Source organism: Ranitomeya imitator, chromosome 1, assembly GCF_032444005.1.
Source record: "Ranitomeya imitator isolate aRanImi1 chromosome 1, aRanImi1.pri, whole genome shotgun sequence".
Lineage (NCBI taxonomy): Eukaryota > Metazoa > Chordata > Amphibia > Anura > Dendrobatidae > Ranitomeya > Ranitomeya imitator.
The window spans coordinates 625,141,713-625,213,801 of NC_091282.1; the positions used below are offsets into that span (position 1 = coordinate 625,141,713).

At 44.7% G+C, this 72,089-nt stretch overlaps 1 pseudogene; it reads right to left on the reverse strand.

Moving 5' to 3' along the window:
* Positions 1-22,220: 22,220 nt before the first annotated feature.
* LOC138637853 (C-reactive protein-like) lies at positions 22,221-49,615 on the reverse strand (annotated as a pseudogene).
* Between the last annotated feature and the right edge of the window lie 22,474 nt (positions 49,616-72,089).

A 72,089-nucleotide genomic window follows, 5' to 3' on the forward strand; every position in this document is an offset into this window, starting at 1 on the left:
GAGTAAAATGTAGTTTCGCCTGCCGCATCCTTCACTTGTGGTTTGGGTGAAGGACACAAGGAAGCGACTTGTTCCTGACTGGGAGCATCCACTGACGACGCGCTGCTTTTAGATTTTTAGATTTCGAACCTTCTGAAGAGGAGGCGAAAGAGCTAGAGGCTGAGTCAGCATGGAAAGCCAAAACTTTTTCCTGCTGCTCCGACTTTAAAAGCTGTTTTCCTACTCCCAGAAAAGGGAGCCTTCGAGGCCTTGTGTAGCCAGACGATGATGCTGGCTCAACACCTCGAGCATTTGGTGCTATTTTGCTTTTCTCACTACCACCAGATGCTCCACCACCACAAACACCACCATCAGTACCAGCTGGCAACTCCCGCCCACAGCCTCTTCCACCAGACTTCCTCATTTTTGGAAAAATCTAACAAAAATATCAACTGTTATATGGTATTGTGAAACAAGGTAGAAGGTGTATATAAACTTGTGGAGAATTTTAATCTCCCCTTTTTTTTGGGGGGAGACTGCAACAAAACTCAGGCCTCGTGTATTACACTACACAATGTAAGTGGCAGAACGTGGCTGGCAGATATACAACTAACAGAGCTGACGTATAGAAACTTGTTGGCAATTTAAAGGGACACTGTCTCCTGAATTTGTAGGGAACAATCTTCAGCCATGGAGGCGGGGTTTTAGGGTGTTTGATTCACCCTTTCCTTACCCGCTGGCTGCATGCTGGCTGCAATATTGGATTGAAGTTAATTCTCTGTCCTCCATAGTACATGCCTGCACAAGGCAAGATTGCCTTTTGCAGGCATGTACTGCGGAGGACAGAGAATGAACTTCAATCCAATATTGCAGCCATCATGCAGCCAGCGGGTAAGGAAAGGGTTAATCAAACACCAAAAACCCCGCCTCCATGGCTGAACATTGTTCCCTCCAAATTCAGGTGACAGTGTCCCTTTAAATCTACCTTTTTTGGAGGGGAGACTGCAGCAAAAAACAGGCCCTGTGTATTACACTACACAATGTAAGTGGCAGAACGTGGCTAGCAGATATATCAAAAAATACATGGGCTGTAGTACAATTTCAATCTCCCTACAATGATCAAAGGACAAGTATGGCAGCAATAAAAAGGACTGCTATACACAAAAATGTGGACAAATATACAAGAGAACTGTGCAGAATGGAGCAACAGGATTTTTGCTTTTAAAATAGCAGTTGGTTTGCACAGCGGCGTACAAACAGCAATGCAGCTATTAGGGAGCCTTATACGGCAGCCTAATAAGCTACAGAGCTGATGCACAAAAAAAAAACTCCACTGTCCCTGCAAAGAAAAGGTGGTGTTGAACAGTGGAAATCGCTACAGCACAAGCAGTTTTGGGGTTAATCTTCCCTCCCTAACTACAGTTAGGGCCAGAAATATTTGGACAGTGACACAAGTTTTGTTATTTTAGCTGTTTACAAAAACATGTTCAGAAATACAATTATATATATAATATGGGCTGAAAGTGCACACTCCCAGCTGCAATATGATAGTTTCCACATCCAAATCGGAGAAAGGGTTTAGGAATCATAGCTCTGTAATGCATAGCGTCCTCTTTTTCAAGGGACCAAAAGTAATTGGACAATGGACTCTAAGGGCTGCAATTAACTCTGAAGGCGTCTCCCTCGTTAACCTGTAATCAATGAAGTAGTTAAAAGGTCAGGGGTGGATTCCAGGTGTGTGGTTTTGCATTTGGAAGCTGTTGCTGTGAGCAGACAACATGCGGTCAAAGGAACTCTCAATTGAGGTGAAGCAGAACATCCTGAGGCTGAAAAAAAAGAAAAAATCCATCAGAGAGATAGCAGACATGCTTGGAGTAGCAAAATCAACAGTCGGGTACATTCTGAGAAAAAAGGAATTGACTGGTGAGCTTGGGAACTCAAAAAGGCCTGGGCGTCCACGGATGACAACAGTGGTAGATGATCGCCGCATACTTAATTTGGTGAAGAAGAACCCGTTCACAACATCAACTGAAGTCCAGAACACTCTCAGTGAAGTAGGTGTATCTGTCTCTAAGTCAACAGTAAAGAGAAGACTCCATGACAGTAAATACAAAGGGTTCACATCTAGATGCAAACCATTCATCAATACCAAAAATAGACAGGCCAGAGTTAAATTTGCAGAAAAACACCTCAAGAAGCCAGCTCAGTTCTGGAAAAGTATTCTATGGACAGATGAGACAAAGATCAACCTGTACCAGAATGATGGGAAGAAAAAAGTTTGGAGAAGAAAGGGAACGGCACATGATCCGAGGCACACCACATCCTCTGTAAAACATGGTGGAGGCAACGTGATGGCATGGGCATGCATGGCTTTCAATGGCACTGGGTCACTTGTGTTTATTGATGACATAAGAGCAGACAAGAGTAGCCGGATGAATTCTGAAGTGTACCGGGATATACTTTCAGCCCAGATTCAGCCAAATGCTGCAAAGTTGATTGGACGGCGCTTCATAGTACAGATGGACAATGACCCCAAGCATACATCCAAAGCTACCCAGGAGTTCATGAGTGCCAAAAAGTGGAACATTCTGCAATGGCCAAGTCAATCTCCAGATCTAAACCCAATTGAGCATGCATTTCACTTGCTCAAATCCAGACTTAAGACGGAAAGACCCACAAACAAGCAAGACCTGAAGGCTGCGGCTGTAAAGGCCTGGCAAAGCATTAAGAAGGAGGAAACCCAGCGTTTGGTGATGTCCATGGGTTCCAGACTTAAGGCAGTGATTGCCTCCAAAGGATTTGCAACAAAATATTGAAAATAAAAATATTTTGTTTGGGTTATGTTTATTTGTCCAATTACTTTTGACCTCCTAAAATGTGGAGTGTTTGTAAAGAAATGTGTACAATTCCTACATTTTCTATCAGATATTTTTGTTCAACCCTTCAAATTAAACGTTACAATCTGCACTTGAATTCTGTTGTAGAGGTTTCATTTCAAATCCAATGTGGTGGCATGCAGAGCCCAACTCGCGAAAATTGTGTCACTGTCCAAATATTTCTGGCCCTAACTGTATATCCCTTCTTCTGATGAAACTGCAGCAACCTCTCCCTATGCTAAGATCGGCAGAAGTAAGATGGCGGTTGGTGTGCACGCCCCTTTATAGCCCCTGTGATGCCGCAGAAAGCAAGCCAATCACTGTAACGCCCTTCTCTAAGATGGTGGGGACCGAGACCTATGTCATCACGCTGCCCACACTCTGCGTCCTCCTTCATTGGATGAGAAATGGCGCTGAAAGCATCATACGAAACGCGACTTTGGCGTGATGATCGCCGACCTCATGGCCGATCCCACACTAGGATCGGGTCTGGTTTCACAAAACCCGACTTTGCCGAAAGTAGCCGACTTTTGAAAATGTCCGATCCATTTCGCTCAAGCCTACTGCTCAAGGATCCGGTCCTAATCCCAGGACCTCCCACACCAGCATGTGCTTTTCAGGAAGCCTACTCCCAGGTTTTCCAACAAAGGAACCACACAGGAACATACACAGGCCATGTGACCCACACCCTGGTCACATTATATATCCTTAACCACTCCCCTGTGTGGGAGTGTGGGTGTGTGGCTAGTTTGTCCCGCCCATCTCACATAACTAGCCCTGCCAGCCTCCCATGATAAACATACAACACTATACTTATAGGACTACACGTCCCATAACACCACATCGCTTCAGGCTGGCAGCGCAGAGTCTTCTCCTCTGAAACACATATATCGGCAATTCACCACAATGCCAGACTTTGTCTTAATACGACAGCCATGCATGCAACTGCCATGCACTTTCATGGCCTCAACACACCTCTGTGCGCATACTGTGGACACCATGCTGCGCCCCCTACCTGTTACAGGGTTCACTGCATCACAGCATAAACAAAACTTATACCAGATCAAAGCCTCAAAATTACTGGTATAAAATAGAAGTGACCCAAGATTAGGGTTGAGCGACTTTTCTTTTTATAGGATCGGGTCGGGTACCACGAAACCCGACTTTTTCAAAAGTCGGGTCGAGTGAAATCGGCCGATCCTATAGAAAGGCCGGGGTCGGGGTCGGCCGAAACACGAAACCCAATGCAGTGCATTGGGTTTCTAATGGTTCCCAGGGTCTGAAGGAGAGGAAACTCTCCTTCAGGCCCTGGGATCCATATTTAAGTGTAAAATAAAGAATCAAAATAAAAAATATTGATATACTTACCCTCGGACGCGCCCTGGTTCTCACCGGCAGCCTTCCTCCCTATGAATGAGCGCCTGAAGGACCTTCGATGATGTCGCGGCTTGTGATTGGTTGCGTGAGCGGTCACATGGGCGTCACGCGACCAATCACAAGCCGCGACGTCATCTAAGGTCCTTCAGGCGCTGATTCTTAGGAAGGAAGGCTGCGGGTTAGAACCAGGGCGCGTCCGAGGGTGAGTATATACCTATTAGGAATATACTCACCCTCGGACGCGCCCTCGGACGCTTCCTTCCTAAGAATTAGCGCCTGAAGGACCTTAGATGACGTCGCGGCTTGTGATTGGTCGCGTGACCGCCCATGTGACCGCTCACGCGACCAATCACAGCCGCGACGTCATCGAAGGCCCTTCAGGCGCTCATTCTCAGGAAGGAAGGCTGCCGGTGAGAACCAGTGCGCGTCCGAGGGTGAGTATATCAATATTTTTTTTTTTTATTCTTTATTTTACACTTAAATATGAATTCCGATACCGATTCCCGATATCTTAAAAATATCGGAACTCGGTATCGGAATTCCGCTTCCAGATCAGAAGATCGCCGACCTCATGGCCGACCCCACACAGGGGTCGGGTCGGGTTTCATGAAACCCGACTTTGCCAAAAGTCGGCGACTTCTGAATCTGGCCGACCCGTTTCGCTCAACCCTACCCAAGATAATTTTGAATAAAAAGAAAATTAAATTTAAAAAATATTAATAAAAACCAAAAAACAGGATTAGGTGCTGAGATACATGTAGAGGCAAAAGGAGCTAAAACAATGGTAATTTAGCAGCGAGATACAATAAATATATTTATTTAGCTGATGGAAAATGTTTCTTGGTAACAATAATGTGCATACTGTCATAATCAGGCAAGTGCAACTAGATTAAAAAAATATTCACTAGTTGTATCAAAAACTGCACTATTAGGAAGCAGCTTAAGATATACACACATGGTCACTAGATGGCAACATTTTGCAAAAAACTGATCCGGCTCAAAATGGGAAAAACTGATGTGACGGATCCGTTTTTTTGCTGGATCCGTTTTTTAAAAAATTTGCCGGATTGTGCCCGACGGCAAAAACCTAATGTGTGAAAGTAGCCAAAAAGTGATGGCGCTTAAAAAAAAACCCACTTTACTCTATGCGAAATGTTGCCGTCTAGTGGCCATGTGTGTATTCATTGAGCAGCTTCCTAACAGTGTAGTTTTTAATGCAACTAGTGAATATTTTTTTTAATCTAGTTGCACTTGCCTGATTATGACAGCATGCACATTATTGTTGCCAAGAAACATTTTCCATCAGCTAAGTACAGTGGGTATACCATATGAAAAGACCTAAGCCATAATTTTATCGTTAGGTTCCCTTTTGCATATTTTACCTTGCGTGGTAGATCGGCTTGGGCCACTAGGAGATAAATTCTATAATTACCTGCAGGCTCACCTAGGAGTGTGGTTTACTAAGGACTACTTCATAGAAAGAATGCCTTGGACAAGGAGCGAGGCATCTGGATGAATGAGTGGTAATGCCTCCCCTACAACTCTGCCGTATAATGGAGAGACCATTGGGGATCTCCAAATATGAAGACTTACGTTACCAATTCTCACAGAACTTTTAATTAGAGGCATTGTAACAAGGCAAAAATATTCCTCTCACAGTTTACTAATTCTCCTACGCATGAGGACCGGAATACTCTGGACCTGGTTTTCTCCCGTCCCGGATCGCTGCATAACTTTACTAACTCCCCTCTCCCGCTCGCGGACCACAACCTTCTTTCCTTCTCTGTCAAGAATTGTCTCCTCACCCGGGACACCCCCACTTACCACACTTATCGGAATACACGTACCATTAATACCCAGGAGCTTGTGGACAATCCCCACACATCTCTAGCCCCATCTCCTCCCTTTCCTGTCCAGACTTAGCATTGTCACACTTCAATAATACACTGAAGAATGCCCTAGATGAAGCAGCACTTTCTACACTCAGAAAGACCCGACACAGGCAACGGCAGCCCTGGCACACTATGCAAACATGATTTCTTCAGCCTTGCTCAAGGTGTGCAGAGCGGCAGTGGAGAAAATATCCCTTAGCAGAAGACTTCATCCACTATAAGTTCATGCTGAAAACCTATAAGTCTGCCCTTTACCTGGCCAAACAATCCTACTTCACCACCCTCATCACCTCACTATCCAACAACCTAAAATGACTTTTTGAAACCTTAAACTCCCTCCTGAAACCTAAAGTACAGGCCCCCATCACCAACCTCAGCAGTGAGGAATTGGCCACTTATTTCTTAGAAAAAATCAACCACATCCATCAGAATATCTCAGCGCAATCCCCTCAGTGCCTGGATCCCCTACTGTGCCGCACCTTAAGCTCACTAGACATCTTTGAGCCTGTTTCAGAAGAAGAAGTTTCCAAGCTCCTCGCTTCTATAATCTGCAAAAGTGACCCCATTCCTTCACATATCCTGAAGTCTCTCTCACCAGTGGTCACCATTCACCTGACTAAAATATTTAACCTCTCTCTTTCTTCAGGTATATTTCCCTCCTCATTTAAACATGCCATCATAACCCCTTTACTTAAAAAGCCATCCCTGGACCAGAACTGCATTGCTAACTATAGACCTGTCTCTAACCTTTCCTTCATCTCTAAACTCCTGGAACGCTTGGTCCACTCCTTTCTAATCCGCTATCTCTCAGATAACTGTCTTCTTGACCCCTTACAATCTGGTTTCCGCTCTTTACACTCCAATGAAACTGCCCTCACTTAAAGGCTCTAATGATCTAATAACAGTTAAATCCAAAGGTCATTGCTCTCTGCTGATTCTCCTGGATCTCTCTGCCGCATTTGACACTGTGGATCACCAGCTCCTCCTCACTTTGCTCTGCTCTATAGGCCTCAAGGAGACAGCCCTCTCCTGGTTCTCCTCCTACCTCTCTGACCGCTCCTTCACTGTATCCTTTGCCGGCTCCTCTTCATCTCCTCGTCCCCTTACTATCGGGATTCCGCAGGGCTCAGTCCTGGGCCCCCTCCTCTTCTCTCTTTACACTGCCCCTATTAGACAAACAATCAGCAGATTTGGGTTCCAGTATCATCTCTATGCTGATGACACCCAATTATACACTTCTTCTCCTGATATCACCCCTACCCTAATTCAAAATACCAAGGATTGTCTGTCTGCTGTCTCTAACATCATGTCCTCCCTCTACCTGAAACTAAATCTCTCCAAAACGGAACTTCTTGTGTTTCTCCCTTCTACTAACCTCACTCTACCCAACATCGAAAATACCCTGGAGGGATCAACCATAACTCCCAAACAGCATGCCCGCTGTCTTAGGGTCATATTCGACACCGAACTTTCCTTTACTCCCTATATCCAATCACTCACTCGCTCTTGTCACCTGCATCTTAAAAACATCTCCAGAATCCGACCTTTTCCCACCGTTGAAACTGCTAAGACTCTTACTGTCGCTCTTATTCATTCTCGTCTGGACTACTGCAACTCTCTTCTGATCGGTCTCCCTCTTTCTAAACTTTCTCCTCTCTAATCCATCTTGAACGCTGCAGCCAGAGTCATATTTCTGTCCATCCGCTTCACCAATGCCTCCATCTTGTGCCAGTCATTAGACTGGCTACCCAGTCGCTACAGGGTCCATTATAAACTCATCTATCTCACCCACAAAGCTCTCCACAGTTCTGCACCGCCTTATATCTCCTCTCTCATATCTGTCTATCGCCCTACACGTGCCCTCCGTTCTACAAATGACCTAAGACTAGCATCCCCCGTAATCCGAACCTCGCACCTCCGTCTCCAAGACTTCTCTCGTGCTGCACCAGCTCTCTGGAATGCACTTCCCCAGTCAATCAGGCTGATACCTAGCCCCGACTTATTTAAGCGCGCTTTGAAAACCCATCTCTTCAAACAAGCCTTCCACATCAACTACTTGGTAAACTAACTTTGCCCTGTTCCCTCCTTCCAAATATTACTCTGTATCTGCACCCTACTATTCATCTGTCTCCACACCCTCCATAAACATAACTGCACTTGATACTTGACTATTGCACTTAAACACACGGGCTGATGACCGGATCATGCAGCTTTTTATGAAAATCCCTATTTATTATAATTGCCAGACCTGAAATAACAAGCACTTTTCACCTATTGTGTCCCCCCATTTCCTTGTAGATTGTAAGCTTGCGAGCAGGGACGTCACCCCTAATGTCACTGTTTAAATTGTCTTAACTCGTACCGAATTTATTGTTTGTACATGTCCCCGCTTAATTGTAAAGTGCTGCGGAATATCTTGGCGCTATATAAATAAAAATTATTATTATTATTATTATAGCTGAATCTCTCTGGCTAGTAGTTGTCTCTGGACACCTTGTTGCAATGTATACAGCATGGGATATGTGAGGAAGATGTTTGACTGTCAACATTCGACAACTGTGTGTTGTATAATTGGTTCTTGCATAGGTCCATCTTGGGTTGGCTTTTCGGGGCCATGATTTGCTGCTCAGGCAATAAACTGATGATATTTTGAAAATATATGTTTCGTTAAACACCACAAAGGAGAGTGCCTGGCTGTCAGTTTAAGATCTAAAGCTCAAGTCCAAAATAATTTTACAGCAAAATTTCAAAGTATAAAAGTACAGCTTCAAAGGTTTTAGACCTATGTTGAGACCTTAGATATTGAGTTCAAGCTACAAAAATGTTTTGATATGATGAATTTAATTTTGGGGAAAACATTCATTTAATTTATAAAGTGATATCTAGCTATTGGGATCATTCAGTTGCAGGAGAAAGGAGGCAAAACCAGCTATTAAAGAAGTTGTCCATCCCTGAGGATATTTTCAGCAAGTCCTGAAGTGTGCTAAATATTTAGAGTGTTTAATGCACCCAACGTTAGGATTTGGCTCTGCTTGCCGGTTTTGGCAAATGTCATGTGACCACAAGCATATGATTGGCATTGGTGAAGTCATGCGCCGACTAGAGTCTTAGATGCTTCTCTGAATAGAAATAGTCTATAATTTGTCTCTGCTTTCCGATTCCAAGGACCATCATGTGACCGTAAGTATTAGATTTGCATAGTTGCTGTCACATGAAGACTATAGCTTCTAACCTAAGTTTCTACTTCAAACTGATTTAAGCTTTGTGTACTGCATGTCTGTTGTACCGTGTTGTCTTTTAATTGGTGATGGCTAATCGGCCCCTCGATGCTGTCAAATCCTGCCAGTGATGCTGTCAACCAGGTGGAGGCATCTTGCATCAGTTTGGGCCTATTCATTGGCTCAAAGGTGTTGTTGGGGTCAGTTAGATGACAAAAAGGATTGCACCATGTCATTGCTGCATAGTGAGGGACCGATAGAAGGCCATATAGAGAGAGTAACCAGAAATTATACCAAATTATAGAAGTAACTGCGTGAAGATCTATTATGCAGGGCTATGAGCAATCTAATGTTTCCTGTAGACACTGTATTGGGGTCTCTGTGGAAGTGAGGGTACTGCGCAATTGCCTAGTATATCCACCCATCCCCATCACTAGCCCTGATTGGGATGAAAATGAATGACGATCAGAGGCTGACCTTACAAATGAGCTTATGGATGAATGGACATAATTCCCATATACACCTCCAAATTCTTGTAGAAATTCTTCTAAAAGAAGTGGAATCTTGTATAGGGACAGAGGGGCCAACTCCATTTCAATGTCTATGGATTTACAATGGTAGTCATAAAAACTCCATTAAGTGGAATTTTAATATATACTCACCTTGTAATGGCTTCACATCCTGTTCAGTCCAGATGTGTCCGGATCCCAGAATTTCATGCGGGCGGAAGTTCACCGACCTCCATATTGGGACACCCAAGTGATGGGTGTCTCAATATGGAAACTGCTGGTAGTACCAGCCTCTTACACAGTACCACCAGCGGAACACTGTTGCACCACACACACAGACACTCACACAGTATACACCGTACCCACCACACACACACACACACACAAACACACTGTATATGCCATATGCACCACACACACACTGTATATGCCGTGCACACCCCAAACACACTGTATACGCTGTACGCATCCTCTTGTGCGGTACCACCAGTGGAACACCATGGCGAACACGCCGCCTCCGGGATCAGCCGAATGATTCCCTGACCACCGCCATCTTTGTACAGGATGAGCACATGCACAGTTTTAATGTGGCCATCTTTGTGCAGACAGATAGCGGCGGTCTGATCTACTGCGCCTGTGAGAATTCCGAGCAGGCTCAGTGAATCATTCGGCTGATCCCGGCGTCCATTGCCCCGGCATACGCCAACCTGTTCCTGGGGCTCTGGGAGAGGGACCTCCCCTGCTGGATCAGCAATCGTCAATGGACCGAATCCCTTTGTGGATTCGGTACATCAATGACATTTTCCTGATCTGGCAGAGACCGACCACATTGCTGCATGTGTTTATAGATATGCTCCACAGGAATTACAAAAATATCCTCATTCCAATGTGATGAGGGTAGGATCAATTTCCTTGATGTAACGATATGGAGGGACACTGATAGTGATCTACAAACCACCATATATAGAAAGGAAAAGTCCACTAATATGTTTCATCTGGACAGTTCCTCCGGTTGCTTTGGATCTGCTCTAGTGATCAAAAGTTTGAGGTTCAGGCACATGATCTATGTGGCAGATTTCGAGAAAGATGTTATAGTAGACATGTAAGAGGGCCTATCATAGAGCCAAATATTCTATGCAACAATCCTTGCTATATAAGCATGATGTACCAAAACTGGCACATAAAATTGGGTTTATTACAAATTATCATACGCAATTTGCACGTATGAAGGAACGTCTCCAGAGAGCATGACCCATCCTTCAAACTGATCCCATTATCAAACAATTCCTTTCAGATACACCAAATATAACTATTAGACGTTCCAGGAATTTACGGGATTATTTTGTCCGGAGTCATTATCAGGGTGAATCCAGGTCCTTATTTTTGGATGGCGTTGGCCCTTGGATGTGTGCCTTTTGGCCAATGTGTCGCATGCCCCAAAATTGACCGTAGTAATACGTTTTTTAAACTGGTACTAAGACATATGACATCAGGCAGCGCATTATGTGTACTTCTAGATTTGTAATCTATTTTGCTGTGTGCATATGTAGTTTGATCTATGTGAGTTTAAATACATGTCAACTTAAAATGCATGTACGTGAACATGTGTTGGGGATAGAGACGGCGGCCGGTCATGATGATACATCCATGCTCAGGACTTTGCCACATCATTTTAAATTGCACCACATTTGCAATAGCTCTCTACTCAGAGTTAGAGGTATCAATGACATAGTTCCTGGTATTCAGAGAGGGAATATAAGCCAGAAGCTGGCCCAACACGAAACCAGATGGATCTGGACCCTGGACACTGTATATCCCAAAGGGCTGAATTAAACCATCAGCTATGTTACATTCATTTATGTTACATTCGGCAATTCATGTACTTGCTTTTTTATTTTATAGTTTTACTTTTATTCAACCCCTTCCACTAGTGGCACGGTTACGTTGTGAAACCTTGTTGCAGCAGTTCACAGACATCTATGAAGTAACGTGTGATTTTCATAGATGGATCACTTGTACCCAATTGTTTACCATTCCATCTTTTATTTGTGCATAATTATCTATGATTCTCCTCTTTATGTAGTATGTGTCTCCCTTGTGAAACATGTGTGGATCTCTGTCATTATTATGACTCATCTATAATGGATCACTTTACACACAGCGATGTTATGTTGTGACACATGGTCTTATACAAAAAATATATGCTAAAAAAGTGTGGAATGTTATTCTGTTCCATGACACAGATCCATTTATGTCTTATCTATAATTGATGTGTTATGAAATAATTGTCATATTGAGATTGTGCTCAAAAAAATAAAGATAACACTAAAATTTTACATCCAAGATATCTCTGAATGAAATATTTCAGTTGCAAATTTTTATTCATTGCATAGTGGAATGTGTTCAGAACAGTAAAACATAACAATTATCAATGAAAATCAAAATTAATATCCCATGGAGGTCTGGATTTGGAATGATACTCAAAATCAAAGTGGAAATGATGCTCAGTATTGTGTGTGGCCTCCTTGTGCCTGTATGACCTCCCTACTGTACAATGCCTGGGCATGCTCCTGGTGAGGTGGTGGATGGTCTCCTGAGGGATCTCCTCCCAAACCTGGAGTAAAGCATCCGCTAACTCCTGGACAGTCTGTGGTGCATCTTGACGTTTGTTTGATGTCCCAGATGTGCTCAATCAGATTCTGGTCGGGGGAGCAGGCTGGCCAGTCCATAGCTTCAATGCCTTCAACTTGCAGGAACTGCTGACACACTCCAGCCACATGAGGTCTGCCATTGTCCTGCAATAGGAGGAACCCAGGGCCAACCGCACCAGCATATGGTCTCACAAGGAGTCTGAGGTTCTCATTTTGTTATCTTGGTACCCAATGGCAGTCAGGCTACCTCTGGCGAGCACATGGAGGGCTGTGCGACCCTCCAAATAAATGCCACCCCACACCATTACTGACTTACTGCCAAACCAGTCATGCTGAAGGATGTTGCAGCCAGCAGATCGCTTTCCATGGCATCTCCAGACTCTGTCATGTCTGTCACATGTGCTCAGTGTGAACCTACTTTTAGCTGTGAAGAGCACAGTGTGCCAGTGACGAATTTGCCAATCCTGATGTTCTGTGGCAAATGCCAAGCGTCCTGCATGGTGTTGGGCTGGGAGCAAAACCCCCATCTGTGGACGTCGGGCACTTAGGCCATCCTCATGGAGTCAGTTTCTCACCGTTTGTGCAGAGACATGCACATTTGCGGCCTGCTGGAGGTCATTTTGCAGGGCTCCTCCTGTTTCACCTTGCACAAAGGCTGAGGTAGCGGTCCTGCTGCTTGGTTGTTGCCCTTCTACAGCCCCCTCCACATCTCCTGGTGTACTGGCCTGTCTCCTTGTAGCGCCTCCAGCCTCTGGACACTATGCTAACAGACACAGCAAACCTTCTTGCCACAGCTCGCTTTGATGTGCCATTCTGCACTATCTGAGCCACTTATGTGGGTTGTACAGTCCGTCTCATGCTAGCACGAGTGAGAAAGCACAACCAACATTCAAAAGTGACCAAAACATCAGCCAGAAAGCATTAGTACTGAGATGTGGTCTGTGGTCTCACCTGCAGAACCACATTTTTATTGAGGGTGTCTTGATAATTGCCAACAATTTCCATCTGTTGACTATTCCATTTGCACAACGGCATGTGAAATTGATTGTCAAACAGTGTTGCTTCCTAAGTGGACAGTTTGATTTCACAGACGTTTGATTTATTTGGAGTTATATTCTGTTATTTAAGTGTTCCCTTTATTTTTTGAGCAGTGTATATATATATATATATATATATATATATATATATATATATACTGCTCAAAAAATAAAGGGAACTGCATATATATATATATATATACAGTACAGTCCAAACTTTTGGACACACCTTCTCATTGAAAGAATTTCTGCATTTTCATGACTATGAAAATTGTACATTCACACTGAAGGCATCAAAACTATGAATTAATACATGTGGAATTATATACTTAACAAAAAAGTGTGAAACATCTGAAATTATGTCTTATAGTCTAGGTTCTTCAAAGTAGCCACCTTTTGCTATGATGGCTGCTTTGCACACTCTTGGCATTCTCTTGATGAGCTTCAAGAGGTAGTCACCAGGAATGGTCTTCCAACAATCTTGAAGGAGGTCCCAGAGATGCTTAGCACTTGTTGGCCCTTTTGCCTTTACTATGCGGACCAGCTCACCCCAAACCATCTCGACTGGGTTCAGGTCTGGTGACTGTGGAAGCCAGGTCATCTGGCATAGCACCCTATCACTCTCCTTCTTGGTCAAATGGCCCTTACACAGCCTGGAGATGTGTTTGGGGTCATTTGTTATGATCTGGTGGTTTAGGAACAACATGAGACAAGCTCTGAAGGAGGTGGTATCTGTACTGACCGCAGACCCTGAACCTAGCAGCGCAAATAGAAATAGCTGTGGGGGGTACCTGACGCTCCCTAGACCCCTCGGCACAGCCTAAGATCTAACTTCCCCTAAAGATGGAAACAGGAAACCTATCTTGCCTCAGAGAAAATCCCCAAAGGAAAGATAGCCCCCCACAAATATTGACGGTGAGAGGAGGGGAAAATAACATACGCAGAGATGAAATCAGATTTTAGCATAGGAGGCCAGTTTAGCTTGATAGACAGGACAGGAAAGGACACTGTGCGGTCAGTAAAAAAACTACAAAACAATCCACACAGAGTTTACAAAATCTCCATACCTGACTAAAGGTGTGGAGGGTAAATCTGCTTCCCAGAGCTTCCAGCTAACAGAAAAAATCCATAATGACAAGCTGGATAAAAATAGAATGCACAGAACAATAAGTCCACAACAAGTGGACTGAAATGAGCAAAGCCAGAACTTATCTTAGCAGAACTGGTCAGGAAACCAGGAGAATCCAAGCAGAGAAGTGAATCCAGCCAGAAAACATTGACAAGTGGCATAGGCTGAAGACTAGAGCCAGGTTAAATAGCAGAGCCAGGAGAGACGATTAGTGAAAGCAGCTGCTAAAGCTAAACCCAAGGAGCAGCAGTTCCACTCAAAACCACCAGAGGGAGCCCAAGGGCAGAATTCACAAAAGTGCCATTTACAACCACCGGAGGGAGCCCAAGAACGGAATTCACAACAGTCATTGTCCTGTTGAAAAATAAATGATGGTCCAGCTAAACGCAAACCGGATGGAATAGCATGCCGCTGCAAGATGCTGTGGTAGCCATGCTGGTACAGTATGCCTTCAATTTTGAATAAATCCCCAACAGTTTCACCAGCAAAGCACCCCCACACCATCACACCTCCTCCTCCATGCTTCAAGGTGGGAACCAGGCATATAGAGTTCATCCGTTCACCTTTTCTGCATCGCACACAGACACGGTGGTTGGAACCAAAGATCTCAAATTTGGACTCATCAGACCAAAGCACAGATTTCCACTGGTCTAATGTCCATTCCTTGTGTTTTTTATCCCAAACAAGTCTCCTCTACTTGTTACCTGACCTTATCAGTGGTTTCCAAGCAGCTACATGAATGCCTGCTGCACAAAGTCTCCTCTTAACAGTTGTTGTAGAGATGTGTCTGCTGCTAGAACTCTGTGTGGCATTGACCTGGTCTCTAATCTGAGCTGCTGTTAACCTGCGATTTCTGAGGCTGGTGAGTCGGATAAACTTATCCTCAGAAGCAGAGGTGACTCTTGGTCTTCCTTTCCTGGGGCGGTCCTCATGTGAGCCAGTTTCTTTGTAGCGCTTGATAGTTTTTGCCACTGCACTTGAGGACACTTTCAAAGTTTTCCCAATTTTTCGGACTGACTGACCTTCATTTCTTAAAGTAATGATGGCCACTCATTTTTCTTTAATTAGCTGCTTTTTTCTTGCCATAATACAAATTCTAACAGTCTATTCAGTAGGACTATCAGCTGTGTATCCACCAGGCTTCTGCACAATACAACTGATGGTCCCAACCCCATTTATAGCAAGAAATCCCACTTACTAAACCTGACAGTGCACACCTGTGAAGTGAAAATCATTCCCGGTGACTACCTCTTGAAGTTCATCAAGAGAATGCCAAGAGTGTGCAAAGCAGTCATCAAAGCAAAAGGTGGCTACTTTGAAGAACCTAGAATATAAGACATAATTTCAGTTGTTTCACACTTTCTTGTTAAGTATATAATTCCACATGTATTAATTCATAGTTTTAATGCCTTCAGTGTGAATGTAAAATTTAGATAGTCATGAAAATCTTTAAATGAGGTGTGTCCAAACTTTTGGTCTGTACTGTATATATATACTGTATACATATCTCAGTGACACATATATATATATATATATATATATATATATAGCAATAAAAAAATGGAACAGCACAAATCCAATACTTATCTTCGGGTGCAAGGCCCCCAAACAACCTGTCCACTGGTTGTGCTTGGTCAATATACTTCACAAAAACAGGCAGCACTCCAAATTCTTAGAAAAATGTGCAGGGTTTTATTATACCCACATCACCGTGTGATGTGGGTATAATAAAACCCTGCACATTTTTCTAAGAATTTGGAGTGCTGCCTGTTTTTGTGAAGTATATATATATATATATATATATATATATATATATATATATATATATATATATGTGTGAACAAAATAAGAAAAGCAGCACAAAAAAATAGAAAAAAGTGGACTTTTTTGCCTGAACGGCGTGGCAACGTTTCGGATGCAAAATCCTTTTTCAAGGCTTGAGACATGGGTTACATACAGTAAATTCATGCAGAATAGTTTGATATTTAGATGTGTGCGACCAATACAATTATTGTAGTGTGTGTGAAAATTATGGGACTTATATGTATTTAATAAAAGAATCGTTTTGGGGGAAAAAATGGTGTGGGCCCCGCGCAATTTGTCTGCTCCAGAGAGGGAAAGCTAGCAACTGGGGGCTGATATATATAGCTTAGGAAGGGGAATTCTATATGAATTGCCGGCTATTCAAAGGACACCGGTGTGTAAAAATTGGACAGCACTCGCATGGTGCAAGTGCTTTGCGATTTTCTCTTGCACCCATTGACTTGCAATGGACTCGCTGCTCGTTATGAATACCGGAGTATTAGGACCTACTCGTTACGAGTTACGACAATTGAGATTCCAAAGATTTCACTACTCGCTCATCCCTATCATCGAACTTTTCCTCAAAGGAAGGACATATATTTCTTTTGATTATTGCTTATTGCAAATGGATGCTTTTGATGCATTCTTAATAGCAGTGACTTATCTCCTGAACGTTATGACTTTTGATTAATTTGTAGCAATTTGTAAGGCTCCCCAATATCATGCGATAATGACTTTAAAATTGTTCCACATACTAATATGCTTTTCTTGGCTTCTGGGTCTGCTGAGCCCATTGGCTATGATCAACAAGATTTACAGGCTACCTTTTTGTGGACCAAACACAATTGAGCATCTATTCTTTATCTCTTTCCCACTGTTAACCCAAGCTTGTGCCGATAGGCTTGTGCCGATAGTAACCTTGATGTTACAATGGACTTAACGGTTAGCTCCTTCTCCATTATCTTGAATTCTATCTTCGTTGTTTTTAATATATGCAAAAATCCTAGCCCCCATACTAAAAATGAAAACATCACAAGAACGTAGAAAAGCCCTCTTCACCTTCATGTCTCATCTTTTTATGTCTCTTTTTTTCTACGGAAGCGTTGTTTTCATGTCCATCAATCAACATATTCTCCTGCTTAGCGATGTCGATATATCATTCTGTGTTCACTCCACTTTTGGGTCCTCTTGTCTACAGTTTTCGGAACAAAGAGTTCAAAAACTTTTTAAAGATAAAAAACTAGCAAATGCAAAACCACACAGAGCAAGCGGGATGCAGAGTACCAAGCTCAGCTAACCACTGAGCAGCACTAAAAATATAATTAGCAAACTCGGCTATCCACAGAGAGGCACAGAAAATATAAGAAACAAGCCCAGCTAACTACTGAGCGGCACAAAACAATAAGAAAAGTGCAGTACTCTGATAAACCCGCAGAGGTCGAAGCAAATGGCAAACTAGGTGTGGAAGTCTATCGCTCTCCCAGGGAAGACTAGGCTAGTGGTTGGCCTTGCTCTGTAAATCAGCTGTGCTAACTGCACACATGACAGGAGACAGATGCTAAGCCAAGCTGGATTTACCACCCTACACCGAATTTCTAGCCATACAATAATCAAAAAGCATTTCTGCAACTGAACTGTGTCACTTGCACAGAGAAACTAAAGTGATGCTCTGCAACTGAGCTGTCATTCGCACACAGAAACGTGAGAGATGCTCTGCAACTAAGCTGTGTCACTCGCACACAGAAACATGCAAGCAGAGTGGTAGCGTATTTAAACACACACACAATCAGCAATGACACTAGCATGGCCGTATTCGGCGCTGGAAGCATTTTATGCACTAGGCTCCACTCCAAACCCTCACACCCAGATTGACGGGGCATGGCCCGTGGGCTAATCTGCAGCTGCAACATCACCAGAGCAGTCAGTATCCGAACATCAATTAAAAGGTGCCACAACATAGATATGCTCAGTAAGATGATTTAAGGACTTAGACTCCAGAGGAAAGGGCTGCCTCTGTATACCACTGATTACCATAGACTTAGCTGGAGAGCCAGCAGTAACCACATGGACACCACAAAGCAGTGCAAGACGCTGGGACTGAAGTCTGTGCTAAGCAACAGTCCCAGCTGCTGTGCCTGAATGGGAGAATGCAGAGGCAGATAAGCCTTGGGATCCATCCTGTGCAGTGGAAGAATCCTGGTGCCTTATCTGCTCTTGGGTACCTCTAGACCCCAGAGAATACTAAATATAAGATACAAAAAATCCTTATACTTACTTCACTACTCACTTCTCATCATCACCCATCCAGTCTTTGCCACATCTTCAAATTCCCACTGCTTGCACTGAATTCCCCAGGCCTCTCATGCTGGACCAGCACTTCTGGTTTTGATGAAGTCAGGGATGGTTTTGAGCAATCATGGGCATGGTCTAAAGGTGCTTCAAGGATTGTATAGAATTAGAATTTTTTTGCTAACATTTTAAAGGCGAGCAGAAGTGATTTAAGAAAATGAGTAAAATTCAAGTAGAATTAAATTCTACTTGAATTTATTTGCTCCTTTTTAGCAAATATCCAAACTGGTCTACTTTACATGTCCACAAGGCATATAAAGAAAATAGATATCAGCTTTATATGTCTTTTTAACTGCATTAGAAAATGGCTTAAAAAATTGCCGCTTTTCCTCAAGCACAACACAACACCAGCCTATGAGTTGTTTGTCGTATTAAAACCCAACTCATTTGAAGTGAATTGGGTTGGGGGTAATACCACACATAACTTCCAAACAGATGTTCTGTTTTTGAAAGAAAGCAGGCATGTTTTTTTATTTCTTGATAACTCATTTAAACAGGCATTATAAATGTATAACATTGTGGGTGTAAGGACTAGAATTAGGAGATGACAGATGGAAATGGGGACAACTTGGAAATTAAAAAAGTAAAAAAAAAAAAGATATTTACATGGTCACTGTCAATTTATAAATCCGCTCCCAGTCCCCAGGTGCCGTGACTCCCATCCCTCCCTGCATTTCCCCTGGCTCACTCTCCACAATTAATCCAATAACAGAAGAAGAAGTCTCCAGGCTCCTCTCTTCTTCTTGTCCAACTACATGCACTACTGACCCCATTCCTTCACATCTCCTCCAGTCCCTCTCTCCAGTCATCACAACTCACCTAACTACAATCTCTCCCTCTCCTCTGGCATTTTCCCCTCCTCTTTCAAACACTCAATCATTGCTCCATTATTTTAGAAACCCTCTCTCGATCCATCCTACACAAACAACTACAGACCTGTCTCCAATCTCCCCTTCATCTCTAAACTCTTGGAGCGCCTGGTCTGCTCCAGCCTTACCAGTTACCTCTCCACTCACTCCCTACTAGACCCTTCACAGTCCTGCTTCTGCCTCCTACATTCGACAGAAACTGCACTTCTCAAAGTGACCAATGACCTTCTGACAGTAATATGTAACGGTGACCACTCTCTGCTCATTCTTCTCGGCCTCTCTGCAGCTTTCAACACTGTTGACCACCATCTCCTACTCTCTAGGATCCAGTCACTAGGCTTTAAGGACACTGCTCTCTCTTGGTTCTCTTCCTATCCTTCTGACTGTTCCATTAGTGTTTTTTTTTGCTAGCTCCATTTCAACTCCTCTTCCTCTCACTGTTGGGATACCTCAGGGCTCAGTCCTTGGTCCCCTTCTCTTCTCTCTCTACACGGCCCCAATTAGACCGGCCATCAACAGATTTGGCTTTCAGTACAATCTTTATGACACACAATTATACATGTCATCCCCGGTCCTTACCCCTGCTGTACTACAGAATGCCAGGGACTCTCTGTCTGCAGTCAACATCATGTCCGCTCTCTATCTGAAACTCAACCTTTCCAAAACTGAACTTCTTCTGCTCCTGCCGTCTACTAAACTCCCTAAATCTGACATTTCCCTCTCCATGGGTGGCACCATGATAGCACCCTGGCAGCAGGCACGCTGTCTGCATGTTATGTTTGACACCACTCTCTCCTTCACCTCCTATATACAATCTCTTGCCCGCTCTTGCCGCGTACACCTAAAGAACATCTCTAGAATCCGCCCTTTTCTAGCCATGGAAATAACAAAAACCCTCACTGTTGCCGTGATCCACTCCCGTCTGGACTACTGTAACACTCTATCAATTGGCCTCCACCTTACTTGACTTTCCCCTCTCCAGTCCATCCTTAATGCAGCAGCCAGGGTCATCCATCTGGCTAATCAGTACTCTGACACTTTCGCTCTTCGCCAGTAATTACACTGGCTGACCATTCATTTTAGGATCCAATTTATGCCCATTTATTTTAGGATACAATTCAAAGTACTTGTTTTCACACACAAAGCTCTCCACAGTGCCGCACCCCCTTACATCTCCTCCCTCATTTCTGTCTACCAGGCTAGCCTATCACTCTGCTATACAAACGACTTTCTACTAATCTCTGCATTAATCTGTACCTCCCACTCCTGACACCATGACTTTTCCCACATTGTGCCAATCCTCTGGAATGCTCTACCCCAAGAAATTAGGACCAGCCACAACTTGCACAGTTTTAGGCGCTCCCTCAAAACACAGCCTATCACGTTTCCTAATCAAAGTCATTTTATGTGTAAGGGTGTGTGTGTGTGTAGCCCATTGACTATCTCTATCTATCCCCCACTCCCTCAAGATGGCTGGACCATCATTGTAAATACACACCTGTACTTTATATCTCCCCCACCTCATTGTAGATTGTAAGCTCTCATGAGCAAGGATGTTTTATTTTGCTCTAATTATTGTATTATTGGTAACGTTGTTATATTTGACTGTTGTGTTTGAAACTGTTAAACTTTAAAGCACTGCAGAATATGTTGGTGCTATATAAATAAAGATTATTATTATCATTATTATTAATGCGATAGTACAAGATAATATAAGAAATATGCTACTAACTTTACCTAGAGCACTGCTACTTCCTAAATTCACCCTTTACCATCAAATAAAACCAAAATCAGCATTGATTAAAATAGATTGCCATTTCACTAAGAGATGAGATAGCAGCTGCCTATAGAAGTCTATGAAGAGGGGAAGGGAGAAAGAGCGTGAAGCAAAGTGAGAGACAGAGACAAACATAGCTAATGTTCCTGTTTTCTATTAAGTGTTTTATCTCAACCTAGTTCTACGTTCACGACCATACTGATCAGTATTGCTGTAAATTGTGTTCTTTAGCCTGTACCATAGACAATTAAGAGTCCAGAAATATCTCACAAAGTCTTATGGAACTATGTATGGGAGATGTTATGGCAGCTAATCTCCACCTACAAGCTTACTTGCTTAGAGAATAGTACTGATATTACTGATATTATGACTGGTAATTACAGTAACACTGGATTATCATAGAAACACAGTTTACTCTGCTGTCAGTCTATCAATTTTCTGAATGCTGAGCTTTGTAAAACCCCGCCGACACCACGGATTGGCTGCTTTCTATGATCAATGTATATAGGCAAAATGCTGCTATTCATTGTGGGGGGGGGGGGTGTCTGGACTAGGAAACACGAGACACCTTGTCTATAAATGATAATCTCCTGTAATGCAGGATTAGTACATAATGCTTTATTGCTGGTAGAGATTCTAGAGGAGAAATTTGATGAAAACTACAACACGTAAAATGGTAAAAAATAGTGTTGTTCCTTTTGTATACACGAGACGGTTAATTAGGAAAAGTCAGTCAAATTAATAGTAAGCATTTTATTCCACATTGTAGACCACATTGTCATAAAATGTTATTATAACCATCTCTCATTTAGACATTTGATCAGCTGAAACATTGAGTATATAGGGATGCAGTGTAGCCCCAGGATTTACATTGAAGTTTTGGTTCGATCAAAACATTTCCTTAATTTCAAAATTTAAAGATCTCCAGTTAATAACATTTCCAGTGTAATCATCGGCGACGACCTTTTGAATGTTTTCTGGTGTCAGCACATAATCCCACATATGGACATCACTAATCTCACCAATAAAGCTTTGTTTCGACTCAAACCCACCACCAAACGAGTCCTGATCCTGTGCAAGAATTATTTTCATCTCTGGTGTGTATGAAAACCCTTTTTGGGACACTCTTCGAGGATATAGTTTACCATTGATCCAAAGCTGAATGACTCCAGTTTCTGAGTCCCAAGTCACACATGTATGTTTCCAGTCTAGAACATCTAGATCTGTCTTGATTTTGCAGTTTTCTTGGTTTATATGGATATGACTAAAATAAGGTGGTTCTGGAAAAATGAGAAATGCATTATCTTGGTTGGAACCAGCCATGGCCACAGAAAAAAGGCTGTAAGGGTATGTGTCCACGTTCAGGATTGCATCAGGATTTGGTCAGGATTTTTCATCAGTATTTGTAAGCCAAAACCAGGAGTGGAACAATTAGCGGAAAAGTATAATAGAAACATATGCAGCACTTCTGTATTTATCATCCACTCCTGGTTTTGGCTTACAAAAACTGATGGAAAATCCTGACCAAATCCTGATGCAATCCTGAACGTGGACACATAACCCTTACTGCGGGAAAGCTCAGTGTAGGACCTCAGGCAAACAGACAGCTTCCGTAGTGGCGATTTAACTTCTGGCTTTAAGACCACGTATGAAGTTGCAGTTTCTCTTGGGAAGAGGAAGACTTTGTTTCCCAAATCTAAAAAACACATAATTCAACAGTATAAAGATTGTAGTGAAAGTTTTATAAAAACAAGATATGTATAATTTAAAAAAGCAATCAAACTTTTCGTAATTTATTTTAATACTTTTGTCCAGTATGGAAAGTTCTGAAACATTTGAAAATTACTTAATTAGGTGATTTGTCTTTGTTCCTCTTAAAGGGAACTCGTCACTAGGTTTGACTGATATGAGATACGGCCACCACCTTCCAGGACTGATATACAGCATTCTGTAAAGCTGTGTATCTGCCCCCAACTCCTCCCTTATTCTTGCAATGCCGTTTTCCATCTCGCTTTGTGTTGATAACGCGTCTCTTGCACAGGCACTCTTGCACAGGCTTACTTCTCTGCCCTGTTGAGGGCAGAGCAAAGTACTTCATTGTGCAGTCGTGGGAAAAGGTCAAAGAGCCCCGACGCATGTGCACTGCAGTACTTTACTCTGCCCTAGTAAGGGAGGGAAGTACGCCTGCACAAGAGCATGATGCTGAGGAGACTGTGTGGATGACATAGGAATGTGTCATCTACACGTAGCAAGGAAGATGGCATCACGAGAAGAAGGGAGGCGCAGGACCAAGAAGAGCAACACCCCTCGGACCTGACTGCCTCACAGGTGGGTTTAATGAAAGCTCTTTTTTTATATTTCAGGTCGGGTTGGAAGTAGATATACAGCATTATAGAAAGCTGTGTATCAGGCCTGAAAGGTGGTTGCCATATCTCATATCAGTCAAATCTTGTGACAGGTTTCCTTTAAGTACCTGTCATGCGTGTGTGGCATACTCATGTGGTGTATGGCTGAGGGTCGTACTCCTGACCAGGTATGATGTATATTATGTGGCCAAGCTTTCTGTGAGGAGAAGAGCCGTTCCTTCTCAAATTACACACTCACAGGAAACTCCACAATACAATGGTTGCACTGTAACTGCCTTTATGCAGAAAATGATGATGGTGGCAGTAGTTGGTGCATTTGAGCCCCAGTCGTGAAAAAGCCGTAAGAATTTAAAACAGAAGTCTTTTTACTGAAAGTAATGGGACAAATCATCATTTATAAACAGCAGGAAACAGAGGTACAGAATTACACTCACAGTTGATGATTGCTGTGTACCTGCAGACAGGCAGATCTTAGTAACCTCTGGTTTAATTAAAGGGAACCTGTCACCTGAATTTAGCGGGTCCTTTTTTGGGTCATATGGGCGTATTTTGGGGGTCTTTTATTAACCCCTTTTTTCCCCGCTGGCTGCACGCTGGTCGCGAAATTGACTTGCTGTTGATTCGCTTTCCTCCCTATTTAACGCATGCGCAAAGCAATCTTGCCTTGCGCACATGCAGTATGCTTTGCCCAACTGCGGGCAAAGCTGAAACCCATTAGTGCGCATGCGCTGGCGCACTATGTCCCGGAACACAGCAAAATACTTCCGAAAACACCGCCCATATGACCCAAAAAAGGACCCGCCAAATTCAGGTGACAGGTTCCCTTTAAGTCTGAATATTTCTTCTTCAGCACCGTGCTCTGTTTATGCCCTGAGGTAATTCTTCCTCCTAGAGGTGCAATGGTAGTCTTCCTCATATGAAGACTATTAACTCCCCTTATCATGTCAGTCCCCTGTTTAAGCAAAGCCGGCAGGGAGAAAGTAGGTTATTCCTTCACCTACAAAATGGCTTCCTCTTCTCAAAATGTCCGACTACCAACTGCCACTTCAAATTAAAACTGTCTCACAGGACTTGGCTCCTCAACCTTCTATGTGACTGTAGAGCTGCAGTCATTGGCTCACTGCCCTGAGGCATTTTTCCAGAACCTTCTGCATATTAAAACAGAGCTGGGTCACCTGATCAAGCCTGTGAGGAGAACATTAACCATTTTTGTGCTGCCTGTCAGCAGGTCTCACAATGTATTTAAAATGCACAGTCCAAATAACAATTCACAGCTTTTATATAAAAACACACTATATATCCGGTATCCCGTAGAAATGGTCACTTTGTGGGATAACACATGTGAATGGAGTGATAGTGTGCACCTATGACCACCCCTCCAAATGTTTTTCTGTCGGAAAGTTGATACATTAGACCCCCAGAAGTAAATAGATCGTTCACTGATTCACACACTACCACTCTATTCAGACAGGGGATCTTGGGAATGATTTTTGGTCATTGGGGGTCCTCCAGCAATCATGTATTTAAAACCTATCACCTTTAAAGAGAATTTGTCACCAGCTTTTATGGCTTCACCTGAAAGTCACTCAGAATCTGCCCTCCCAGCCTGACTGACAGGTGCAGCTTATACTGAGCAGCATTAGATTATAGCAGCACCAGAGACACCAAGGAGCTGTCATTTTAGTTTAAGTTTACACTTTTATAAATAAGATGACAATCATTCTGATATGAATTTCAAGGTGAGTACACTTGTATCATCAAATCTAAGAGATCTATCTAGTAACATGTGAAATTTACATTTTGAAAGATGGTGAAAGATCCATGTTAAACACCAAAAATGTATTTTTGCATGTAAATATAGTGGGTGAAAAAAAATATTGAAGATGTAACCAGTTTTTGAAGTAAACATACAGTTAGGGCCAGAAATATTTGGACAGTGACACAATTTTCGCGAGTTGGGCTCTGCATGCCACCACATTGGATTTGAAATGAAACCTCTACAACAGAATTCAAGTGCAGATTGTAACGTTTAATTTGAAGGGTTGAACAAAAATATCTGATAGAAAATGTAGGAATTGTACACATTTCTTTACAAACACTCCACATTTTAGGAGGTCAAAAGTAATTGGACAAATAAACATAACCCAAACAAAATATTTTTATTTTCAATATTTTGTTGCAAATCCTTTGGAGGCAATCACTGCCTTAAGTCTGGAACCCATGGACATCACCAAACGCTGGGTTTCCTCCTTCTTAATGCTTTGCCAGGCCTTTACAGCCGCAGCCTTCAGGTCTTGCTTGTTTGTGGGTCTTTCCGTCTTAAGTCTGGATTTCAGCAAGTGAAATGCATGCTCAATTGGGTTTAGATCTGGAGATTTACTTGGCCATTGCAGAATGTTCCACTTTTTGGCACTCATGAACTCCTGGGTAGCTTTGGCTGTATGCTTGGGGTCATTGTCCATCTGTACTATGAAGCGCCGTCCAATCAACTTTGCAGCATTTGGCTGAATCTGGGCTGAAAGTATATCCCGGTACACTTCAGAATTCATCCGGCTACTCTTGTCTGCTCTTATGTCATCAATAAACACAAGTGACCCAGTGCCATTGAAAGCCATGCATGCCCATGCCATCACGTTGCCTCCACCATGTTTTACAGAGGATGTGGTGTGCCTTGGATCATGTGCCGTTCCCTTTCTTCTCCAAACTTTTTTCTTCCCATCATTCTGGTACAGGTTGATCTTTGTCTCATCTGTCCATAGAATACTTTTCCAGAACTGAGCTGGCTTCTTTAGGTGTTTTTCTGCAAATTTAAATCTGGCCTGTCTATTTTTGGTATTGATGAATGGTTTGCATCTAGATGTGAACCCTTTGTATTTACTGTCATGGAGTCTTCTCTTTACTGTTGACTTAGAGACAGATACACCTACTTCACTGAGAGTGTTCTGGACTTCAGTTGATGTTGTGAACGGGTTCTTCTTCACCAAATTAAGTATGTGGCGATCATCCACCACTGTTGTCATCCGTGGACGCCCAGGCCTTTTTGAGTTCCCAAGCTCACCAGTCAATTCCTTTTTTCTCAGAATGTACCCAACTGTTGATTTTGCTACTCCAAGCATGTCTGCTATCTCTCTGATGGATTTTTTCTTTTTTTTCAGCCTCAGGATGTTCTGCTTCACCTCAATTGAGAGTTCCTTTGACCGCATGTTGTCTGCTCACAGCAACAGTTTCTAAATGCAAAACCACACACCTGGAATCCACCCCTGACCTTTTAACTACTTCATTGATTACAGGTTAACGAGGGAGACGCCTTCAGAGTTAATTGCAGCCCTTAGAGTCCATTGTCCAATTACTTTTGGTCCCTTGAAAAAGAGGACCCTATGCATTACAGAGCTATGATTCCTAAACCCTTTCTCCGATTTGGATGTGGAAACTATCATATTGCAGCTGGGAGTGTGCACTTTCAGCCCATATTATATATATAATTGTATTTCTGAACATGTTTTTGTAAACAGCTAAAATAACAAAACTTGTGTCACTGTCCAAATATTTCTGGCCCTAACTGTATTTCTAAAGGTACTATTGACATGAAATTCTCACCAGATGTTGGTAACAACCCATTCTATCCACAGAGGTAAATAAATCAAACCATAAATGTCCATAAATCAAGTCATGTGTGATGATGAGAAATGACACAAGGAAAGAGTATTGAACACTTTAAAAAGTACAACTCGTTCAAAAGTACAACTCGTCCCACAAAAATCAACCCCTCACATGGCCATTTTGACAAAAAAATAATATAAAAGTTATGGCTCTGGGAAGAAGGGGAGCAAAAAACGAAAACATAAAACCAAAAATACCCCTGGTCATTAAGTGGGTAACCCCTTCATGACCCTAGCTTTTTTCGGTTTTGCGTTTTCGTTTTTCGCTCCCCTCCTTCCCAGAGCCATAACTTTTATAGTTTTTTGTCAATATGGCTATGTGAGGGCTTATTTTTTGTGGCACAAGTTCTACTTTTGAATGACATTATTGGTTTTAGCATGTTGTGTACTAAAAAAGGGGAAACAAACTCCAAGTGCCGTGAAACTGCAAAAAAAGTGCAATCCCACACTTGTTTTTTGTTTGGCTTTTTTGCTAGGTTCACAAAATGCTAAAACTGACATTATGATTCTCCAGGTCATTACGAGATCTTAGACACCAAACATGTCTAGGTTCTTTTTTATCTAAATGGTGAAAAAAAATTCCAAACTTTTTGCTTAAAAAAAAAAATTGTTCCATTTTCCGATTCCCGTAGAGTCTCCATTTTTAGTGATCTCGGGTTGGTTGAGGGCTTATTTTTTGCGTGCTGAGGTGATGTTTTTAATGATACCATATTGGTGCAGATACGTTCTTTTGATCGCCCGTTATTGCATTTTATTGCAATGTTGCAGCGACCATTTCTAATTTTTTTCTCACTACGCCATTTACCGATTTGATTATTTTTTTATTGATAGATTCTGAATGCGGCGATACCAAATATGTGTATGTCTGTTTTTTTATTGTTTTATTTTGAATTGGGTGAAAGGGGGTGATTTAAACTTTTATACTTTTTTTCATATTTTCTAAAACACTTTTTTTACTTTTGCCATGCTTCAGAAGCTGGCACAACTCGATTGGCCATGCTTCAGAAGCTGGCACAACTCGATTGGCTCTGCTACATAGGAGCGATGCATAGATCGCTCCCATGTAGCTCACAGCAATCCAGCATTAACAACCAAAGAGGTCTCAAGGAGACCTCTGGTTGTCATGCCGACGCATCGCTGACCCCCGATCACATGACAGAGGTCAGTGATGCGCTCATTTCTGGCCCAATTGCTTGAAGCGGTAGTTAAATGCTGCTGTCAGCGTTTGACAGTGGCATTTAACTAGTTAATAGCGGTGGGTGAATCGCGATTCCACCCGCTGCTATTGCGCGCACATGTCAGCTGTTCAAAACAGCTGACATGTCCCGGCTTTGATGCGGGCTCCCCGTACTATGCCGTCCGAGGTCAGAAAGGGGTTAAGCCACTACGCGTTCCGGCAGCTGACCGCTACCTTCCTCAGGTGGATTTACAGACAGTGTAGGAAGTGACGCATTAAATATGGGTAGTGACCAACGGGATGGAAGCATTCAATGATGTTGATTAAGCCTTTGTATACAAGCGGTCAGCTGTAAGAAATGCAGCAAAAAGAACAAGAAAAAAAATCAACAAATAGTCAAAAAATGATCAAAAATAAAGTGATATAAAATATAAAATGTACAATATATAGATATCAAAATATGTAAAATATAGCAATATCATGAAAAATAAAATATACAATTTGACCTAAAGATAATATATTTCAAACTGATTCTACCACTCAATCACCTGCAAAACGTTTTTTTTTTTTACAAAATATGTATCATACACAATTTAAAAATACTAATAACAGATTGTATTGCAGCATATAAAATTCTTATTTAAAAACTATAAGAACACAAAGAAAATATGAATTGATCCCTTTTATCTTTTCTTTCTTTATTAATGTCATAACCAGTGATTCCCAGCCAACCTCAAACTGCTTAGCATCTGCAATCTGGCGAGGAAATGCACATTCAATCCTTTCCTCCTATCCTTTTCTAATTATTACCATATTACAGTATGGTTGCAAAGGTCTTGAGACAGCTAACTGGTTTGATACATCATGACTAGTGTTGAGCGATACCATCCGATACTTGAAAGTATCGGTATCGGATAGTATCGGCGATACCCGAAAACTATCGGATATCGCCGATACCAATACCCGATACCAATACAAGTCAATGGGACACCAAGTATCGGAAGGTATCCTGATGGTTCCCAGGGTCTGAAGGAGAGGAAACTCTCCTTCAGGCCCTGGGATCCATATTAATGTGTAAAATAAAGAATTAAAATAAAAAATATTGATATACTTACCTCTCCGGAGGCCCCTGGACATCACCGCTGGTAACCGGCAGCCTTCTTTGTTTAAAATGAGCGTGTTTAGGACCTGGGAATGACGTCGCGGCTTCTGATTGGTCGCGTGCCGCTCATGTGACCGCCACGCGACCAATCAGAAGCCGCGACGTCATTCTCAGGTCCTAAATTCCTAGAATGAGGAGTTTAGGGCCTGAGAATGACGTTGCGGCTTCTGATTGGTCGCGTGCCGCTCATGTGACCGCCACGCGACCAATCAGAAGCCGCGACGTCATTCGCAGGTCCTAAATTCCTAGAATGAGGAGTTTAGGGCCTGAGAATGACGTCGCGGCTTGTGATTGGTCGCGTGGCGGTCACATGAGCGGCACGCGACCAATCAGAAGCCGTGACGTCATGGAAGTCCCTAAACGCGCTCATTTTAAACAAAGAAGGCTGCCGGTTACCAGCGGTGATGTCCAGGGGCCTCCGGAGAGGTAAGTATATCAATATTTTTTATTTTAATTCTTTATTTTACACATTAATATGGATCCGATACCGATTCCCGATATCACAAAAATATCGGAACTCGGTATCGGAATTCCGATACCGCAATTATCGGCCGATACCCGATACTTGCGGTATCGGAATGCTCAACACTAATCATGACATGTTTCTTGTGTGGCACCTTAGTAATGAGACACCTTTTATGGGCCATCAATTGAACCAGCTGACATAATTTTTCACTAAGGGTACTGTCACACAGTGGCATTTTGATCGCTACGATGGCACGATCCGTGACGCTCCAGCATCGTAACAATATCACTCCAGCGTCGTAGACTGCTGTCACACTTTGCAATGTACGACGCTGGAGCGATAATTTCATGACGTATGTGCGATGTAGAAACCGTTGGTTACTATGCGCACATCGTATACAATATCGTGCACACCTTTGTTACACCATGCGATCATGCCGCCACAGCGGGACATTAGACGACGAAAGAAAGTTTCAAACGATCTGCTACGACGTACGATTCTCAGCGGGGTTCCTGATCGCAGGAGTGTGTCAGACACAGCGAGATCGTAACTATATCGCTGGAACGTCACGAATCGTGCCGTCGTAGCGATCAAAATGCCACTGTGTGATGGTACCCTAAGTGCAAGATTGCTTTCTAATTACTGATATTTTTCACATGGTGTCATGACTTTCCATGGCTTTTCACACCTCTCTTTCTTCTTGTGTTCAATACTTTTTTCCTGTGTCATTTGGACATCTATGGATGCTTTCTTTGCCTGTGTACATGAGATGGCTTGTTACCGACATCTGGTGATAATTTTGTCAAAAACATCTTTAGAAATATTTTTGTCTTAGAAAATTAGTGACGTGTTCAATACTTATTTCAGCCACTGTATATGTTTGGTCAGTTAATCTTATGCCCACCACCCTTCCAACATAATGCAATTGATGGGCAACATCTGTAAGGAAAAACTCAAGGACTTTGAAATACACTGCTCACAAAAATAAAGGGAACCCTTAAACAACAGACTATAACTCCAAGTAAATCAAACTTCTGTGAAATCAAACTGTCCACTTAGGAAGCAACATTGTTTGACAATCAATTTCACATGCTGTTGTGCAAATAGAATAGACAACAGATGGAAATTATGGGCAATTTTTTTTTTGCTTCAATTATCAAGACACTCTCAATAAAGGAGTGGTTCTGCATATGGAGACCACAGACAACATCTCAGAACCAATGCTTTCTGGCTGATGTTTTGGTGACTTTTGATTGTTGGTTGTGCTTTCACACTCGTGGTAGCATAAGATGGACTCTACAACCCACACATGTGGCTCAAGTAGTGCAGCTGATTCAGGATGGCACATCAATGCGAGCTGTGGCAAGAAGGTTTGCTGTGTCTGTCAGCGTAGCGTCCAGAGGCTGGAGGCACTACCAGGAGACAGGCCAGTACACCAGGAGATGTGGAGGGGACCGTAGGAGGGCAACAACCCAGCAGGAGGACAGCTACCTCAGCCTTTGTGCAAGGAGAAACAGGAGGAGCACTGCCAGAGCCCTGCAAAATGACCTCCAGCAGGCCACAAATGTGCACGTGTCTGCACAAATGGTTAGAAACCAACTCCATGAGGATGGTCTGAGTGCCCGATGTCCACAAATGGGAGTTGTGCTGACAGCCCAACACCGTGCAGGATGCTTTGCATTTTCCACAGAACACCAGGATTGGCAAATTCGCCACTGGTGCCCTGTGCTCTTCACAGATGATAGCAAGTCCAAACTGTGCACATGTGACAGACGTGACAGAGTCTGGAGACGTCATGGAGAAAGATATGCTGCCTGTAACATCCTTCAGCATGACCGGTTTGGCAGTGGGTCAGTAATGGTGTGGGGTGGCATTTCTTTGGAGGGCCGCATAGCCCTCCATATCCTCGCCAGAGGTAGCCTGACTGCCATTATGTACCGAGATGAGATCCTCAGAACCCTTGTGAGAGCATATGCTGGTACGGTTGGCCCTGGGTTCCTCCTAATGCAGGACAATGGCAGACCTCATGTGGCTGGAGTGTGTCAACAGTTCCTGCAAGATAAAGGCATTGAAGCTATGGATTGGCCTGCTCGTTCCCCAGACCTGAATCCGATTGAACAAATCTGGGACATCATGTCTCGCACCATCCACCAACATCACTTTGCACCACAGACTGTCTAGGAGTTGGCGGATGCTTTAGTCCAGGTCTGGGAGGAGATCCCTCAGAAGACCATCCGCCGCCTCATCAGGAGCATGCCCGCACATTGTAAGGAGGTCATACAGGCACATGGAGGCCACACACACACTACTGAGCATCATTTCCTTGTCCTGAGGCATTTCCATTGAAGACGGATCAGCCTGTTATTGGATTTTCCACTTTGATTTTGAGTGGGATTCCAACTCCAGACCTCCATTGGTTAATATTTTTTTTTTTCCATTGATGATTTTTGTGTGATTTTGTTGTCAGCACATTCAACTTTGTACAGAACAAAGTATTCAATGAGAATATTTCATTCATTCTAGGATGTGTTATTTGAGTGTTACCTTTATTTTTTTTTTGAGCAGTGTATGTCAGGTTTGATGGAACAGCATTTTAGCAGATAATCACAGGGCTGTCAAAAGAAAGGAGCAGGAAGGGTAGAAAAATTAACTTTCAAAATCACTTTCTTTTATGGACATAAGAATAATATATTAAATGTAGCTCTTATACTTTGTGCTGCTTGAGATCCATCAGAAGAAGAACAGGTAATGTCATCCACCTTTAATGTACATATTAATAGAAAAGATGATAGTTATACAAAAGTAATAGGTAAGTAATATTTGTTGTTATCACTGGAGTAAAAACTAAACAAGCAAGATAATAAAATATCCCTGACTCATATAAATACACATGAAAGGCTCATGACTTGTGGCTGATGTAACTGTCCCAGTGAAGGTGGAATAGCCGGCATCAAATACAATAAAAACAGTGCATTCCATAGTCATAAACCTGAAAATGTGACTCATACTTCTATGCATTTCCCAAATCGATTGGGGCCGATTCAAGGCTTGGTTGAGTAAATGCTCTGAATTCATTAAGAAGAACACAGCGAATTTGATGCCTCTTCTCAGAACCAAACCAGAAATGCCGCTCCAATCAGTGTCTATATTTCTGGCATATAAAATAGCGGCATATTTGATGAACTTAACGAGTAAGCATTGTCATGCCCTGTCCTCCTCTAGCTCCACCTCAGCTCTCACCCATGTTGGTGGAGCTCATTCCAGCTGGCATGAAAAAAATAAAAGCTTTGAGGAATCAGTCCCAATGTGTGCTGTGATTTAGCAAAGTACTGGGAACTAGAGATGAAATGATTGATTCGCGGGGGCCGGGCACCGATCCATTAGTCAGATCAGGATCCCCAGTGTGGCTTTTGATTAGCTGGGAGGACAGATGATGTTGCACCAGACCAGTAAATCAAAAGCAGCACTGGGAATCCCAGAAAATAGAGGATTTGCAAGCCTTCTGTTATGCAACAATTATAAAAATAACCCTGTCAAAAAACGCAATGTATTGTAATGAGAGTCTGTTTGCCCATATTTTACATTTCAAACTGTTCAGACTAACCACATTACCTTGTAGGAGATGGAGCAACAATAAAAATAATTATTTTTGTTTTCAAAGATTAGACTGCACCACACAGCAGCCTTGTGCTGAGGCTCCAGAAGCAGGAACTAGTGGACATTATATGCACATGGATAATTAACTGGTTAAAGAAGTTGTCCACTACTTGGACAACTTCTCATACCCCAGCGCTGGCATCACTATGCCCACCTCCTGTTGAATTGAACATGAAAAGAATCTGAGAGAACTGCTCCACCTGGACTTCATCTTCATATTCGACTTGTCTAAAGGTGGAGACAGTGATGCCAGCACTGATTGGGCGCTGGGGTCACATGTTACAACAACCGCATGAGAGCATCTGGACCGCGAGGACTCACACTGCTGGAACAATGCCAGTATGGGAGCTAAGTATAGGTTTATTATTTTATAGGGGCCAGACATTTAGATCAAGATGGGATTGTCCAAGTAGTGGACCAGTCCTTTAAGGGACATGAAACAAAAAGTATTTGTAAATGGTACATTCTCTAAATTGGATAAAGTCAGCCATGGGAACTATAGAGTTAAGCAGTGGGGGTCACAATGATCTGTGCTAGCACCAATTCTTTCTATCCTCCTTATTAATGACCTTGTGGATGAGATTGAGAGTAAACTGTCATTCTTTGCTGACGACACCAAACTATGTAGGATACTGAAAACTGACCATGATCATATAATATTAAAAAACGATCTGGATAGGATGACTTCATGGATAAACACATGCTAGATAGGTTTTAGGACACATTCACACATTCAGTATTTGGTCAGTATTTTACATTAGTGTTAGTAATATAAAACCAGGAGCAGGTGAAAAATACAAAAGTGGTGACATGTTTTTATTATACACTGCTCAAAAAAATAAAGGGAACACTCAAATTACACATCCTAGATCTGAATGAATGAAATATTCTCATTTAATACTTTGTTCTGTTCAAAGCTGACAACAAAATCACACAAAAATCATCAATGGAAATAAAATTTATTAACCATGGAGGCCTGGATTTGGAACGATACTCAAAATCAAAGTGGAAAATCAAATTACAGTCTGATCCAACTTCAGTGGAAATGCCTTAAAACAAGGAAATGATGCTGCGACATAGCAAATCAGAAGTACTATACTACATTTCTAATCGGAGGTATTTGCAGATATGAGATGGGAAAACCACTTAAATCAATTTCCTGGTATTTTCTTTAAAAGGCCCCACTATAGCAGATCATAAATTTCTTAGTAGTGGAGAAAAGATTCCAACTGCAAAAGAGGCCCTGAGGATTTATTTCCTCCTATTGTCCTTAAAAGAGCAGGAAATGTCCCTCTGAAACGCACGCATGAGGCAGAGGATGCCAGGAAAATGCTCAGGCCCAGGTCTGCAGGTGGGAATTCAGCTCTTTCAATGCAAAAACGGACTATAAAGAGAAGAAAAACTAACTGCTACGTAACCTTTCCTGACAACATTTTTTTATCACTCTAAAGCCAGTCTATACTCCAATTATTATTATTATTTATTGTTATAGCGCCATTTATTCCATGGCGCTTTACATGTGAGGAGGGGTATACATAATAAAAACAAGTACAATAATCTTAAACAATACAAGTCATAACTGGTACAGGAGGAATGAGGACCCTGCCCGCGAAGGCTCACAATCTACAAGGGATGGGTGAGAATACAGTAGGTGAGGATAGAGCTGGTCGTGCAGCGGTTTGGTTGATCGGTGGTTACTGCAGGTTGTAGGCTTGTCTGAAGAGGTGGGTCTTCAGGTTCTTTTTAAGGTTTCGATGGTAGGCGAGAGTCTGATGTGTTGTGGTAGAGGGTTCCAGAGTAGGGGTGATACGCGAGAGAAATCTTGTATATGATTGTGGGAAGAGGAGATAAGAGGGGAGTAGAGAAGGAGATCTTGTGAGGATCGGAGGTTGCGTGTAGGTAAGTACCGGGAGACGAGGTCACAGATGTATGGAGGAGGCAGGTTGTGGATGGCTTTGTATGTCATGGTTAGGGTTTTGTAGTGGAGTCTCTGGGCAATGGGGAGCCAGTCAAGGGATTGACAGAGGGGAGAGGCCGGGGAATAGCGGGGGGGGGGTCAGGTGGATTAGTCAGGCAGCAGAGTTTAGAATAGATTGGAGGGGTGCGAGAGTGTTAGAGGGGAGGCCACAGAGCAGGAGGTTGCAGTAGTCAAGGCGAGAGATGATGAGGGCATGCACTAGGGTTTTTGCAGATTCTTGATAGAGGAATGTACGGATTTGTGAAATATTTTTGAGTTGAAGTCGGCAGGAAGTGGAAAGGGCTTGGATATGGGGTTTGATGGAGAGATCAGCGTCAAGGATTACCCCGAGGCAGCGAGCTTGTGGGACTGAGGAGAGTTGGTAGCCATGCAATCAGTAGTGTATGTGTGGCCTCCACGTGCCTGTATGACCTCCCTACAATGCCTGGGCATGCTCCTGATGAGGTGGCAGATGGTCTCCTGAGGATCTCCTCCCAGACCTGGACTAAAGCATCTGCCAACTCCTGGATAGCCTGTGGTGCAACGTTACATTGGTAAATGGTGTGAGACATGATGTCCCAGATGTGTTCAATCAGATTCAGGTCTGGGGAATGGGAGGGCCAGTCCATAGCTTCAATGCCTTCATCTTAAAGGAACTGCTGACACACTCCAGCCACATGAGGTCTGGCATTGTCCTGCATTAGGAGGAACCCAGGGCCAACCGCACCAGCATAAGGTCTCACAAGGGGTCTGAGGATCTCATCTCGGTACCTAATGGCAGTCAAGCTACCTCTGTCGAGCACATGGAGGGCTGTGTGGCCCTCCAAAGAAATGCCACCACACACCATTACTGACCCATTGCCAAACAGGTCTTGCTGAAGGATGTTGCAGGCAACATATCGCTCTCCACGATGTCTCCAGACTCTGCCACGTCTGTCACATGTGCTCAGTGTGAACCTGCTTTCATCTGTGAAGAGCACAGGGTGCCATTGGCGAATTTGCCAATCCTGGTGTTCTGTGGCAAATGATAAGCATCCTATACGGAGTTGGGCTGTGAGCACAATCGCCATCTGTGGACGTCGGGCACTCAGACCATCCTCATTGACTTCGTTTCTTACAGTTTATGCATACACATGCACATTTGTGGCCTGCTGGAGGTCATTTTGCAGTGCTCTGTCAGTGCTCCTCTTGTTCCTCCTTGCACAAAGGCTGAGGTAGCGGTCCTGCTGCTGGGTTGTTGCCCTGCTACAGCCCCCTCCATGTCTCCTGGTGTACTGGCCTGTCTCATGGGAGTGACTTCATCCAGCCTCTGGACACTACGCTGACAGACACAGCAAACCTTCTTGCCACAGCTCGAATTGATGCGCCATTCTGGATGATCTGCACTACCTGAGCCACTTGTGTGGGATGTATAGTCCATCTCATGCTACCACGAGTGTGAAAGCACAACCAACATTCAATAGTGACTAAAACATCAGCCAGAAAGCATTGGTACTGAGATGTGGTCTGTGGTCCCCACCTGCAGAACCTCTCCTTTATTGAGTGTGTCTTGATAATTGCCAATAATTTCCATCTGTTGTCTATTCCATTTGCACAACAGCATGTGAAATTGATTGTCAAACAGAATTCTAAAAACAAAAAGAATCACTGGGGCTCCAGGTGGTTCCTAATGGGGGAACGGGTGCTCAATGTAGAGTGCTGCTGGTGATTACAACAGGTTCTGTGTGGACCTGTTAAGTATGACTTATAGTTACTAGAAAATAGTATAGTTACTGCGCTATCTACAAAAAAATTAGCAATAAAGTGAAAATCTGTATAATGGAGTAGATATAAATACAAGAGCACTTACTTATTGAATAATCATTGGTTATGAAGTAGAAATTTTGATGGATCCTTTAAGGTGCTAATAGGATCTTAGGGGAAGAGAGAAAAAGAGACTTAAGTTTTTATATTGATTAAATTGATAATTGTAGTGGTGTTCCACTACAATTATCAATTTAATCAATATAAAAACTTAAGTCTCTTAAGTTATATGATTTACTTACTTGGGTACTAAATGTGAATGTGCCATGGAAGAACGTAATTTCTGTACATCTGGAATTGCTGCTGGTGTTGTGATGACCATGACTACTTATTCTCCAGAGACTAACAGTTCCTCCTGCCAAACAGTGCTGCTTCTAAGTGGACCAGAGGCGTAGCTAGGGTTTCAACTTAGAGGGGGGGGGGGCGAAACATCTGAGTGGGCCCCTAACCAGCTAACCCTGATTACAGTTACAGTTGCGCACTCTAATTGTGAATATAGTGGAACCTCAGGATATGACCGCGCTGTTATTGAAAATAAATCTATATACAAAAACGAACATTGATTTTACCGCCATATTGTGACCATATGCAACTTTTATGGTCGCAATACTCTGAGTGCCCCTATAACAATACAGTAATGCTTAAGTGCCCACTTTACATTTAATAATATCCCCTAAGTTCCCTCATGAACTGCTCCATTAAATACAGTATGGTGAGCTCAAAACTACCACATACACAGTATTAGGCCCCCAAAACTCCTCTATACACAGTATGATGATTCTATAACTCCCCGATACACCGTATGATGTTCTCACTGCTCCCCTTTACACAGTATAATGCTGACAGAGCTCCACTATACAAATTATAATGCCCCCCAGAGCTCCCCAATATACAGTGTAATGGGCCAACAGCTCCCATATGCACAATATGCCTTCACAGTTCCCTATGCACAGTATGGTGGGTCCACAGCTCCCTTATACACAGTATGATGAGCCCGCAGCTCCCTTATACACAGTATGATGGGCCCGCAGCTCCATTATACACAGTATGATGATCCCGCAGCTCCCTTATACACAGTATGATGGGGCCACAGCTCCCTTATACACAGTATGATGAGCCCGCAGCTCCCTTATGCACAGTATGATGGGCCCGCAGCTCCATTATACACAGTATGATGAGCCCGCAGCTCCCTTATACACAGTATGATGGGGCCACAGCTCCCTTATACACAGTATGATGTGGCCACAGCTCCCTTATACACAGTATGATGGGCCCACAGCTCCCTTATACACAGTATGATGGGGCAACAGCCTCCTTATACACAGTATGATGGGCCCGCAGCTCCCTTATACACAGTATGATTGGCCCGCAGCTCCCTTATACACAGTATGATGGGGCCACAGCTTCCTTATACACAGTATGATGGGGGCAACAGCCTCCTTATACACAGTATGATGGGGCCACAGCCTCCTTATACACAGTATGATGGGGCCACAGCTTCCTTATACACAGTATGATGGGCCCACAGCTCCCTTATACACAGTATGATGGGGCCACAGCTTCCTTATACACAGTATGATGGGGGCAACAGCCTCCTTATACACAGTATGATGGGGCCACAGCTTCCTTATACACAGTATGATGGGCCCACAGCTCCTTTATACACAGTATGATGGGTCTGCAGCTCCCATATACACAGTATGATGGGGCCACAGCATCCTTATACACAGTATGATGGGGCCACAGCATCCTTATACACAGTATGGTGGACTCACAGCTCCCTTATACACAGTATGATGGGGCCACAGCTTCCTTATACACAGAATGATGGGGCCACAGCTTCCTTATACACAGTATGATGGGGCCACAGCTTCCTTATACACAATATGATGAGACCGCAGCTCCTTTATACACAGTATAATGGGCCCGCAGCTCCCTTATACAAAGTATGATGAGCCCGCAGCTCCCTTATACACAGTATGATGAGCCCGCAGATCCCTTACACACAGCATGATGAGCCCGCAGCTCCCTTATACACAGTATGATGGGCCCGCAGCTCCCTTATACACAGCATGATGAGCCCGCAGCTCCCTTATACACAGTATGATGGGCCGCAGCTCCCCTATACACAGTATGATGGGGCCACAGCTCCCTTATACACAGTATGATGAGCCCACAGCTCCCTTATACACAGTATGATGGGCCCGCAGCTCCCTTACACACAGTATGATGTGCCCGCAGCTCCCTTATACACAGTATGATTGGCCCCAGCTCCCTTATACACAGTATGATTGGCCCGCAACTCCCTTATACACAGTATGATAGGGCCACAGCTTCCTTATGCACAGTATGAAGGGCCCGCAGCTCCCTTATACACAGTATGATTGGCCCGCAGCTCCCTTATACACAGTATGATGGGCTTGCAGCTCCCTTTTACCCAGTATGATGGGCCCGCAGCTCCCTTATAGACAGTATGATGGGTCACAGCTCCCTTATACACAGTATGATGGGGCCACAGCTCCCTTATACACAGTATGATGGGCTTGCAGCTCCCTTTTACCCAGTATGATGGGCCCGCAGCTCCCTTATAGACAGTATGATGGGTCACAGCTCCCTTATACACAGTATGATGGGGCCACAGCTCCCTTATACACAGTATGATTGGCCCGCAGCTCCCTTATACACAGTATGATGGGCTTGCAGCTCCCTTTTACCCAGTATGATGGGCCCACAGCTCCCTTATAGACAGTATGAAGGGCCCGCAGCTCCCTTATACACAGTATGATTGGCCCGCAGCTCCCTTATACACAGTATGATGGGCTTGCAGCTACCTTTTACCCAGTATGATGGGCCCGCAGCTCCCTTATAGACAGTATGATGGGGCCACAGCTCCCTTATACACAGTATGATGGGCCCACAGCTCCCTTATACACAGTATGATGGGCCCACAGCTCCCTTATACACAGTATGATTGGCCCGCAGCTCCCTTATACACAGTATGATGGGCTTGCAGCTCCCTTTTACCCAGTATGATGGGCCCGCAGCTCCCTTATAGACAGTATGATGGGGCCACAGCTCCCTTATACACAGTATGATGGGGCCACAGCTCCCTTATACACAGTATGATTGGCCCGCAGCTCCCTTATACACAGTATGATGGGCTTGCAGCTCCCTTTTACCCAGTATGATGGGCCCGCAGCTCCCTTATAGACAGTATGAAGGGCCCGCAGCTCCCTTATACACAGTATGATTGGCCCGCAGCTCCCTTATACACAGTATGATGGGCTTGCAGCTACCTTTTACCCAGTATGATGGGCCCGCAGCTCCCTTATAGACAGTATGATGGGGCCACAGCTCCCTTATACACAGTATGATTGGACCGCAGCTTCCTTATACACAGTATGATGGGCCCGCGGCTCCCTTATACACAGTATGATTGGCCCGCAGCTCCCTTATACACAGTATGATGGGCCCACAGCTCCCTTATACACAGTATGATTGGCCCGCAGCTCCCTTATACACAGTATGATGGGGCCACAGCTCCCTTATACACAGTATGATGGGCCCGTAGCTCCCTTATACAAAGTATGATGGGCCCCCAGCTCCCTGTCATGATTTGGCAGTCTGCAGTCACATAAAGTGACTGCAGACATTTATTCCAAGTCTTTATCAACTTTATAGTAATAATAATAATAATCTTTATTTTTATATAGCGCTAACATATTCTGCAGCGCTTTACTCATATTATCATCACTATTCCTGATGGGGTTCACAATCTAAATTCCCTATTAGTATGTCTTTGGAATGTGGGAGGAAACCGGAGTACCCGGTGGAAACCTATGCAAACATGGAGAGAACATACAAATGTATGTCCTTGGTGGGGTTTGAACCCAGGACTCCAGCGCTGCAAGGCTGCAGTGCTAACCACCGCACCACCGTGCTGCCCACGTGTATAAGTAATAAATTGCTTATTATTAAATTATTAAAGCACCACTCTAGCAGGTTTTTTTTTCCACCACTGGAGTGGTGTTTTAAGTGCAAGTCCCCGTCCCCGGTCAATTACTCATCCTCCGGTGTATTCACTATTTTGTGGCACTGCTGCAGTCCCATGGCTCAAACTTGTGAGCGCAGCTTCTGACTGGCCAGAAGTTAGAAGCTATGTCATAAGCGCTCAATGTAAGACTATGAGGCTATGTGCACACGATGCGGATTTTTCTGCACCGTTTTTGCAAAATCCACAGGTAAAACGTGCTGCGTTTTACCTGTGGATTTACCACGGAGTTCCTGCGTTTTTTGTGAGGATTTCGCCTGCGTTTTACACCTGTGGATTCCTATACAGGAGCAGGTGTAAAACGCTGCGGAATCTGCACAAAGAATTGACATGCTGCGGAAAATACTGCAGATTTGGTTTTCTATAGGTTTACATGGTACTGTACACCGCATGGAAAACTGCTGCGGATCCACAGTGGCCAATCCACTGCGGATCCGCAGCCAAATCCGCAACGTGTGCACATAGCCTGAGAGTGAGAAAGAGGCCGAGGCTCCCATAGACTCACATTGATAAATGACCTCTGCGCTGCTCCATGAACAATGGAGCAGCGGACAGGTCACAAACTGCAGGAGTCAGAGCCGAGCAGAGACAAAAACAGATGAAGACGCCAGAAGGTGAGTATCAGACAGGGGGCTGGGGACTTGGATTTTCAGCTCCGCTCCAGCAGTGAAATAAAAAAAAATGCTGGAGTGGTGCTCTAAATGTGATGCAGTTCTTGGTTACTGTATGTGGGCTTCGTATACTAATACTCATAAAAGACCCAAGTGGTATGCATCAAAAGCCCCCTATGCTGTGTTCTGCCTCGTCACAGAAGTGGCCCTGGCTCCCGGTGGGCCCCTTCATGCGACAGGGCCCGGGGCGATGGCCCCCGCTGCCCCCCCAGTAGCTACGCTACTGAAGTGGACAGTTTGATTTCTCAGAGTTTTGATTTACTTGGAGTTACAGTCTGTTGTTTAAGTGTTCCCTTTATTTTGTTGAGCAGTGTACTTTCCATCTAATTGTTCCACTCCTGGTTTTGGCTTACAAATAATAATGTAAAAAACTGATGAAATACTTAACATGTCAAAGTGACCTTAAAATTGTTAAATTAAGAGCAATTCATCTTTGCCAGAGTGATTGAATTTTTGTATATACATTGAAGGGAGTGTAATTGGGCTTACAGAACAGGAGAAGGACTTTGGAATTCTGACTACAAATAATCTGAGCAGCAGCACTCTGTCAAGCGGCAGCTGCAAAAGCAAACAACATTAAAGGGTGTATAAAAAGATAGATGAAATCCTGTGACCACAATGTATTATTATTACTCTTCTAGAAATCACTTGTTGGGCCACATCCAGAATATGGATCTAGTTTTGGGCTCTGAATTTTTAAAAAGGTAGAAAATCCCGATTAAAGGCACAAATATGGATCCAAATCGTAGAATTTCTGGATGCCGCAATGTTCATCTCAGGACCAGAAATGAAACTACTAAAAAGGAGATTACTGCCAGAGTTCTCAAGGGACAATCACCTGATCTGCTTTTTTTACTTTTCGTCTTTTGGTCCTGAGAGGAGCGATTTGGATCCACATTAATGCCTTATATCTGGATTTTCTATCTTTTTAAAAACTCAGAACCCAAAACTCAATCCATTATTATGCCTTTTGTCTGCTTTTCTACCTCACAAAGCTCTGCTGGACATCACCATGGAGGAAATTTCTAAAGCATACCAGTTTGGCTGCACTCATTGGATTTTACAATAGTGCAATTAGGAGTTGTGCCTCAAGCCCATCTTCACCAGGTGATAATTATCTCTTTATTTGGTTTTCGTCATTTTTAACTTACTACGCTCAGAAAGCGCTACTCTTTATCCTTTTTACAGACATGAAATCCATATTTTAAAAAGGATGCCGTATATACTCGAGTATAAGCCGACCCGGGTATAAGCCGACCCCCCTAATTTTGCCACAAAAAACTGGGAAAACTTAATGACTCGAGTATAAGCCTAGGGTGGGAAATGCAGCAGCTACTGGTAAATTTCAAAAATAAAAATAGTTACCAATAAAAGTAAAATGAATTGAGACATCAGCAGGTTAAGTGTTTTTGAATATTCATATTGAATCAGGAGCCCCATATAATGCTCCATAAAGTTTGATGGGCCCCATTAAATGCTCCATATTAAAATATGCCCCATACAATCCTGCATAAAGGGTAATAATGGCCCCATAAGATGCTCCATAGACACATTTGCCCCCATATAATGCTGCACAAATGTTATGGCCCCATAAGATGCTCCATACAGTCACTTGCCCCTTATAGTGCTGCACAAATGTTATGGCCACATAAGATGCTCCATACAGTCACTTGCCCCATATAATGATGCACAAACATTATGGCCCCATAAGATGCTCCGTATAGTCACTTGCCCCTTATAGTGCTGCACAAATGTTATGGCCACATAAGATGATCCATACAGTCACTTGCCCTATATAGTGCTGCACAAATGTTATGGCCCCATAAGATGCTCCATACAGTCACTTGCCCCATATAGTGCTGCACAAATGTTATGGCCCCATAAGATGCTCCATACAGTCACTTGCCCCTTATAGTGCTGCACAAGTGTTATGGCCCCATAAGATGCTCCATACAGTCACTTGCCCCATATAGTGCTGCACAATCATTATGGCCCCATAAGATGCTTCATACAGTCACTTGCCCCATATAGTGCTGCACAAATGTTATGGCCACATAAGATGATCCATACAGTCACTTGCCCCATATAATGCTGCACAAATGTTATGGCCACATAAGATGATTCATACAGTCACTTGCCCCATATAATGCTGCACAAGTGTTATGGCCCCATAAGATGATCCATACAGTCACTTGCCCCTTATAGTGCTGCACAAGTGTTATGGCCCCATAAGATGCTCCATACAGACACTGCCCCTTATAGTGCTGCACAAGTGTTATGGCCCCATAAGATGCTCCATACAGTCACTTGCTCCATATAATGCTGCACAAACGTTATGGCCCCATAAGATGCTCCATACAGACACTTGCCCCTTATAGTGCTGCACAAGTGTTATGGCCCCATAAGATGCTCCATACAGACACTTGCCCCTTATAGTGCTGCACAAGTGTTATGGCCCCATAAGATGATCCATACAGTCACTTGCCCCATATAGTGCTGCACAATCGTTATGGCCCCATAAGATGATCCATACAGTCACTTGCCCCTTATAGTGCTGCACAAGTGTTATGGCCCCATAAGATGCTCCATACAGACACTTGCCCCATATAGTGCTGCACAAGTGTTATGGCCCCATAAGATGCTCCATACAGACACTTGCCCCATATAGTGCTGCACAAACATTATGGCCCCATAAGATGCTCCATACAGTCACTGCCACTTATAGTGCTTCACAAACGTTATGGCCCCATAAGATGCTCCATAAAGACACTGCCCCTTATAGTGCTGCACAAATGTTATGGCCCCATAAGATGCTCCATACAGACACTTGCCCCTTATAGTGCTGCACAAGTGTTATGGCCCCATAAGATGATCCATACAGTCACTTGCCCCATATAGTGCTGCACAATCGTTATGGCCCCATAAGATGATCCATACAGTCACTTGCCCCTTATAGTGCTGCACAAGTGTTATGGCCCCATAAGATGCTCCATACAGACACTTGCCCCATATAGTGCTGCACAAGTGTTATGGCCCCATAAGATGCTCCATACAGACACTTGCCCCATATAGTGCTGCACAAACATTATGGCCCCATAAGATGCTCCATACAGTCACTGCCACTTATAGTGCTTCACAAACGTTATGGCCCCATAAGATGCTCCATAAAGACACTGCCCCTTATAGTGCTGCACAAATGTTATGGCCCCATAAGATGCTCCATACAGACACTTGCCCCATATAGTGCTGCACAAGTGTTATGGCCCCATAAGATGCTCCATACAGTCACTTGCTCCATATAATGCTGCACAAACGTTATGGCCCCATAAGATGCTCCATACAGACACTTGCCCCTTATAGTGCTGCACAAGTGTTATGGCCCCATAAGATGCTCCATACAGACACTTGCCCCTTATAGTGCTGCACAAGTGTTATGGCCCCATAAGATGATCCATACAGTCACTTGCCCCATATAGTGCTGCACAATCGTTATGGCCCCATAAGATGATCCATACAGTCACTTGCCCCTTATAGTGCTGCACAAGTGTTATGGCCCCATAAGATGCTCCATACAGACACTTGCCCCATATAGTGCTGCACAAGTGTTATGGCCCCATAAGATGCTCCATACAGACACTTGCCCCATATAGTGCTGCACAAACATTATGGCCCCATAAGATGCTCCATACAGTCACTGCCACTTATAGTGCTTCACAAACGTTATGGCCCCATAAGATGCTCCATAAAGACACTGCCCCTTATAGTGCTGCACAAATGTTATGGCCCCATAAGATGCTCCATACAGACACTTGCCCCTTATAGTGCTGCACAAGTGTTATGGCCCCATAAGATGATCCATACAGTCACTTGCCCCATATAGTGCTGCACAATCGTTATGGCCCCATAAGATGATCCATACAGTCACTTGCCCCTTATAGTGCTGCACAAGTGTTATGGCCCCATAAGATGCTCCATACAGACACTTGCCCCATATAGTGCTGCACAAGTGTTATGGCCCCATAAGATGCTCCATACAGACACTTGCCCCATATAGTGCTGCACAAACATTATGGCCCCATAAGATGCTCCATACAGTCACTGCCACTTATAGTGCTTCACAAACGTTATGGCCCCATAAGATGCTCCATAAAGACACTGCCCCTTATAGTGCTGCACAAATGTTATGGCCCCATAAGATGCTCCATACAGACACTTGCCCCATATAGTGCTGCACAAGTGTTATGGCCCCATAAGATGCTCCATACAGACACTTGCCCCATATAGTGCTGCACAAGTGTTATGGCCCCATAAGATGCTCCATACAGACACTTGCCCCATATAGTGCTGCACAAACATTATGGCCCCATAAGATGCTCCATACAGTCACTGCCACTTATAGTGCTTCACAAACGTTATGGCCCCATAAGATGCTCCATACAGACACTGCCCCTTATAGTGCTGCACAAATGTTATGGCCCCATAAGATGCTCCATACAGACACTTGCCCCTTATAGTGCTGCACAAATGTTATGGCCCCATAAGATGCTGCATACAGACACTTGCCCCTTGTAGTGCTGCACAAATGCCCCATTAGATGCTCCATCCAGTCACTTGCCCCATATAATGCTGCACAAACGTTATGGCCCCATAAGATGCTCCATACAGTCACTTGCCCCATATAATGCTGCACAATCGTTATGGCCCCATACAGATGCTCCATACAGTCACTTGCCCCATTATAGTACTGCACAAACGTTATGGCCCCATAAGATGCTCCATACAGTCACTTGCCCCATATAATGCTGCACAATCGTTATGGCCCCATACAGATGTTCCATACAGTCACTTGCCCCATTATAGTACTGCACAAACGTTATGGCCCCATACAGATGCTCCATACAGTCACTTGCCCCATATAATGCTGCACAATCGTTATGGCCCCATACAGATGCTCCATACAGTCACTTGCCCCATTATAGTACTGCACAAACGTTATGGCCCCATACAGATGTTCCATACAGTCACTTGCCCCATATGCTGTGGCTGCGATAAAAAAAAATCACATACTCACTTCTCCGTCACTCAGGACCCCCGGCACTGACGTTCAGCAGAGTGCGCGCACTGATCACATCACCGCGCCCTCTGACCTGAGCGTCACAGCCAGAGGATGCTGATGACGGAGCCGCACCGGAATGAGGAGAGGTAAATATCACGCAGTGCAGCACTCCCCCTCCCCATGTACTTACCTGCTCCTCGCGCGGTGCAGTCCCTGCTTCTCCCGGCGCTGCATATTCTTCCTGTACTGAGCGGTGACCGTTATCGCTCATTAAAGTGATGAATATGCGGCTCCACCCCTATGGGAGGTGGAGCCGCATATTCATTACTGTAATGATCGGTACCATGTGACCGCTCAGTACAGGAAGAATATGCAGGGACGTGCAGGGACCGCACCAGGAGTAGGTGAGCATAATTATATAGCCCCCGCTCCCCCTCCCGTGCCGACCCCCGAGTATGACTCGAGTATAAGCCGAGAGGGGGACTTTCAGCCCCCAAAAAATGGGCTGAAAATCTCGGCTTATACTCGAGTATATACGGTATTTGGAATTTGGTGAGAGGTTGGAAAAGTTGGGTTTGTTTAGCTTAGAAAAAAGACACCTCAGAGGAAATTTCATTTAAATGTATAAATATTTGTGTGGTCAGTACATAGGATGTGCACATGACTCATTCCTTCCAAGTACTATACTAAGGACTAGAGGGCACTGATTACAGGTGAAAGAAAGGCGATTCCAGCAGCTAAATAGGAAAAGGTTCTTTACAGTTAGAGCAGTCAGACTGTCCATTTTTTAGTATCCACTTTAACACTTTATATGGTCATTGTTAGTGTTTTTCTATATTTGTTACACCTGCTGTGTCTTTGTATAAATTGACCTCATGCCTGTTCACAACTAACTGTGTCTAAGATCACGCATGTGTTCGAAAGCGTTCAGTTTAGACAGGCACTCTTCCTCCGGTACACCCGGTTTTTGTATGTCTATCAGCCTATTTCTGTTTTAATGATTACTATTAAAGGACATTGATTTTACATTCTTGGAGCTGGATTCCCCTTTTTCTATTTGTGCATTTACAAGGCATCTGGCAGAAACATGAATCCGTGCTCAAGATTTCCTGGATTCATGGGAATTCAAATAACAAGGGTGAGCTGAATCTATTTTTTTTCTCCTTGCATGAAGGTAAACCTCCATTATGAGCACCTTGCCGTTCTGCACTAGCAAATTCTCACATCATTTTCTTCTTGCTGCTAATATATCTGATATCACATCAGTGCAGGAGTGAGCGTAGACATTGCTCTCTCCTCTCTGCTGACATTGCTAACAACACTGCTAAACACATGTGATGTCAGCAGAGAGGAGAGAGTGACCTTCTCTCCTGGACTTGGACAATGCACACAAAATGGAGGTTTATCTTCAGAGAGTAATGGCTCCTGGCATCAATTTAAAAGCGGTGGTAATCTACTATCTAATCTTGTAAATAAGTGATGAAATGGTGCACTGATGCATTTAGTCCCAAGAGTGCCCTCATTTGTAAATTATAATAAAGTTTTTTGGGGGGTCAACAAAGGATCAGATTTAACAACTGCAAAGCATATTGTTTCTCAATCTCCTACTATGCTAAGTGGAAAGTTTAGAGCACACGTTTTTTGATAGACTGTCTTTAATGGGTTTTTAAAACAGAGAAAAAAAAAGTACAAAAAAAACCACCAGAACTAGTAAAAAAAGTCATACCTAAAGTGGGTTGTACGCAGACCCGTTAAAAAGTGTAAGCTAAGTATAAAAAAATCCCTGCCAAAAATGTTTAAGGTTTTCATAGATGTTTTGTAGAAATTTCTACAAGCGAAAATCTGACATATATAAGTACAATAAGAGAACCCTATTTTTTCCAATAGTATTTTTTTACTATTTTACACTCCCCCTTATTTCTCTCCCTTAGTGTCATATACCACATAAAGTCATTATATACAGTACAATACCAAGACTGTTTTTAACGCTATGAAAAAATGAACATATATCCTCAATTAAAAGTTAAATAAATCTATGCACATTTCCTATTATATATTAGCTTTGTCATGCACTCTACCTCATAATGTCCAGTTTGTTTTTTTCCAGTATTTCTTCAGGCTTTTCTCCACACTGTATATTGAGGGTAGAATCTATGTTTTATATACTGAAGATGTACGGTCAGCCCATTTTTGAAAATAGGGCATGTTGCAATAAGCTGTCATTGGAATTTCCATGTAGCTGATGTATGAATACACTTATACTAACAGAACTGATCTTTATCGACCTTGGTAATATTTATTCATGAATAGATAAGATTTTAAGGAAAATTTCAGCCTTGAGCTTAGCATAGTGTTACACTCCAGAGAGATGGAAAGGATAAACTTCAAAATGTAAAAATAAATAATGTGACATATAGTCTAGGACAGAGGTCCCCAACTCCAGTCCTCAAGGCCCACCAACAGGTCATGTTTTCAGGATTTCCTTTGCATTGCACAGGTGATGCAATTATTACCTGGGCAAGACTAAGGAAATCCTGAAAACATGACCTGTTGGTGGGCCTTGAGGACTGGAGTTAGGGACCTCTGGTCTAGGATATGTGAGGCTTAGTTAATGCAGCACAGCCCCATAGAATGTAATGCAGCCCAGCCCCATAGAATGTAATACAGCACAGCCCCCATAGAATGTAATACAGCACAGGCCCCATAGAATGTAATACAGCACAGGCCCCATAGAATGTAATACAGCACAGGCCCCATAGAATGTAATACCTCACAGGCCCCATAAAATGTAATGCAGCACAGCCCCCATAGAATGTAATGCAGCCAGTTCCCATAGGATGTAATGCAGCCAGTTCCCATAGGATGTAATGCAGCACAGCCACCATACAATATAATGCAGCCCAGCCCCATAAAATGTAATGCAGCCCCCCCCAATAGCCCCACAATCCAGTTATCACTCATTGATATATAATAATAATAAAAAAACAAACACTCTACTCACCTTTCCTCTTGCCCCGCGCTGCTCCAGGCTCCGGTCTCAGCAGCTGCAGTCTGCCCGCCCGGTCACACAGCAGGTGCACGATGATATAACGTCATCGCGCACCCGCAGTGTCAGCGGCAGGCAGAGCGGGGAATGATGGAAGAGGGAGCGACAGCAGGCGCTCTCTCCCCATCATTGCATTCAACTGTACCAGCATCTATGATGCCGGTATAGTTGAATGCGGGGCCGGGAGTGTGCCGACAGCGGGGGGAGTATGCCAAGAGCGGGGGGAGTATGCCAAGAGCGGAGGGAGTGTGCCGACAGCGGGGGGAGTGTGCCGACAGCGGCACACTCGAGCGGCCCACCACTGTCACCGGCCCTTCTGGCATTTGCCAGAACTGCCCGATGGCCAGTCTGGCCCTGATCATGGGGATCACCCCTGGAAGCATTTCTGACTCCTAGTTCACAGCTTTAAACAATTTTTTCCTAGATTCATGCCATTTTTCCCGGTGGAACAAAAAACAGACTAAAATGAAACCAAAACGGATTTTGCTGGGAAATATTTCAAGGTACATCCTTTGCAGGTTAATGACTTGCCTGTAATGCCAAATATTTAACCCCAGACAATAAATTTCCTCCCCCACTTAAGCTTAGTTCAGACGCAGGGTTTTTGAAGCGTTTTTCAACTTTAACATTGCTTTCAACCACTATAAATGCATTCACTGGGAAATGTCATTGCAACATTTAAAAACCCTAGCTGGCCATGTGGTGTGTGACACATAAGCAGACCCATCTTGTTTCATTTATGAAGGAGGGACTCTTAAAGTCAGTTTTAGGGGTAGCGGAGCATACCAAATAATTATAAGGATGGTATAAGGTGCGTTCACAGCCCGGGGTCCACCATGCAGAGATGGAACCTGCTGCTGAGTAATGATGGACTATATGACGGTATAATGTGGATAAACACATGGGTTAGCTTCACCTGGTATGAAGGAAGCAAACCCTGTTGCGTCACAGGGCCGCCGTACCACACAAAGTGCGCAAGCAAAGAGTCACAGAGTTCTGCCCCAAGACTCAGGGAAAGAGTTCCTCTAGACCTCCTGCGCTCGACACTGCTACTGGGGTGTCAGAGATTAATAGAACTAAAAATTTGCTGCACAAGAGTGCGTGCAGTGATGCTCTGGCGGACGCCACTAACCACCCAGACTTGGGCCAGGAAAGTGCTCTATTAGCGTTCAGCGCATCACTGGGGGTCATTGCTATCAGATGCTGTATTGTGTGCCAGCTGTGTGGGATAGCACTGTCAGGCGCTAGGTAGCTTCCACCATTCACGAACAGTCAACAACTCTAGGGATGGGAATGATTCGGAGCTTTCATCCATCGACAGGCATACAGCCACACATACACGATAATAATTTTACACTAGCACATGGCCGTGCGGCCATATGAACCTTTTATAGAAGAAGCGCTCCGGGACCTTCCAAGTGGTCCAATAGGAGCTTCTACAGGACCTGAGCATATGACCCCTGACCTCCAATGAGAGGTCATCTCTTGGGCATGCTCAGAAGAAGAAAAGCAGGACTTATTCCCAGGGACGCCTGCTCACCGCTGATCAGCACTGGTTATGGTTACAATGGCTGAATCTGGAAGAACAGCAGTAACCAGCTGCACAGTATCAGCTTGAGCCAGACGCTGGGACTGACGTCTCTGTTGAGCAGGCTCCACTGAGGCTGGAGGAGAATGGGAGAGCGCTGCGGACATGGTTTGAGATTCCCCCTGTGCAGCGGCAGGAACTCAACACCTAACATGGGCCCCCCTCCTTGGGCCTCGCTACGCAAAAAGGCAGCAATGAGCTGCAGGGCCCGAATGTGCTCAAAAGGCTCCCAGGACCTGTCCTCTGGACCGTAACCCTTCCAATCCACCGAATAGAATTTTTTGCGATGTACCACCTTACACCCCATGATGGCATTCACCTCGTAATCGACATCTGAGCCAGATGTCCCAGCAGATGACTCGGAAAACCGGGACATGTGGACAGGCTTTAGGAGGGACATATGAAAGGTGTCGGTGATGCCTAGGTGTGGAGGAAGGGCCAGACAGTAGACCACAGGATTAACCTTTTCAAGGACCTAGAAGGGGCCTAGGTAGTGAGGTGCAAACTTAGTGGACTCAACTCGCAGCCTGATGTTACGGGCGGAGAGCCACACTAAATTGCCAGGAACAAAGGTCGGAGCGGGGCGCCAATATGCATCAGCAGAGGTCCTCATTCTTTGCTTGGAGGCCCAGATAGCATCCTTTGTGAGGTCCCAAATGTCACGTGTCTCCACAGCCCAGTCTGCCACCCTGGAGCAGGTGGAAGACACAGGCATTGGTATTGGAAACTTCAGATGCTGGCCGTAATTAAGGAGGAATGGTGTCTGCCCAGTGGAGTTGGCTACAGCATTGTTCAGTGCAAACTCCGCCCATGGTAGCAAGGATGCCCTGTCATCATGCCTGGCTGAGACAAAATGTCACAGGTATGTGACCAGGGTCTGGTTGGCCCTCTCTACCAACCCATTTGTCTCGGAATGGTATGCTGAAAAGAGATTCAGCTCGATGCTGAGAAGACGACAATACTCTCTTCAGAACCGAGACACAAACTGGGGACCCTGGTCACTGACATTTTTATCTGGCATGTCGTGTAGGTGGAAAACGTGCTTAATAAACAACGCCGCCAAGGCCCATGCCGAAGGTAGCCGTGGAAGAGGCACCAAGTGCACCATTTTGGAAAAATGGTCGGTGACTACCTAAATAGTAGTGCAGCTGCGAGACTTGGGTAAGCTCACCACAAAGTCCATCCCGACCATTCCCAGGGCCTGTCCTCCACCGGCAGGGGGTAAAGTAGCCCAGCAGGAAATTGTCGAGGAGACTTATTCTTGGCGCAGGAGACGCATGCCTGAATATAGTCTAAGACATCACTTGGCCATATGCAACCACCAGTACGTCCTCGCCAGAAGCTTGGATGTCCTCTTGGTCCCAAAATGTTCTCCCTCCCTGGTTGAGTGAGCCAAAGAGAGAACCTCCAGTCGCAAATTAGATGGCACAAAGGTCTTGCCCGGTGGCACAGACTCAAGCGAAACCAGGGCCACGATCTTCAGGCTCTCTGAAGGGACAATTAGCTGAGGCTCCTCCTCTACTGATGATACTACGGAGCGGGAGGGAGCATCAGCATGGATGTTCTTCTCCTTGGAGAGATGGTGGAGGGTGAAGTGGAAGCGGGAGAAGAACAAGGACCATCTAGCCTGGCGAGAGTTTAGCCTCTGAGCAGTCTGTAAATAAACCAAATATTTGTGGTCAATATACACTTGGAAGGGAAAATGAGCCCACTCCAGGAGGTGTCTCCACTCTGAGAAGGCCAACTTCATAGCTAGCAACTCAATGTCCCCGATGGAATAATTCCTCTCTTCTGGTGCTGGTGTGAAGGTCTTGGAGAAAAAGAAGCAAGGATGCTTCCGCCCTTGAGCATCCTTTTGTAAGAGGACGGCTTCAGCACCGACGGATGAGGCATCCAACTCCATAATAAATGGTTTATCTACATTGGAGCTATGTAGGATGGGAGCGCTAGCAAAATGAGACTTAATAGAGAGAGAGACCTTGGAGACCTCCTCCGACCACAATTTGGGATTAGCTCCCTTCTTGGTGAGGGCAGCCAGGTGAGCTACCAAGGTTGAGAAGTAGGGAATGAACTGGCGAAAATAGTTAATCCCCATAAAGCGCTGCACGAGAATAGGGTTCCTGCCAGTCCATCACAGCCTGTAGCTTGGCAGGATCCATAGCCGATCCCTGGGAGGAGATGATATAGCCAAGAACAGGCAAGGACTCCTGCTCAAACACACACTTCTCCAACTTGGCATAGAGGGAGTTTGCCCGTAGGAGGTCGAAGACTTTGCAAACATCTCTCCGGTGGGAATCTAAATCTTGAGAGTAGATGAGAATATTATCCAGATAGACTACAACCAAGGTGGTGAGCATATCCCGGAAAATATTGTTCACAAAGTCTTGGAAAACGGCAGGAGCATTACAGAGCCTGAAGGGCTTCACCAGGTAGTCATACTGCCTGACCCTGGTGTTAAATGCCATCTTCCATTCGTCACCCTCACGGATGCGAATCAAATTGTAAAGACTCCGCAGATCAAGCTTAGTAAATACCCTCGCTCCCTGCAATCTATCGAATAACTCAGATATAACAGGCAGAGGGTACTTGTTCTTAATGGTGATGGCGTTAAGACCCTTGTAATCTATGCATGGACGTAATTCTCCGTTCTTCTTCTGCACAAAGAAAAACCCCACCCCCGCAAGTTACACTGACTTCCTAATGAATCCTCTTGCCAGATTCTCCTAGATGTGTTAGGCTATCGCCTCCATCTCCGGGAGAGACAGGGGATAGACTCGACCCCGGGGGGGGCTCTGCACCAGGCAAGATGTCAATAGGACAGTCATAGGGGCGGTGGGGTGGAAGGGTGTTCACAGACCTCTTGGAGAACACATCCACACAGGGCCAATAGTGCTTGAGGAGAGAGGAAAGATCTGTGGGTACTTCAGTAGTAGCAACCTGAATGCACTCTCTCAGACATCTACCCTCACAAGATTCACTCCATCCCAGAATTCTCCGAGGACCACTCAATATGAGGAGAGTGGTACCATAGCCATGGTTTCCCTAACATGACCTCATCAATTCCATCGGGAATGACTAGCAGCGACATAATCTGATGGGATGGAGATATGGATAAGGTAAATGGGATGGTCTGGTGTGTTATCTGTGAGGGCAGTGTCGACCCATTTACCACTCATATGGTCACAGGATTGGTGAGCATCACCAGGGGTATTGCGTGTCATTGGGCGAAGGCAGAAGACATAAAATTGCCCTCTGCGCCGGAATCCACGCAAAGCTCTACCGTATGAGTGGATGGGCCTATGGTAATTGCCTTCTTGAAGGACAGTTTGGAGGAAAACGTCGCCGTGTCTAGTGTACCTCCTCCTACAACCACTAGACACTGACGTTTTCCCGACTGTTGGGAACATCTGGAGGCAAGATGTCCTGACTGCCAGCAGACATGACAGACTTTGTGTGCACGAGCAGTCCGGGACTTAGATCCTCTTGACTCCTCTATGGCTTCATGTGGCTTGGACCGGAAGTTCCAGAGGTTTGGGAAGGGTGGGAGACAGCTGAATCTCTGCCTACACTAGGCTCGCTGCAAACTTCGCTTGTTAAAACGGAGGTTGATGCGAGTTGATACAGCTATTAGCTCCTCCAGTGTGGCGGGAATCTCCCTAGTGACCAAAGCGTCCTTCACATGATCTGTAAAGAGGATGTACAGGAGAAAAAAAATAATAGCTATGAAAAACAACCGAAGAAATAACAGTCCTAGTCTAATGGACATATTTAATTGTATCAGTGAGGGGAATGTGCGCCTACCACAAGTATCTATTCTGTCACATAATATAATTTGTAACCTATTATTCAGACATAAATCTGATTGACTTTATGCTCAAATCTATGTACTGTATGTACGTGTAATCCATGTACACAATAAAAAAAACTATTTTAGAGACATTTCATATTGCCTTATAAATTAAAGCATTTTTTCAGATTCTTTGAGTAGTTTCCTTTGTACAATCACTGGATTTGCAAGATGACCAGTGATATATTTTCACACAAAGTTGAAGAATCAGCAAGCATTATAACGGGCGTCAACCTTTCAAGTGAATTTTTGAAGGTTCCAATGAATGACTTGAAAACAAGAGATTTTGAATGGAAATTTAGGCACTTGCATAACCAGGAGCTTCATTGTTTCACTCTAGACCAGTACTTAAGAGTACATCGCATTTCTCTGGGCCTTCGGGTCCACCTGTTAGGCCGGGCTCACACATGTGACAAATACGGCCGAGTCTCGCATGTTAATACCCGGCATTGCCGCTGTCCTCAGGAGCAGATCATGCCGCTGCATGTATTGCTATGCGGCTGCGCGCTCCGCTCCTGAGTTACGGCGGCAATGCCGGGTATTAACATGCGAGACTCAGCCGTATTTCTCGCATGTGTGAGCCCGGCCTTAGGGATGGCGAATTGCACTAAATTAAAATAAACTATAAAGTGTAATCACTACCCGGCGTCCACCGTGCAGTAAACTGCTGCTAGTATGAGCAAAGATGGATAAAAAAACTAGCAAATGTCCCTCCTTAAACACACAGTTAACTCCACACAGTGTGAATGGAACGCAGAAAACCAAACCCAGATACAACTCAGAGGTGCACAGAGAAAGGAGTACCTACCTAAGATTAGTACCAGCTCAGCTAATCACCGAGGGGTACAAGGAAGGTAAGTACCAGCTCAGCTAACCACCAAGGGGTAAAAGAACGGTAAGTACCAAACCAGCTCAGCTAACCACAGAGGGCTACAGGGAAGGTAAGTATCAGCTCAGCTAACCACCGAGGGGTACAAGGACAATAGGAAATGTACAAAACCCTGTTAGAACCACTAGAAAAGAACACGTGGGTTGAACTTGCTTTAATGAGAACAGATAGCAAAAACTCACTGTCAACAAGAACAGGCAGCAAACCTCCTCTCTGGAGGTGCTGGAACTCTAATGGCTTGATGCCAGCCCTGAACTCACACAGCAAATCTCCTCTCCAGAAGTGCCAGAATTCTAATGCCGCAGGGCCAGCCCTGAACATATGCTGACACAGATTACTGATGTCCCACTGGTAGCTGATACGGTGCTAAACACACAAAACTCACAGACAGAGCGCCAGCATATCCACCCACATACACTCCAAACACGAGTGATGCTAGCACACCTGCATGCTTTGCTAAATGCCCTTTATGCACCAGGCTCTACCCCAAACACTCACACCAAGTCGGATGGAGTGTCGTCCGTGGGCCAATGTCACTGACATGGTCAGTAAGGTGATTTCTTGACTTAGACTCCAGAGAGTGGGGCTGCCTTTGTATACCACTGATTACTATAGACTTTAACTGGAGAGCCAGCAGTAACCACATTTATAACAGGTGCCTGAACAAGATGCTGGGACTAACATCTTCACTAAGCATCAAACCCAGCAGCCAGACCTGAATGGGAGACCAGAACAACAAACAGTGCCTGCGATACATCTATCCGGTTCTCTAATACCTCTTAAGGCCTACAATCTTATAAAGAGGATTCAAACATTTGAACAAATTTTAAACAAATATTCATTTGACTTAATGGTTCTTACAGTGACCATCTGCAACAATCAATTAGTTCTAAAAAATCTAAATTGGATTCCTTTGATTCACAGTGAAAGACAACATTAAAATGTGAAGAATATAATTCTCTGAAAGAAAAAACTTAGAATAACCTCTCCAATCATTGTCAAGCATCAGAAAAATGGAAGCAGTCCAAACTTATGAGGGACACTGAAGATTATCTCTAAAATGGTGTTTATAGGTGACAAAATACAATGCACTTCTTTCCACAGGGTCAATGTGCATTGCTGGACACTTCTTATTCAAGACCAGACAGCGAAAGATACATGAGGAACAGACATCAGCCACTTACTTTTTGGGGATCCAAAAGCAAACAAAACATTAGAAGTCCAGCTCAACGAACTTGTGAACAAACTCTGTTAGGGCTGGCGGAACGCATCAAATAATAATATAAAGGGAGATATATGGTGCGTTTGTAGCCCGGTGTCCGCCATGCAGAGATGACACCTGCTGCTCCGTAATGGAGGACTATATGGTCTAGTCCCTCTAGACCACCAGCACTCGGCGCCACAGCTTGCGGTGCCAGGGAGAAACTTAAATATAAAGATTTATCGCACTGAGTGTGCACAGCACCGCTCTGGCAAATGCCACTAACCACCCTAACTAGGGCCTGGAAAGCACACTATTTGCGCATAGCGCTGCTCTTGCGAATGCTGCTGAAATTACGCAGTATTTCAAGCTCTTGCGCTAGTCAGCTCCAAACACCCAACCACATACAACAACACTAGGGAAGGGGATAATTAGGAGCTTTCATCAGATACCATACATGCATACACACACACAGGATATTAGGTTTATACTAGCTCATGGCCGAGTGGCCATGCAAACCTTTTATAGTGGTCCTTCCAAGACCTTCCTAGTGGTCCAATTAAGGCCGCTTCAGGACCTGGGCATGTGACCCCCAGCCTCCAATATGAAGTTATCACACAGGCATGCTCAGTTGAGAAAAAGCAGGACTTAGTCCCAGGAACGTCTGCTTGCCACTGACCATTGTTGGGTATTATAGCAGAACCAGAAATGACAACGATAACCAGATGCACAGCATCAACCTAGGCAAGACGCTGGGACCGACGACTCTGTTGAGCAGGCTCCTCTGTGGCTGGGGAAATATGGGAGACCACAGAGGACATGGTTTGAAATTCCCCCTGTGCAGCAGCAGGAACTCAACACCTAACATGGCCCCCTCCTCCTTGGGCCTCACTACGCTCAAAGGCAGCAATGAGTTGAGGAGCCCAAATGTGCTCAATAGGCTCACAGGTCCTGTCCACTGGGACATGACCCTTCCAATCCACTAGATAATAATTTTTGCCACGTACCACCTTACACCCAACTATAGCATTCACCTCGTAGTCGTCTGTGGATGAACCCGATTTCCCTGCAGATGACTCAGAAAACTTGGGCATGTGAAGAGTTTTAAGAGGGACACATGAAAGGTGTCAGTGATATCTAGGCATGGAGGAAGGGCCAACCGCGGGGTTAACTTGCTCCAGGACCTTGAAGGGGCCTATGTAGTAAGGCGCAAACTTAGTGGACTCAACTCGCAGCCTGATGTTACGGGCGAAAAGCCACACTAAGTCGTCAGGTGCAAAAGTCGGAGTGGGGTGCAGGTGTGCTTTGGCAGAAACCCTCATTCTCTCCTTGGAGGACCGGATGGCATCCTGTGTGGGGTCCCAAATTTCACGTGCCTCCAACGCTCAGTCTGCCACCCTAGAGTCGGTGGAAGACATGGGCATGGGTACAGGAACCCGCTGATGCTGGCCGTAGTTAAGGAGGAATGGGGTCTACCCAGTGGAATCTGCCATGGCGATGTTCAGCGCAAATTATGCCCACGATAACAACGATGCCCAGTCATCCTGCCTAGACAAAACAAAATGTTGCAGGTATGTGACCAGGGTTTGTTTGGCAATCTCTACCAACCCATTCGTCTCAGGATAGTAAGCTGAGGAGAGATTCAACTCAATGCTGAGCAAGCGACAAAGCTCTCTCCAGAACCGAGATGCAAACTGGTGACCCCGGTCACTGACAATTTGGTCAGGCATGCCATGTAGGTGGAAAATGTGCTTAATGAACAATGCCGCCAAGGCCCGTGAAGAAGGTACCCGCGGAAGAGGCACCAGGTGCACCATTTTGGAAAAATGGTCGATAACTACTTAGATAACAGCGCAGTTGCGAGACTTGGGTAAGCCGACCAGAAAGTCCATCCCCATTTCCCAGGGCCTATCTGCCACTGGCTGAGGTAGTCCACTTCTTGGCGCAGGAGACACACGCCCAAATATAGTCTCCAATGTCACAGGCCATATGCGGTCACCAGTACGTCCTTGCCAGGAGCTCAGATGTCCTCTTGGTACTAAAGTGTCCACCCACCCTGGACAAATGAGCCCAAGGGAGGACCTCCGGGCACAAATTAGGTGGTACAAAAGTCTTGCCCAGAGGCAGAAGGCCAACTTTATAGCTAGCAACTCCCTGTCCCTGATGGAATAATTAATCTCCGCCGAAGTGAAGGTCTTGGAGAAAAAGAAGCAAGGAAGAGGACTACTCCAGCACCGACGGATGAGGTATCCACCTCCATTATAAATGGTTTATCTACATCAAGGCAATGTAAAATAAGAGCGCTAGCGAAGTGGGACTTGTTTGAGAGGGTGGCCTTGAAGACCTCCTCCGACCACAATTTGGGATTTGCTCCTTTCTTGGTGAGGGCTACCAAGGGAGCTACCAAAGTTGAGAAGTGGGGAATGAACTGGTGATAACAGTTAATAAACCCCTCAAAGCGCTGCACCACTTTGAGAGAAGGAGGTTCCTGCAAGTACAACACAGCCTGTAGCTTGGCAGGATCCATATCCAATCCCTGGGCGGAGATGATATAGCCCAGGAAAGGCAAGGACTCTTGCACAGACACACACTTCTCCAACTTGGCATATACAGTAGGGTATTAGGTGTTGAGTTTCCGCCGCTGCACAGGCGGAATCTCGAACCATGTCCGCTGCAGTCTCCCATTCTTCTCCAGCCATGGTGGAACCTGCTCAGCAAAGACGTCGATCCCAGCATCTGGCTCAAGCTGATACGTTCCAAGTCCTGCTTTTCCCCTACTGAGCATGCTCACGGGTCGACCTCTTATTGGGGGACGGGGGTCACATGCTCAGGTCCTATAGAGGCTTCTATTGGATCACTAGGAAGGTTCTGGAGAGCTACAGCTATAAAAGGTTTGCATGGCCGCATGGCCATGCGCTAGTATAAAGCAGTTATTGTGTGTGTGTGGATGTATGCCTGTTCAGGTGAAAGCTCTGAATCATACCCATCCCTAGTGTTGATGAATGCTCCCAAATGTTGGAGCTGTCTAGCGCCAGTTAGTGCCATCCAGAACCAGGCACAATCTATAGCGTCTTTCAGCAGCGTTAGCCAGTGCGGCACTGTGCACAACCAGCCAGAGCGATGCTGCGCTCACCCAGTGTGCTAAATCTATTTTAAGTTTAGCTTTCTCCTGACACCACTGTAGCAGTGTTGAGCGCAAGAGGTCTCGTGGGACTCTTTCCCTGAGTCTTGGGTATTGTTAGAACACAGATGCACAACAGATCACTGTAAAAGTAAAATAAATTAATATATAAAAAATATATATTGCAACCATTGGTTGAAGAGCTACCTTCATTTATAAAAGATACCAATGAGTTTTTGAAAAATGTTGATGGCCTACACATTGGAGCTGACACCCTCTTGGTGTCTTGTGATGAAAGCCTGTATACCAATATTTGTCACAATGATGGGGTTCAGGCGGTGAATAACTTTTTAGGATCATCCTTTTTGCCTGAATCGATGAGACGATTTACTATTCAGTTGCTTGAATTCTCATTAATAATAATAAAAAAAAATCTATTTAAGAGGTCCCTCTACCTGCAGCTCCAGGGTACAGCAATGGGCGCAAAAGACGCTTATGCAAATTTATTCCTGGGGCTGTGGGAGAGGGACCTTTTGATGTCCCATTGTGCGATTCATTGATGACATATTCTTTATTTGGCAGGGTTCAGTGGAATCCCTTCAGGATCTTATGTCACATTTAAATCAGAATACCCGTAATTTGCATTTGACATATAAATTCAATGTAAATGTGATGGAGTTTTTGGATGTAAGCGTGTATAGAGGGGATGATAACTGCCTATATACCAACATATTTCATAAGACAACGGCAGTGAATTCACTCTTGCACACAACATCCTTGCATCCTCCCACAATGATAAATTCTATTCCTATAGGACAGTTTTTGCGGTTGCGGAGGATTTGCTCTGATGAAATGGAATTCGAAAAACAGGCCTCTGATCTTAAAGAATGATTTATAGAAAGAGGGTATAGCCGACGATCAATTAAAAGAGGCTATAATCGGGCAAAAAATACTACTCGGCATCAGGCTCTTTATGGGATTAAGCCACCAAAATCTAGCCAGTTGGTTAGATATATTACCCAATACCATGGACAAACTGAAATGATGAGATCTCAGCTAACAAAATCATGGGGAATCCTAAATGCAGATCCAATCCTGTCACAATATATACAGTAGGTGAGAAACCTTATATTACGTATAGAAGATCCAAGAATTTGAGAGACTGTTTAGTGAAGAGTAGGGTTGAGCGAAACGAATCGGTCATTTTCATAAGTTGCCGACTTTTGGCACAGTCGGGTTAAACCCGACCCGATCCCTGTGTGGGGTCGGCCACGTGGTACGCGACTTTCGCGCCAAAGTCGCGTTTTGATGACACGTTCAGCGCCATTTCTAAGCCAATGAAGGTGGACGCAGAGTGTGGGCAGCGTGATGACATAGTTCCTGGTCCCCACCATCTTAGAGAAGGGCATGCCAGTGATTGGCTTGATTTCTGTGGCTTCACAGGGGCTATAAAGGGGCGTTCCCGCCGACCGCCATCTTACTGCTGCTGATCTGATCATAGGGAGAGGTTGCTGCCGCTTCGTCAGAAGCAGGGATAACGTTAGGCAGGGTACATTAACCCCCAAACCGCTTGTGCTGTAGCGATTTCCACTGTCCAACAGCACCTTTTGTTTGCAGGGACAGGGGAGGGTACATTTTTTTCCTCAGCGCTGTAGCTCATTGGGCTGCCCTAGAAGGCTCCCTGATAGCTGCATTGCTGTTTGTACGCCGCTGTGCAAACCAACTGCTTTTTTCATAGCACAAATCCTGTTGCTCCTTCCTTTCTGCACAGCTATCTTGTTTGTTTGTCCACACTTTTGACTTTTTTGTGCAGCAGTCCACTCCTTGTTATTGCTGCCTGCCATACTTTGCTAAGATTACTGCAGGGAGATAGTAATTGTAGTACAGTCCCTTTTTTTTTCGTTATATCTCTTCAAGCCACTTTCTGCCACAGAAAATATACTCTAATACAGTGGCCCAGATTTATTCACTAGTCTCCCTGAAGAAAAAAAAAAAAGGGTGCAGATTAAAATTGGAAAATCTGCATCAGTGGCAGTCCTGTGTGTGGCATCTGTGTCTCATTTTCTGGCACAGAAAACATACAGTCTAACAGTGGGCCTGATTTCTTGCCAATTCTCCCATAAATAAAAAAAAAAATAGTGGGAGATTAAGATTGGCAATTCTGCCTCAGTGCCAGTGCTGTGTGTGGCATCTGTCTCTCATTTTGTGCCACAGAAAACCTAGTGTGTAACACTGGGCCTGATTTCTTGACAATTCTCCCACAATAAAGTAAAACAAGTGAGAGAATATGATTGGCATTTCTGCCTCTGTGCCAGTCCTGTGTGTGGCATCTGTCTCTCATTTTGTGCCACATAAAACCTAGTGTGTAACACGGTGCCAGATTTTTTGACAATTCTCCAAGGAAAAAAAAAATAGTGGGAGATTAAGATTGGCATTTCTGTCTCAGTGCCAGTCCTGTGTGTGCCATCTGTCTCTCATTTTGTGCCACATAAAACCTAATGTGTAACACTGGGCCAGATTTTTTGACAATTCTCCCAGAAAAAAAAATAGTGGGAGATTAAGATTGGCATTTCTGCCTCAGTGCCAGTCCTGTGTGTGGCATCTGTCTCTCATTTTGTGCCACATAAAACCTAGTGTGTAACACGGTGCCAGATTTTTTGACAATTCTCCCACAATAAAGTAAAACAAGTGGGAGATTAAGATTGGCCATTCTGCCTCTGTGCCAGTCCTGTGTGTGGCATCTGTCTCTCATTTTGTGCCACAGAAAAACTAGTGTGTAACACTGGGCCTGATTTCTTGACAATTCTCTCAAGAAAAAAAAAACTAGTGGGAGATTAAGATTGGCAATTCTGCCTCAGTGCCAGTACTGTGTGTGGCATCTGTCTTTCATTTTATGCCACAGAACATATATTGTATAAGAGTGGGCCACATTTCTTCAATATTCTCCCAGAAAAAATAAAAAGGGGGAGATTTTAATTGTTATTGTCTGCATCAGCGTCAGTCCTGTTAGTGGCATATCTGTCTGCCACTGAAGCTGTGTACTGTTATACATTGGGCCTGATTTTCCCTGCAGTCTCACCCACCTATAAAGGGATATATAAATCCAACAGAAGTTTGAGTTCACCTTGTAACTGGTTGTACAGTAACAAATACCATTAGTTTGGTTACGTTTTTCAAACAATGAGGAAGTCTGGTGGAAGAGGTCGTGGCCGTGGGCGGTCATTGCCAGCTGGTAATGATGGTAGTGGTGGTGGAGCATCAGGTGGTCGTGGGAAAAGCAATATAGCACCTAAGTCTCGAGTTGTTGAGCCAGCTTCGTCGTCTGGCTACACAAGGCCTCGAACGCTTCCTTTTCTGGGAGTAGGAAAACCGCTTTAAAAGCCGGAGCAGCAAGAACAAGTTTTGGCTTTCCTTGCTGACTCTGCCTCTAGCTCTTTCGCCTCCTCTTCTGAAACTGCTAAATGTAAAAGCAGCGCATCGTTAGTGGATGTTCATGGTCAGGGACAAGTCGCTTCCTTGTCTTCTTCACCAAGAACAACAGAGAAGGATGCGTCAGGCAACACAACGGGTAACTCCATGGAGTTCTTTACACATACCGTTCCTGGGTTAGAAAGTCAAATAGTTAACAGGTCATGCCCATTACAAGTTGAATCGGACATGGAGTGCACAGATGCACAGCCACAGCCAGATTACTATGCTGTTCCTTTGACTCAGAAATAGCTATGGAGGATATCCACTAAGTTAAAACATAACCTTTAATAAATATGAATAAAAGCTCGGATCCTAACAAGACACGTACATGAACAATACAAAAAGTGCTCAAGTGAACCAGTGCTCGAAATAAAAGATTGGATCAGTCTTACCAATTCAGACGGACATATGGAAAAAATCCCTCAAGATCCATGAGGGTGGTGGTTCCAGATGCTAAGGGCCAAGGGTAGGGAAAGGTACACTGCCACTGTCTTCCCTGTGAACCCTTAGAAGAACTCCTGTCCTAACAAGGACAGGCCCTGAGTGAGCCCTGCTATGGGAATCCACCAACCAAAGTGTAGCCCTAAATGTCTCTCTTCTTCCTACGCGTTTCAACTCTGATGGGGGAGCATCATCAGGGGAGTTGTATGATCAGAAGAGGTACCAATGGGTCCCCTCAGTAGTCCTAAGCAGGACAGTCCAAAAGGTCCATACAAGTCCGTATCAGTCCGCATCAAATGGGTCCCGCAGTGGCTGGGAAATCTCAGAAAGCTCAAAGATGCTGGCTGTGTCTGCAGCTTAGGTAAGTCATACAACTCCCCTGATGATGCTCCCCCATCGGAGTTGAAACACGTAGGGAGAAGAGAGACATTTAGGGCTACACTTTGGTTGGTGGATTCCCATAGCAGGGCTCACTAGGGGCCTGGCCTTGTCAGGACAGGAGTTCTTCTAAGGGTTCACAGGGAAGACAGTGGCAGTGTACCTTTCCCTACCCTTGGCCCTTAGTATCTGGAACCACCACCCTCATGGATCTTGAGGAATTTTTTCCATATGTCCATCTGAATTGGTAAGACTGATCCAATCTTTTAATTCGAGCACTGGTTCACTTGAGCACTTTTTGTATTGTTCATGTATGTGCCTTGTTAGGATCCGAGCTTTTATTCATATTTATTAAAGGTTATGTTTTAACTTAGTGGATATCCTCCATAGCTATTCCTGCATTTTTCCTGAGGGTACAGACGAGGCTAGTTCTTGTATAGGCCTTAGCTATTCCTTTGACTCAGACCAGAACATTGCCCTCGCAGTGTACTGATCCAGAATCTGACCCTGATGAGACTATGGTGCCCCGTCACAAACGCTATACCACCGGCTCACATGGTGACACAGACGAAGTTGCACACGAGATAGAAGAGGAGGTCATAGATGACCCAGTTGTTGACCCCGATTGGCAGCCATTGGGGGAACAGGGTGCAGGTGGCAGTAGCTCTGAAGCGGAGGAGGAGGAGCCGCAGCAGGCGTCAACATCACAACAGGTTCCATCTGCCAGGCCCGTATCTGGCCAAAAACGCGTGGCAAAACCAAAACCAGTTGTAGGACAGCGTGGCCATCCGGTTAAAGAAGCTCAGTCTGCAATGCCTGAAAAGGTATCCGATAGTAGAAAGAGTGCAGTCTGGCATTTTTTTAAACAACATCCAAATGATCAGCGCAAAGTCATCTGTCAAAAATGTTCAACTACCTTAAGCAGAGGTCAGAATCTTAAATGTCTAAATACAAGTTGCATGCATAGACATTTAACCACCATGCATTTGCAAGCCTGGACTAACTACCAAATGTCCCTTAAGGTTGTAGCACCCTCGGCCAATGAAGCTAGTCAGCAACGCTACATCCCTTCCCTCACTGTAAGCCCACCATTTCCCGCACCACCTGCAGTAAATGTGCAGGTTTCGTCGTCAGGCCAAAGCAGTCAGGGAATCACCAGGTTCGTGGTAGGAAACACTGCATGTAGGGCACCAGCAAGAATACCATCTCCAACCCTCTCTCAGTCTGCCATGTCCACCGGCACCCCCGCTGGTTCCACGATCTGCAGCTCTCCAGTCCAGCTCACCCTGCATGAGACTCTCATTGGGAAAAGGAAGTACTCATCCTCGCATCCGCGTACACAGGGTTTGAACGCCCACATTGCTAGACTAATCTCGTTAGAGATGATGCCCTACCGGTTAGTTGAAAGCGAAGCTTTCAAAGCCCTGATGGACTACGCTGTACCACGCTATGAGCTACCCAATCAACACTTCTTTTTGAGAAAAGCCATCCCAGCCCTCCACCAGCATGTAAAACACCGCATCGCCCATGCACTCAGGCAATCTGTGAGTACAAAGGTGAACCTGACAACAGATGCATGGACCAGTAGGCATGGCCAGGGACGTTACGTGTCCATCACGGCACACTGGGTTAATGTGGTGGATGCAGGGTCCACAGGGGACAGCAATATTGGGACAGTTCTGCCTAGCCCACGGTCTAGGAAACAGTTGGCTGTAGGCGTTCACCCCACTTCATCCTCGTCCTCCTGCAGAAGCGAGAGCTCGTCCACAGACTGCAGTCGCATGAGCACTCCATCCGCAGCTGCCACTGTTGCACACGAGGTGTCCCATTATGGGACAGCTAGTGGCAAGCGTCAGCACGCTGTATTGGCAATGAAGTGTTTGGGCGACAACAGACACACCGCGGAAGTTCTGTCCGAGTTCTTGCAGAAAGAAACTCAGTCATGGCTGGGCACTGTACATTTTGAGGCAGGCAAGGTAGTGAGTGATAACGGAAGGAATTTTATGGCTGCCATAGCCCTTTCACAACTGAAACAGATTCCTTGCCTGGCTCACACCTTAAACCTGGTGGTGCAGTGCTTCCTGAAAAGTTATCCGGGGTTACTCGACCTGCTCCTTAAAGTACGCAGACTTTGTTCGCATATCCGCCGTTCGCCTGTGCACTCCAGCCGTATGCAAAATCATCAGCGGTCTTTGAACCTTCCACAGCATCGCCTAATCATCGACGTTGCAACAAGGTGGAACTCCATACTGCACATGCTTCAGAGACTGTGCGAACAGAGGCGTGCTGTTATGTATTTGTGGAAGGATACACATACACGGGCAGGCAGTTGGATGGCAAACATGGAGTTGTCAGGTGTGCAGTGGTCGAAGGTACAAGACCTGTGTCAAGTCCTTCAGTGTTTTGAGGAATGCACATGGCTGGTTAGTGCAGACAATGCCATAATAAGCATGAGCATCCCCCTAATGCGTCTGCTGATGCAAAGTTTGACGCACATAAAGGAGCAGGCGTCTACAGCCGAGGAAGAGGGAAGCCTTGATGACAGTCAGCCATTGTCTGGTCAGGGCAGTCTACAGGACGAGGTAGCGGGCGAAGAGGAGGAGGACGAGGAGGATGATGGGGATGAGTATTTTTTGAATGAGGAAGCTTCTCGGGGCCAATAGAAACTGGTGGCGTTGCAAGGCCGGGTTCAGGCTTTTTGAGGGAGACAAGTGACGTAGATTTGCCAGAAACTGCCCCTCAACCCAGCACAAGCGCAGATTTGACAACTAGAACTTTGGCCCACATGGCGGATTATGCCTTACGTATCCTCAAAAGGGACCCACGCATTATTAAAATGATGACCGATGACGATTACTGATTGGCCTGCCTCCTTGATCCTCGCCATAAAGGCAAATTGCAAAATATCATGCCACATGAGAATCTCGAACAAATATTAGCAACCAAGAAAGCAACTCTTGTAAACCGTTTGATTCAGGCATTCCCAGCACACAGCGTCGGTGATGGTTCTCACATGAGCTGCAGGGGGCAACAGGGCAGAGGTGTTAGAGGTGCACAAATCAGAAGTGGCGTTAGACAGAGGGGTTTTCTGACCAGGTTGTGGAGTGATTTCGCAATGACCGCAGACAGGACAGGTACTGCAGCATCAATTCAAAGTGACAGGAGACAACATTTGCCCAGTATGGTTACTAACTATTTTTCATCCCTTATCGATGTTCTCCCTCAACCGTCATTCCCATTTGATTACTGGGCATCCAAAATAGACCCCTGACCTGAATTGGCAGAATATGCATTGCAGGAGCTTGCTTGCCCAGCAGCTAGTGTGCTATCAGAAAGAGTATTCAGTGCTGCTGGTTCAATATTGACCGAAAAAAGCACTCATCTGGCTACCCAAAATGTTGAGCTTGTGGACTGGTCTTACTGACTGTTCCAATCTCTTAATTTGCAGCAGCTGTTTGTCCAGCATACGACATGTTTTCACCTCCCTAAATGGGCTAACTCCCCCCACGGGGCCATGGTCTCGCCACTTGGCGCAAGCACCTGTGAGAGTGCCATTTGTCTGAAGAGGTGGGTGTGCCCGCTTTTGGTCGATGGCACTGCCACTGGGTCCCTCATAGTACAATAAAGTGTTTCTGGCGGTGGTGGCGCGCACCCAACGTCAGACACACCATTGTAACATGAGGGGCCCTGGGCCTGTACCGCCGGCCACAAGAGAGTTCCCCCCAGCTCAAACAGTGCTCTACCACTTGCAAAATTATCTCTCACAGCTCCACCAATATTTAGTCTATGCGCTGACATCCTTCAATGCCTGGCACTGACAATACCAATTTGTTGACATGTATGATGCTAGTTAAAATAGTCAGGGTCAGAGTCCTATATTGACACCAGTAAATACTTAGCGCCAAATTACTATGTCTGAAACTCAGCAGAGGAGCCCACCCCTGTACCTAAGTATGCCACCCTATTTTTTTTTGTTTTGTTGTTTTGCGAGACATTAACATCTATTTCTTTTTTGGGAGTACTAACTGTGTCAGACACTCCTTCCAATCGTCCTCCGCTGACCACACCAATGCTGCCTGTGTACCCCTGCCACATAATCGAAGGTGCTTTGAGCCTATTTTTTTTTAATTTTTGGCCTACTAAGTCTGTCTGCGGTCCCTCCTTCAAATTTTCCTCCGCTGACCACACCAATGCTGCCTGTGTACCCCTGGAACCTAATTAAAAGTGCATAGAGCCTACTTTTTTTAGTTTAGGCCTACTAAGTCTGTCTGCGGTCCCTCCTTCCAATAGCCCTCCACTGACCACACCTATGCTGCCTGTGTACCCCTGGAACCTAACTAAAAGTGCATAGAGCCTCCTTTTTTTATTTTAGGCCTAATAAGTCTGTCTGCGGTCCCTCCTTCCAATTGTCCTCCACTGACCATACCAATGCTGACCGTGTACCCATGTAACCTTTTTTAAACCTGCGTTGAGCCAAATTTGTGGTGTAAGGCCTACTAGCAGTGTCTGTCTGTGCCACTCTATACAGCTGTCCTCTTAAAAAAAATGACCTGCAATTGTCAGGTTTTCAGCCTATCGGAATTTTAAAACTGCAGTGGGGCTACTACTTTGGTTGGGGCCTACTAACGGTGTATACCACTCCTTGCTGTTCTCCTGGTTTCCTGTCCTGAACTTCCATTTTCAGGCTCTCGTGAAGTAGTTGTTAATATTACACTGCATTTGGCCTACTAGTGTGGTTGGGGCCTATTAACGGTGTATGCCGCTCCGTGCTGTTCTCCTGGTTTCCTGTCCTGAACTTCCATTTTCAGGCTCTCGTGAAGTAGTTGTTAATATTACACTGCATTTGGCCTACTAGTGTGGTTGGGGCCTACTAACGGTGTATGCCGCTCCTTGCTGTTCTCCTGGTTTCCTGTCCTGAACTTCCATTTTCAGGCTCTCGTTAAGTAGTTGTTAACATTACACTGCATTTGGCCTACAAGTTCTGTTGTGGCCTACTAACGGTGTATGCCGCTCCTTGCTGTTCTCCTGGTTTCCTGTCCTGAACTTCCATTTTCAGGCTCTCGTTAAGTAGTTGTTTATATTACACTGCATTTGGCCTACTAGTTAGGTTGGGGCCTACTAACGTTGTATGCCGCTCCTTGCTGTTCTCCTGGTTTCCTGTCCTGAACTTCCATTTTCAGGCTCTCGTTAAGTAGTTGTTGATATTACACTGCAGTTGGCCTACGAGTTGGGTTGGGGCCTACTAACGGTGTATGCTGCTCTTTGCTGCTCTCCTGGTTTCCTGTCCTGAACTTCCATTTTCAGGCTCTCGTTAAGTAGTTGTTAATATTACACTGCATTTGGCCTACTAGTTGGGTTGGGGCCTACTAACGGTGTCTGCCGCTCCTTGCTGTTCTCCTGGTTTCCTGTCCTGAATTTCCATTTTCAGGCTCTCGTTAAGTAGTTGTTAATATTACACTGCATTTGGCCTACTAGTTGGGTTGGGGCCTACTAACGGTGTCTGCTGCTCCTTGCTGTTCTCCTGGTTTCCTGTCCTGAATTTCCATTTTCAGGCTCTCGTTAAGTAGTTGTTAATATTACACTGCATTTGGCCTCCAAGTTGGGTCTGGGTTGTAGGGACGGTGTCTGCCGCTCCAAGGTGTTCTCCAGGGTGCCTCTCCCTAGCTTCTAGCTTCAAGATCTTGTTAAGTTGTTGTTTAAACAACACTGCATTAGGCCTACAAGTTGGGTCTGGGTTCTAGAGATGGTGTCTACAGCTCAAAGGTGTTCTCCAGGGTGCCTCTCCCTAGCTTCTATCTTCAAGCTCTTGTTAAGTAGTTGTTGAAACAACACTGCATTAGTCCTACAAGTTGGGTCTGGGTTGTAGGGACGGTGTCTGCTGCTCCAAGGTGTTCTCCAGGTTGCCTCTCCCTAGCTTCTATCTTCAAGCTCTTGTTAAGTAGTTGTTGAAACAACACTGCATTTGGCCTACAAGTTGGGTTTGTGTTCTAGAGAAGGTGTCTGCCGCTCCAAGGTGTTCTCCAGGGTGCCTCTCCCTAGCTTCTATCTTCAAGCTCTTGTTAAGTAGTTGTTGAAACAACACTGCATTAGGCCTACAAGTTGAGTCTGGGTTGTAGAGACGGCGTCTGCTGCTCCAAGGTGTTCTCCAGGTTGCCTTTCCCTAGCTTCTATCTTCAGGCTCTCGTTAAATTGTTTTTAATATAACACTGCATTTGGCCTACTTGTTTTGTTGGCCCTACTAACGGTGTCTGCCGCTCCTTGATGTTCTTCTCCACTGAACAAAACAGTGCCGCCTGTTTACTTCTGTTAACAATTTTGAACTGCAGTTAGCCTACTTACTGATTTGGGCCTACTCACTGTGTCAGCCTCTCATTACAGTTGTACTCCACTGAACAAAGCAATGCCCCCTGGTTAGTCCTGTTACCAATTTTGAACTGCATTTAGCCCACTTTATTATTTGGGCCTATATCTGTGTTTCCTCCTCATCCTGCCCAGTGATAGATGAGTCTGCTGGTACATTGACCCAGAACGCTACATTCCCCGTGCACGCTACACAGCCAGAATGTGACCCTGCTGAAAGTCAGGTTCCCCTTCCCGCATACCATACCACCTTACA